Genomic DNA, 72089 nt, shown 5'->3' on the forward strand with positions numbered 1-72089 from the left:
AAATATTCACCAACATTGGATTCGAACTGCTCTGGACAGCAGAAATGGAGGTCAGTCAGTGATAGTGTATAATGTGTATGTCCCAAACCAATGTAGAGAAAAAGAGATATGTTGGGACACTTTGAAAGAAAATATAGATCTGGATCAGAATGCCAACCTTATATTAGCAGGGGACTTTAACCTTGTACTGCATGCAAACGAAAAAAGAGGTGGTATCTTTACCACTGATCCCTACCGAAGTCGGTTAGAAACTATAATTCAGGATCATGATTTGATCGATGTCAGGCCTAAAAACCGTAAGTATACCTGGAGCAATAGAAGACTTGGAGCCAGCAACATCATGGAACGGCTAGATAGATTCCTTATCAGCATAAATTTCCTTTCCTCGTTTTCATCAGGCTACTCAAATATTCTTAACGGGTCGGCTTCGGACCACTATCCAATAACTCTATCTCTCCAAAGTCACTGCCCGTTAGGGCCCATCCCATTCAAATACAGTTCAATATGGAATCGGATTCCGGCTGCAAAAGAAGTGGTGCAGACAACATGGCGCCAGCACGTAGAAGGATCCCCAAGTCACATCTGGGAGACAAAGTTAAAACGAGTAAGGCAAGCCTTAAAGAGCTGGGCAAAAAACAGTTATCAAGAGCCCGAGCTAAACAAACAAAAAATCAAACAAGAGCTAGAGGAAATACAACAGAGTATTGAAAGGCAGGGATTAACTCAGCAGAACAAAGAGCAAGAGGGCAGAGTTTACTCTCAATTGAGCCAAATCCTTAGAGATGAAGAGGAAAAATGGAGGCTGAAATCAAGACAGCTCTGGTTGCAGGAAGGGGACAAAAACACAGCTTACTTCCATAAGCAAGCCACTGTGAGACAATTCAGAAACACAGTGAGCACAATAACAGACAACGAGGGAAACATATATAGTACACAGGATTCAATAAAAGAAGCAGCCTCCAGGCACTTCTGTCAACTTCTGACAGAAGACAAAGATCCAGAAGACTACTCAGACATGCTCAAGCACTTACCAAAAGGGGTCACCTCAGAAATGAACAACAAGCTTATGAAAGAAGTGGAAGATGAGGAAGTTAAAGCAGCTATCTGGAATTTACAACCGGATAAGGCCCCAGGACCGGATGGATTCCCTATATGCTTTTATAGGGAATACTGGTCTCTGATCAAAAAAGACCTCTTAAAGATGATTCGATGGGTGTTGAGAAAAGGTAAAATGGGGGGATTCACCAATTCCACTTACCTAGCTTTAATACCAAAAGAAAACCGCCCTACAACATTCTCGAGATTCAGGCCAATCTCCCTATGTAACTCAGCCTACAAAATCATTTCAAAAATCTTGGCAACCAGGCTAAAACCCCTTCTCTCCACCTTGATCTCTGAAAATCAAGGGGGCTTCCTCCCCAATAGACACATTACCGATTCTATCCTTCTTGTTCAAGAGGCTATCCACTCCAGTATAACCAGAAAGGAAAAAGGCTTTGTTCTAAAGCTGGATCTTGCCAATGCATTTGATAGGGTAAGACACTCTTATCTGTATGTTGTTCTTCACAAAATTGGGTTTGACCCTTCCTTCATTACTATGATTACAGCTTGTATAAATGGACCTTGGATCTCCCCTCTAATAAACGGGAGGCCTTGTGCAGCCTTCCAGTCATCCCGAGGCCTTAGACAAGGCTGCCCTTTGTCCCCCTACTTGTTCCTTCTCATGGCTGAATCATTCAGTCAAGCCTTGGATTATAACAGGAGAGTAGGCTTAATCACTGGCATTAAGATTGAGCATGGAGTAAAGAATATCAACCACTCACAGTTTGCGGATGACACACTGTTGATGGGAGGGGCATCAATAACAATCGCAAGGAGATTTAAAAAGATCTTGGATCAATTCATGGACTACTCAGGAGGGAAAGTCAACCAAGTTAAAAGTTGCATCTATGGTTGGAATACCTCAAACCACACTATCCACAGTATAGCAGGCATATTTGGAGTTACTTGCAACATAGGCTGGAATCACTTCTCATACTTGGGAATGCCAGTGAGTGTTGGCCCTCTAAAAGCAGATACTTGGAATGGGATATTGGACAAAATAAAGAGGAAGGTGCAGCAATGGGGCACGATGTGGCTGAACCCAGCAGGAAGGCTGATTCTTCTAAAAACAGGTATTGCTTCTCTCCCTATTTATCGCTTCTCTCTATATCAAGCTCCCGCTATCTTCCATCAGAAAATGGAAAAACTCCTCAGGCACTTTTTTTGGCAAGGGGGAAAAACGGATAAAAGCAAATTCAATCTTGTCAGTTGGAAAAGCATAATCCAAATTCAGGAGAAGGGCGGATTGGGCATCAGATCCCCAAAGCTTCTCAATCTGGCCCTAGGCGCAAAAATTGTTTGGAATCTCATCACAGGGCCTTCAGTGTGGTGGAAAAGGGTTTTGGAGGCTAAATATTTAAACTGCACAAGGCAGCAGTTGTTGAATTCCAATATACCTAATAGGGATTGCACAAAGATCTGGCATCTTTGCAAAAAGGCAATGCCTTTCATGAACCAAAACATATCCAAAGTCCCAGGCGGAGGAAATTGTGTCAACTTCTCCTTAGACAAAATCCTCGGGCAGCAGCCTATTGGAGAAAAAGCCGAGGCAATGCCAATTATAAGCTGGCTCAATGGCAAAGGACTTCATCTTTTATCCCAAATCTCTAAATGGGATACCTCCACTCAAGCCTGGATAGGCTGGAACTTACCAGATCCTCCCAATGAGCTGGAAGATAGTCTCAATGTGCTAAAGGAGCTTCTCCACAGCAAAGCTCCGGTCCAAGAAGGCGCTCTGGATGGATATCGTTGGGATCCATCTGGAACGCAGTATACAGTCAAAGCGGGACATCAATATCTCTGTGACAGTATTTATCAGCAAGAGCCCTGGAACAATTGGAAATTAGTATGGAAAGCAGAAGCTCCCCCTAAGGTTAAGTTTTTCCTCTGGCTTCTCCTGAAAGGGAAAACTTTGACAGCAGAGAATTTAAGAAAGAGAGGCATAATGGGCCCATCCAGATGCCCAAATTGCTGTAAATCAGAAGAAACAATGCAGCATTTATTTATTGATTGCTCGGTAGCTGGTGAGTGCTGGAAGGAAATGGCTTTACTCGGAGAAACACCTTGGGAACCCCAGAACACAATTGCTGAAACCATTCATAAATGAAAAAGGAGTTGTCCGTGGAAGAAGAAAGAAAGTCAACTGGCACAAAGAGTATGGAACACCATACCTCTCACTCTTTTATGGCACATCTGGCTAGCGCGAAATGGCAAAGTTTTCCAAGAAAAAGGATCCATCATTAGAAAAATATGTCACAAGGCCAAAATGTTGGCTCTGGAAACAATAACAAATCACACCAACAGTAAAGTTAGTGCAACAAATTACAGTGTAGAGGAGCGAAATTTCCTCAGCTATGTTTTGGAGAACACTCCCAGGGCCCAGGAAGCCAGCAGGACAGGGATCAAGGCGAAGGAAGTAAACAGTGCATGGAAGTTACGAGTGAAAGAGGAGGAACTGTCCAAGTGGATGAGCAACTGCAATAAATTCTGCCTATTCTTCGATGGGGCTTCAAAGTCGAATCCAGGATTGGCAGGTGCAGGGGGCCTTATTTGCAATGCGAATGGCGAGCGCATCCTCTACTATGAATGGGGACTAGGGGAGAATTCAAATAATAGAGCCGAAGGACTTGCCCTGTATCAGGGGCTCATTCAACTAACCAAACTCGGGATAAAAAAAGCAGTCGTGTTTGGAGATTCTTCAATAATAATTAGGCTCATGGCGCACAGGAAGAGCACTCCCAACATTCTTCTTCAGCAAATAAACCGGAGAAACCAACTACTTCATGAAGCAATGGAGGAGATAAGCTACTATCACATACTCCGCAGTCTGAACAAGGAAGCAGACAAATTTGCCAACAGGGCATGCGAAAGGCCCGTTGGCAGTCTTCGCTGTAACTCCAGCGTGTCGTCCCAACCGCTACCATGACCGTTCCAAAAACAGTCAACAGCTCTCTGCCCCAAACCGACAGCAACAGCAGAATCGATCAGGTAATATGTGCCGGTGGCAGAGTCAAGCATGTGAAAAGGATTTTGCCCGGATTGGTATATCGAAACCTGCCTAGAAATGTGAATTGGCACAAGCTAACAGAAGAGGATCGTCCTTCCAAATCGAACCGCCATACTAAGCCAGATCTGCAACCGATTACACATCAGGCCAACAGTGATTCCAAGATGATCGATTTGATCTCTCCCCGCCTCCGAAAGCAGCAGCCCGACTCTATAAATTTACCAGAGAACAGATCTACACAGCGCATCAAGAATAGAAGTTTGTATGAGTATTGGTATAGTATTGGGCAATCTGCTCAAATCAGCAAGAGCGACCATTTCATAGTAGCAGCGCCTCTCAGCTACACTCAGGCATTGGAGACTCGGGGATCAGTAGTAAGAGTAGCAAACAGGACGTGGTCGAAAACAAAGATGGCTAGATCAGAGGATTGTTGGCATTGCACAGACCTCCAGGCCGAATTCGACGAACTGAGAGCGCAACATCTTGCCATGGAAGACCAGGTTAAAAGCCTGGAGACAAGAATGGAGGACCAATTCAAGATTCTGAACGAGAAGTACAGAGCTGAAATCAACCTCTTTCTGCATCGAGTATCCTCACTACATGAACAATTTAGAAACCTGGCCAACCGTTGCGGCTACGCTAAGGAATCAATCTCAATCCTCCAATATATGATGGATAAGAAGAACAAGGTTGCCCCCAGCTCCTCCAGCATCAAGCAGCCTGATCCAGACCCTCACCCAGAAGAATCCACGGCCAGACAGATCAGTCATATTGAAATAGACTAAGTATGAAGTGTAAATGTAAATTTTGGTCTCTCCAGTTTGTTAGGATCTACAGTAGCCTAGGAATACTTAGCAATAGAACTACTAAGGCAAGGGTCAAGGAAAGGTTCTCTTTTGTAATTCCTTGGACCCAGAATAGCCAGAAAATACTGTATGTTTTCTTTTGGAGAACTGACTCCTTTTCAGCCATAATATAGCATCCGAAATTTGTCTTAAAAAAAAAATTACTCTATATTTATTTAACTTTTTTTTTTTAGACAAAGTTCGGTTGCTATATATATTGATCTGAAAAAAAGAAGAGGCAGTTCGCCATACATATAGTGCTTCCTGAGCATTCTGGATCCAAAGAATTACAAAAAGATTCTCTTCCTTGATCCTTGTTCTAGTATTCCTGCCTCTGAGGCTTCTTATACTACTGTAAATCCTAACATACTGCAAACCCCAAAATTTACAACTACATAACATAATTAATCTATCTCTATGTGACTGATCTTCCTTGCTGTGGACGCTTCTGGGTTTGGGTCTGGTTCGTTTTGTTTAGCACTGGAAGAGGAAGGAGCATCTTTGAACTTTTTGTCCATCATGAACTTGAGGACAGTTATTGATTCTTCAGCATGGCTACATCTATTGGCCAGGCTACTAAACTGCTCATGTAAGGAGTTGACTCTGTGTAAGAAAAGATTGATCTCAGCCCGATACTTCTCATGAAGAATTCTGTACTGATCTTCAAGTCTTGCTTCCAGACTTCGAACTTGATCCTCCAGGGCCCGCTGTTGTGCTCGCAGCTCCTCGAACTCTGCCTGTAGATCTCTGCAGTGGAAGCAATCTTCTGGGCGATCCATTGACGCTGGATAGTTCCTGTCTGTACTGTTCGCTTCCTTAGCGCGGGGTCTCTGAGCTCTCTGCTTACTACAAGCAACAACCACAGCTCGCGCAGGGTTGTTGTGATTCTGTTGAACACTGTGATAACTGCCTCGGACTGCTTGGATATAGACGGAATTAGTTATACTCTGATGCTCGTGGGCACAAGCTTTCTCATTGTGTTGAAGGATCATGCCACCCAGGATATATATAGAAACTATCCGCAGGCTGTGAGGGCGGGAAGAAGCCCGTCTACGTCTCCCAATGCTCCACCGCATGGTCAAATGCATATCTTGATTTGCATAAGAGGTCTGTCTGCTAGGACGATTTTCCCCTGCACTTCGCTTGATTCCCATGCGCTGAATAGATCTCCCAATCTTATTTCTGATCCAAATCCTATCTACCATACCTGTTCTGTCACCTGCACTGATTATTTGTCTGTTGTCATAGATTCTATAACCGACGGTACACCTACTGTTGACTAAATGTGGAATATTCATGGTAACGGTTGGAAAGAGGGATTGTTATTACAGCACAGACTACCCTTGGAGCGCTCGCATGCCCTGTTGGCACACTTGTCAGCCTCCTTGTTCAGTCCACGAAGGATGTGGTAATAGCTGACTTCTTCCATTGAGTCGTGAAGGATCTGATTCCTATAGTTTATCTGTTGTAGAAGGATGTTCGGCGTGCTCTGCCTCTGCGCCATGAGCCTAATGATTATTGCCGAGTCCCCAAACACTATTGCCTTCCTTATTCCTAACTTGATCAGCTGTGTGAGGCCCTGGTACAATGCCAATCCCTCTGCCCTGTTGTTGGAGATCTCTCCCAACCCCCACTCGAAATGAAGTATTTTCTCACCATTAGCATTGCGTATTAGACCCCCTGCACCTGCTTGACCCCGGTTTGATTTAGAAGCACCATCAAAGAATAAGTAGAACCTATTACAGTTGCTCAACCAGTTCGCAAATTCCTCTTCCTTTAACCTCAGCTTCCATGCCCTGTTTGTTTCTTTCGTTTGTGTCCTTCCTTCGTTTAATTCCTGAGCGCTAGTTATATTCTCTTGGACATAACTGATCAGGTTTCTCTCTTCCATGCTGTAATTAGTTGCCTCGATCTTGCCTTTGGTGTGGTTTGTGATTGTCTCCACCGCTAAGATCTTTGCCTTGTGACACATAACTCTGGTATTACAGCCTTTCTCCTGAAAGACCTTTCCATTTCTTGCCAACCAGATGCGCCATAGAAGGGTTAGTGGTATGGTGTTCCATATCCGTTGCGTCAATTTGCTCTTCTTCTCTTTCCATGGACAGTTTTTCCTCCAATTGTAAATCGTATCTGCAATAGTTGCCTTAGGCTCCCATGGAGCATCCCCGATTGAGGCCATCTTTCTCCAGCATTCTTCAGCTACCGGGCAATCTATAAACAGGTGTTGTATTGTTTCCTCTGATCTACAGCAGTTTGGACATCTGGATGGTCCCATTATGCCTCTTTTTTTTAAATTTTCTGTTGTTAGTGTTTTCCCTTTCAGGAGCAACCAAATGAAAAATTTGACTTTGGGGGGTGCTTCTGCTCTCCATACCAGTTTCCATTGGCTCCATATGTCATGTGGGAAGGTGTTGTCGCATAAATGTTGGTGCCCAGCTTTGGCCGTGTATTGAGTTCCGGTTGGGTCCCAACGATAGCCATCTTGCTTGCCTTTTTGGGTCGGAGCTTTGCTGTGTAGGAGATTCTTTAGGGCAGCGAGACTAGTCTCTAGCTCTCTGGGGTAATCCGGGAATTTCCAACCTATCCATGCTTGAGAGTGATTGTCCCATTGTGATATTTGAGCCAAATACAATATTCCTTTACCATTGAGCCAATTTATGGCAGGGATTGCCTCCATTTTTTATCCAATTGGATGCTGTCCTAGGATTCTGTCTGTGGAGAAATTGATGCTGCTCCCCCCTCCTGGGACCTTTGAAATATTCTGAGACATAAAGGATATGGCTTTCTTGCAGAGTTGCCAAATTTTTGTACTATCTCTGTTGGGAATATTAGTATCCAGGAGTTGTTGCCTTGTGCTGTTCAAGTATTTTGCCTCTAAAACCTTCTTCCACCATGCTGTGGGCCCTGTGATCATTCTCCAAATTATTTTAGCTCCAAGAGCTAAATTCAGCAGTTTTGGTGATCTTATTCCTAATCCTCCTTTTTCCTGAGACTGAATGACATTCTTCCAACTGACAAGATTGAATTTTCTTTTTTCCGTTTTCCCTCCTTGCCAGAGAAAATGCCTGAGAGCTCTTTCCATTTTCTGATGAAAAACAACAAGAGCTTGGTATAAAGAGAAACGATAAATGGGAAGAGAGGCCAGACCTGATTTTAGAAGTACAAGTCGTCCTGCTGGGTTCAGCCACATGGTGCCCCATTGTTGGATTTTTCTCTTTATTTTGTCAAGGATTTCGTTCCAGGTGTCAGCTTTCAGCGGTCCCATACTTACTGGCATCCCTAAGTAAGTGAAGTGGTTCCAAACAATTTTGCAGGAGACTCCTAATATACTTGCAATGCTATGTATGGTATGATTTGATGTGTTCCAACCATATATACAACTTTTTAACTGATTTACCTTCCCTCCTGAGTACTCCATGAATTGGTCTAAAATCTTCTTAAAGCGCCTTGCTATAGTGATGGACGCTCCTCCTATTAAGAGGGTACCATCTGCAAATTGAGAATGGTTGATGTTCTTTGCACCTTGCTCAAATTTGATGCCAGTGATTAGTCCTATTCTCCGATTGAAGTCCAGGGTTTGGCTAAGAGACTCGGCCATGAGGATAAATAAGTAAGGAGACAGGGGACAGCCTTGTCTAAGGCCTCGAGAGGATTGGAATGCAGCACACGGCCTCCCATTGATCAGAGGGGAGATCCAGGGGTCCGAAATACAGGCTTTGATCATTGTGATGAAGGAGGAGTCAAATCCCATTTTGTGAAGGACAACAAACAGAAAGGAATGCCTAACCCTATCAAAAGCATTGGCAAGATCCAGCTTTAGGACAAACCCTTTCTCCTTTCTGCTTATGCTTGAGTGGATGGCCTCTTGCACAAGAAGGATGGAGTCAGAAATGTGCCTATTGGGTAGAAAGCCCCCTTGGTTTTCTGAGATCAGAGAAGAGAGGTGAGGCTTGAGCCTGGTTGACAGAATTTTTGTAATTATTTTGTATGCTGAGTTGCATAAAGATATTGGCCGAAATCTTGAAAAAGTGGAAGGTCTATTCTCTTTTGGAATTAAGGCTAGATAGGTAGAGTTGGTAAATCCCCCCATTTTGCCTTTCTTTAAAACCCAGCGTATCATCTTTAAGAGATCTTTTTTGATCATCTGCCAATACTCTCTGTAAAAGCTGATTGGAAACCCATCAGGTCCTGGAGCTTTATCTGGGTGTAGACTCCAAATTGCTTTTTGAATTTCTTCTTCTACTTCTTTCTTGAGACTGCTGTTCATTTCTTGTGTGACTCCTTTGAACATGTGCTGTAACAAACTTGAGTAATCCTCCTCACTTTTATCCTCAGTCAAAAGGTTTTTGAAATGATTGGTGGCTGCTTCCTTTATAGAGTCCTGGGTATTGTAGCTATTCCCTTCATTATCCCTAATTGTGTTCACAGTATTTCTGGCCTTTCGAACTGTAGCCTGCTTATGAAAATAAGAAGTATTTTTATCTCCCTCCTGCAGCCAGAGCTGCCTTGACTTCAATCTCCATTTTGTTTCTTCGTCCCTTATAGTTTGTCTCAGCTGAGAGTATAGTCTTGTTTCGTTCTCTTTGGCTTGCTGGGACAGCCCAAAGGCTTCAATGCTTTGCTGCACTTCCTCTAGATCTTGCTTAATTTTCTTTTTGCTCAACTCAGGCTCTTGGTAATTATTCTTTGCCCAATTTTTTAGAGCCTGTCTTGCTCTCTTTAATTTTGTCTCCCAAATATAAGTTGGGGAGCCTTCCACGTGTTGGATCCAAGCCTGCCGCACCGCGTCTTTTGCTGCAGGGTTACGATTCCAAATGAAGCAGTATTTGAAAGGAAGAGGTCCTAGCTGACATTGACTATGCAGAGTAAGCGTTATTGGATAATGATCAGAGGCGGAGACATTGGGAATATTTCACTGACCAGTAGTGAAAGTCGACAGATAATCTACACTGATGAGGAACCTGTCAAGACGCTCCATGATATTGCCGACTCCTATTCTTCTGTTACTCCAGGTGTACCTGCGGTTCTTGGGTCTAATATCAACAAGATCTTGCTCCTGCATAATGCTCTCAAGTTGATTTCTGAAAGGATCTGGGGTGAAATTTCCCCCTCTTTTTTCGTTGGAATGCAGTACCAGATTTAAATCCCCTGCTATAATGAGATTGTTGTCCTGTTCTTCTTCTATACTTGCTTCCAAAGCGTTCAAGCACATTTCTTTCTCTCTGTACTGATTTGGAGCATATATATTGTAAATTATTACCGTTGATCCATCTGTCTTGCTTTCTAGATTGACACGGATCCAGTTCTGATGTATTCTGGTGGAGTTGCAGTTCCATTTATTACTATCCCACATAGTTAGAATGCCTCCTGAGGCTCCTCTTGCTTCGCTTGCACATCCACTGTATCGCTTTTGCTGACTGATGACACTATTAATTTCTGATTGATCTTGCTTTGTTTCTTGGATAAGAACGATTTCAGGGTTTTCACTTTGGATTAAGTCCTTAAGGGCTACAATCTTGGAGGGGTGCCCTAATCCCCTACTGTTCCAGGATAGTATTTTCATCATGGTTTACTGGTTACTTGGAGAGGTGCTCGCCTCTCTTTGCCTTTGTTGTTATTTTCTTTATCCAAGTGTCCAAGAATAAAGGATTCTATAGGAGTCTGAGAGCCCATGGCGATGTCTTTCTGGGTACTTTCTTCTCTCTGTTGTTTGGCCGATTTTCTGCCAGGCCCATGTTTTTTGGGGACATCACTGGGCGCTCCATGTTCCTTTGAAGAACTTCTGGTAATCCTAGTGGAGGGGGTATCAGGGGAGGGTTGAGAGATGTGAGGGGGAGAGGGATGGAGAGGAGGATCAGAGGAGGGGAAATCAGGCACGGTTTCTTCCTCAGAGAGGGTCGCAAAGGGATTAGAAGATGGAGGGATGGGAGGATCGGAGATCCGAGGAGGAGAGGAGGGATGTTGAAGGGGAGGCTGCTGGGAGGAGGAGGAAGGATGCTGAAGGGATGGATGTTGATGGGAAGGGTGCTGATGGGAAGGGCCAGGGGCTTCAGTGTCCATTGATTTGAGGGGAGGGGATGATTTTTTCCTTTTTACAGTTTCCCATTGCCCATCTTGCTCTTCTGATTCTACATTAACTATTTTAGTGCATCTATTTGCAAAGTGTCCGTATTCGTGACATACCTTGCATTTGAAGGGTATCTGTTCATAATCCAACTGCTGAATATGGCACCAGTCATCTACTTTCAGTTTGATTGCTTCCGGCAGTCCTCGGCCCAGATCAACTTCAACACAAATCCGCGCACAAGCCTGCATGTTGTCTTTGGGTTCACTGCGGTCTATGTATTTTCCAACCGCGTTTCCTATTGCTTTAACCGAATCGTCCCCCCAGCAGTGAAGTGGGAGATGAGGCAGTCTGACCCAGACTGGAACCGCACTTGGTATATCAAGTTCTGGATCGAAATCCGGGGTCCATTTATTGAGATAGAGGCCCCTGGAATCCATAAAGTAAGGCCCGTTTCTGAATATTAGATCCTTATCCTCTTTAGTTTCAAAGTGAAAGGTAAAATATCCTCTGCCACAGAATCTGATGGATATTTTGCCCTGGATCTTGTCCGACCAGTTTCGTTCGACCCATCTTTGCACTGTTTTGGGTGATGGCCATAGTCCTGTAAATTGCCCGATTAACCCTTTCTCTGCTAAGGAAATGGCTGCCATGCGAGGAATGGTCGGAGGCAGATGAACTTCCTGTAATACATCCAGCTTCTTCACAAACTTTGTTGCTGTTGGTCTAGGTCTTTGCGGAGGGAGAGACTTTACCAGGTTTGAGAAAGCTCGTTGCAGCTCCGGATCCCCACCAGGCGGATCCGGAGGATCCATGATGCAGCTCGATCAGTCGGCTCCAAGCAAGCTCGGTTGCAGGCTTCAGGGGCGCGCGCGACAGCTCGATCCTAGGTTATCAAACTCATGGAATATTTATATTTATTTAACTTTTATAAATAATTATTATTTTAAAATTAATCTAGTTTATAATTGATTTATTTTAATATTTATTTATAAATAAGGGTATGAAACAACCATTTGACTTATATTTTAATAAGAATATAACTAGCTATTTATATATTAATATTTATATATTTAATTACTTTTATAACTAATACTCTATTTTTTAGATATAATAACTTTATTAACTAACTATTAAATTAAATTGATTTATGTTGTACTTTTATTTTTAATACATATTTATAATTGTAAGTATATAAAAAGGGTCCATTTTATAACTAACCGGAGTAACTTATCTAATTAATAATGGTTATTATCCTGTCCTAACTAACCGGTCAAATCTAGTTGTTGTCAATATACCCATTACCTGAATATAGCCGTTGGAGGTTCTGTTCTATCTATTTAACATGCTATGCCTGATCTGTTCATTCAACTTGTTCTGACGATGAACCACACTGGTTGGATCGAAACGCATAAACAAATGAAATATCATGTGATTTACGCCCAAAAATCTCTCATAAAATAGATTTAATTCAATTTATTATATTATAATTTTTTTATTAATAATAAAACATAATTTTATATATCACATTAAAATAAATTAAAATAATAATAATTCAAAATTTTAACTATTAAAATATAAAAACTTAAATAATTAGTATAATCCTATAGACATCAAAACATTTATCTCATAATACATATCATATTAAAAAAAAAAATCATAACAATAAATTATAACTTTATTATTCTCCATTTCTATTACTTCAAATCAACAGTGGAAGCACAACTAATACATAATGAACATCATTCAACTGATAGGGTCGAGTACAAATAAAAATTTTCCTACATTGTTTTTGTAAGCCCCCATTATCCCAAAATTCTAAAGCTACTTGTTGTATTACATATGTACACATATATATACCCCAAAAAACATGTAAAATTAAACATATACAAAATATCATACTAGAAGGCTAATGCGATGAACCCTCTTTTTTCATAATTTATTTTAGTTGGATAGGCCTTGTAACATTAAGGCCTGGAACTTTGTAAGCTACTATAGGTTGCTCACACTGCTAGAGAAAGATGGGTTTACTATTCCCTGCTAACTGCTAACTAAAAGTCTTCAATTTGTTGTCACAAACTAATTATTCCATCCTCATTTTTGTGATGATATTTCGTTATTTCAAAATGGTTGTTTCAATATGGCTATTTCAATATGGCCATAACTGATGTGATACTACACGAAGGAGAGGACGCGATTGGTTGAGAGGAGTGACGACAAATTTGCAGATATAGTCATCAACCCAAAACTCTGTGCAAGACCGTTCATCTCTGCAAACATTGTTAAAGGGCCATCGGCCAAGTGCCATTCTCCATTTTCACTAAGGATTTGAGCGTAATAATATTGCTGGTGGTTTATTCCCGGGTATGTCTCCTTTCTTCCACTGTGCATCCTCTTGTTGGATTGTAAGTGTTCTTTCTTGAGTGCTGACCCTTGTTGGGTAGTACGTGTTGATTTTGGGTTGTCGTTTTATAGTTGTCTAGATACTTGGTGTGGGATAGTCTCTTGGTTGTTCTGGTTGGTGAGGGATTGTTTTCTCTTATATAGCTTTGTCCCTCATAGCGAATGTGTCCATACCCGCTAATTGAGGTGCTTCTCATCACCCTATTATTTCTCAGCGCTTTCTTCATACTATTCCTCATCTGGGTGGCACACTCTAACCCCCCCACCCCCGCGTCGAAAAACAAATGCCTCTCAAGAAAGAGACTCTATGTGGATCTAGTTGAGATTGCACCCGGGTCTGAGGGAAAATTAGAACATAAGGATCTTAGAATATTGTGGAACAAGTGGTTAAACTCATTTATTATTTCTCAACCTTTCAAAGACATTGGATGTAGATGTTGTTTTAGATGGTGGAGAGTCTTTGGCTGCTAGTCGTGTGACAAGGGTGTCGGAGTGGTGGAGGTTCCTGGGGACCTTTTTCCGACATTCACCAGTACTACTTTCCAGTCGAGTTCTTACATTTATGGTGGTTGTTTCCTGGGTTTTGGCTCTATACCTCACGTGTTGTCTTTTGGCGGCAACCCTTTATTGCTCTAACATTCTCACTCCTCCCTTGGTTCTCGACCACTGGGGCATTAGACAAGATATTTCTCTCTATTCCAGTCTAGGGGTCTCAGGCATTTCTAGAAATTCTCGGGATGATCTGACATCTTGATTTACCACTACCCACGCTGGGGATTTTTATTCTTTTAGCTTTCCCTTTGTGGGTCTTACGCAACTCCGAGGTCACCCGCATCATGTGAATATATATGTTTTGTTGACATCCTTGTTGTACTCATTGTGCGTCCCAATTTACATTTATTTCCCTTTTGGGTCACCTGCCGAGGTTTGGTGTGATTGACATTCCTCCATTTATGGACCTTCTTGTTATGTGAGCAGGCTCGTGCTGGGGTGGCACCGATTGCACTGTCGGATGCCATTGGATATTACAACGTTCAACTGTGTGGAAGTCAATGCTCAAGGTGACAAGGATGGATGAGATCATTGGCATTCTCTACGTTGATGTCTTGGTACAAGAGGCTTTTGTGAAGGCCACGTTGGAGGTAGAAATAACTCACGCGCAGGGTGCTCATGATCGAGTGACACATTCACATACCATGCATGAGGAGCACGCGTCCCCTTCGATTTGAAATACATCAACCTCTCCTCTACTTGGGCACAACACGATGTTCCGAGATGTTAATACAGAACATTCTAGGCACAGAGGCGATAGACACAAAAATATCAAATGTACGAATATGCCCAAGCTATTGAGTTTTGGCCATGAAGTACTGTGGGATCGGGTGGTTAGCTTGCATAACAGGGCTTTGGTCATTTATTGGTTATTTGCAGGTGCTAGGGATATGGAATTGAAGGAGTGGGTTTCGACACAATGGACCACCATTCTGGGATATACGCCCAAGGTTAGAAAACTTCTAAATCAGTGGTTCAACTTCCATTTCTTGCATAAGAAGGATGCAGATCGGATTCGCTCCATGCCGTGGGTTCAGGGTTGCAGTTTCCTGCAACTTAATCAGTGGCATGTTGGGTTTAACCCTCTCCTAGATACCCCTCGAAACAACCTCATTTGGGTCAAGCTTCCCAGACTTCCACTTGAATACTGGACCAAGCGTGCACTGATGGAGATTGGGAATGTGGTCTGACGCTTTGTTTACATTGATCCTCGAATCTTGGGCGCTGGTGATGAGAGGATAGCATGGATTCATGTGGAGGTGCATGACTTTGGGGGCCTGCTGGGTTGCATTGATCTGGAATGGGACTCACTTCATACCAGCCAGCACATTGATTATTGGGGGTCCGCTTTTGCTGCTTACTATGCCATCATACAGACCATCTATTGGAGAGATCCCCAAAACGCTTCACGGGTGGACATCGGCCTTGACGTCATGGAGATCAGGGGAAACTAGCGCAGAACTTATCTAATTCTCTCACTCTACCTAGGTCTGACAAAGGTAACCCTTCATCCTCCGATGATCCTATTTCTGATGATGTTTCAAATTTTTCAATCCCTGTCCTTACTAAATTTCAGAATATCTCATTGGATTCAGAGCCGGGTGGGGAACCTTGTACAAGCTTACCCCCTGTCTCACTGTCACCTGCCTCCCTTAACCCTCACATAATCCGACTTCTATGCCGAGCCCCACTATATTGAACACTATACAAGTCCCTCTTGACCCTATCCTCTCCTCATCATCCCCACCCATTTCCTAACAACCCCCGCTTGTTTCCCTCACTCCCTCATCTCCTCGCAATTCGATGGATAGTGACTTGGGTTTCCTGATGCTCAACCCTTCGATGGACCTCTCTACACTTATTGTCCATAATGCCAAACCTCAAGCTGCCTCCCTGATCATTAGCCTAGATTCAACCAGAAACATCACCACCCGACGCCATGGGGGGGAGGGCAGTAGGCATTTTCGCGACAAATCATCAGGGAAGCACCTGTTTCATGATTCCAATGGCCTGTTTGACATTCCGGTTTTGGCTATCTCTTCATCCGGGGCACTTACAGCACAGAGGCCCCCGGTGACTGACAAATGACCTCCGTTATATCATTGAATCTGCGCGGACTAGTGGACACTACCAAAATGTTGTCCCTACGACATCTTATAAGAGCTATTCACCCTGTCGTACTACTTATCCAAGAGACCATGGTTGACGCTGACCGATCCCTCGCATATTTTCACTCTGTCTACCCACACTAGTGCATGGTGGCCATTGACTCCATGGGCCTATTGTGGGGATATACTGCTCTATGGGATCCATATTGGGGGCACTTATAGCACAGAGGCCCCCGGTGACTGACAAATGACCTCCGTTATATCATTGAATCTGCGCGGACTAGTGGACACTACCAAAATGTTGTCCCTACGACATCTTATAAGAGCTATTCACCCTGTCGTACTACTTATCCAAGAGACCATGGTTGACGCTGACCGATCCCTCGCATATTTTCACTCTGTCTACCCACACTAGTGCATGGTGGCCATTGACTCCATGGGCCTATTGTGGGGATATACTGCTCTATGGGATCCATACTGGGCCAACCTGAAATCCCATCATTTTTTTTGCAGGGATATTACTCTCAGATCACCTTCACAACATGATTGAGAAGATTCATATTTGGAATTTGTATGCTCCTTATGATGGCATACTTTTCTTTTGGAATCATGTGGAGACTGGAGACATACGTAAGATCGACTCTATGATTATTGCACGTGGTTACAATGTTGTCCTGGGAGAGGACGAATGTTGGGAGCCAAATTGATGCCCCGATCCTCTATCTGAGCACCTTTGCACACTATTTGATGACAACCACCTTGTAGACATTCAATACACACCGATCATGCCTACATGGCAAAATGGTATATGTGGTGAGGCATATATATCAGACCACTTCCCTATTGTACTCCAATGGAGGATGGAATCGATGAGAAAGGGTATTCCTTTCAAGTTCAATCAAACATGGCTGGAAGACAGTGACCTTAATGAAATGGGTAAGACAATTTAGAGATCCTACGCCTGTACAGGCACCAATTCTATGAGACATATTAGTGTAAAATTAAAGAACTTAAAGACCCAGGTCAGGGTGTGGGAGTGCAAAAAAAAGGTGGCCATATACCCCGAGTTGAAGATGGTAATGGAAGAAATTCGGGAGATTGGAGAAAGCATAGCCATAACACCTCCCACTGTATGCACCATTGAAAGACTGAAACATCTGGAGGGAAGAGAAAAACACATCTTACTTATGCAAGAGAAAACATGGAGACTTAAAAGTCGAGCCATCTGGATACGATAGGTTGACCACAACACAGTTTTTCCATCATCATGCATGTCATAGGCGAAACATCAATTCAATATGTCACATTAGAGGAACTAATGGAAATTACAAGATAACAGATGCAAAGATACAAAGGGAGGCTATATATTATTTTAGAAACATATTCTTATATAGAAGGGGTCACCATATTGAAGATCAACTCTGGGCTACTGAGGGATACCCGAGAATGTTTGATAGAGGCAAATGAATTACTTTATAAGAATGTTACCATGGATGAGATACACTTTGTATTGAAATCCTTCGCCAATGACAAATGCCCTGGCCCAGACGGGTGGATGGATGAGTTGTTCCTACATTTATTTGAATTGATGAGACAAGAACTCTTAGATATGGTTGAAGAATCTCATTGCAGGAGATATATATCTGGAGATATACATATAAATTTAGGGTGTTTCTTGAAATTTTCCCTGCTCAACTACACACTAATCTAGGATGCTAACTAGTTAGAGAAAATCTCTCAACCAAGTAGATATCAACAACCTCTCAAGTACTAGGAACAAACTCATTCTAAAATTGATGAGCACATAAAAAACAAGCAGAAATTATATTTTCTAAGTTTCATAATTTTATTATTTTGGACTTATTTATTGTGAATATAAGACTAGCAAATAAAAATAATGTCATATTCCATCGATAAATGAAAAAGATAATTAACAACACTAAATTAATTATAAAACACTGTGTTTTCATTCATTAATTATTAAAACAATGTGTTTTCATTCATTTCGTTCTTTGGTAGAAATAATGTGGTATTCAATAAATAAAATGAAAAAAATCTAATCATCATCGAAACATTGTATAGTAGTTAGTAGTTATTATTTGTGGTGGAATAAAGTTTCTATGGGAAAAGCCAAAGAGGACATAAGACATAAAGGGACTTTAATTTAAAATTTAAAGGTTGCTTTTACATAGTCTCACTTGAACTTACGTTGAAGTTATTCACTATCTATACCTAATGAAAAGAATTCAAAACAACAATAAAAATCTTAATTTTAATTTGACATGTTGTTAACTTTGAGCAATCCAAGTTTTATGTAGTTTCCTTGTTATTTAAGTCTCCATTGAATCCATTCAATGTAATCCATTTCTATATTTAAGAATACAATTTAAAAAATGGAATTGTGAAAAGTTATTAAGTCTACGCAATCAAATCAAGTTATGGGGTTAGCACAATGTCATAGGTTTTCTGGTTATTTAAGTTTCTATTGAATCCATTCAATACAAATTTTAATCTATTTTTATATTTAAGAATATAATTTTAAAAATAGAATTGTGGAAAGCTATTAAGTTTACTCGATCAAATCAAGTCATGAGGTAGTATAATGTCATGAGTAATAGTACAAATAACAAAAATTATATTGACAAGCTTTTGTGTATCCAAGTGATCAGAAATTCAATCGCTAATCTAAAGACTAGATCATGTAAAATCTACACCATCAAAATTCAATACCCAAACATGTAGAGTCTACACAATCAAGGTGCAAGAAAACAGTTTAGACTTTTTTGAACTTCGGAAATTTGTGTTTGAATAATTTGCTTCCTCATTTACGGGAGAAAAGTTGTATGTTGAGTCCTGTAACGGCAGGCCAGAGCTAAGCAACTGTTCATTTAAAAAGCGAAAATAAACACGCGGCCTCAACAGTAGATTTAAAATGTCAAAATGAAAAAGGGCGCAAGCACCTGATCACTGTACGTAATTATTACGTTCCCTGACACGAGGTTAAATTGTGAAGGATCAGTTCTAGACCTAGGCACATTCACAGGCCTTGATCCCGCTGGAAAAAGGTCAAGAGCAGGCAGTAGGTTAATCGATGAGGTTGGCAGAGTGGTAATACTTATGGTTAAACTGGCCTTTAAAATCGTTTTTAGTTGGTGAATTACTTACACTGTCAGCACCCACTTACCAACAAACAGATGTCACTTAAGGAAACCCAATTAAAAATTGCCCTTGAAAAGTTTACCTCCATGATAACAATTTGCGCTTGAAACGTGAAACCCACTATTCGCATTGCCCTACATCCATTATATGAATATAACATGACACCCGTTATGCCAATTACCCTACACCCATTACATCGATTGTCCTCAAAAACATCATACCCATGTGTAAAGTCACCCTTCAGAAGGCCAAGCACCTTATTTCCAATGCAATGACCAACACCCACATGAAAATGGATCCATATTTCTCTCAGAGATTAAGATTAGCAGTTACCAATTCACCACGTCATTAAAAAAAAATACAAGTAAAAACTTCCCGAAGTTTTCACTAAATAAACCCCGCAAATCAGTTGAAATGATCCTCAAACCAAAATCAACGAAAGGCAATCACCCACATGAAAACATAGCCATAGTTATAAAAAAATACCTAAAAAAACCTCTGCAGCTTCCGCTGAATAAACCTACCTGATCAATTTTAATGACCTTCGAACCAAAAGCATTCACCCACATGAAAACCAAGTCATAGTTATAAAAATTACTCCTAAAACCTCTGCAATTTCAGCTAAATAAAACTGCCAAATCAATTGAAATGATCCTCAAACCAAACATCACACTGTTGGTAACCTTGGAGAAAACGTAACACTTCAATATAATTATTGGAAGTAAGAAATGACCTCGTTAAGATTCTAGAATTAGTTCAAACATTGGAGAAAACATAACACTTCCATATAATCATATAATTATTTGAAATAAGAAATGACATTATTACAAATTCCATAATGAGAGCTAACAATGGCAGAATTCCAAAACTCAATTCCTTACCTGGTCTTGATAAACGTTTGAACACCATCTTTTCGAAATCTTCAGGCACCATTTCGTTTCCGAGTACTTTTACACCAATTTCTTCATTTACTGTTTTATTTTCCAGCCTCTCTTCCTTGCACCACTGCCATGGCTGATCCTCAAAAACCTGATGATCTTAAGAACATTTACACGTAATAAATATCCCATTAAAAGTCTATAATTATAAATCTATAACCAGGTGAACCTAAGAACGTTTATACATAAGAAATGTCCCTATTAAAAACCTATGATTATATATCTATTCATATGACAATCAATGGCAGAATTCTAAAACTTAATTCGTCACCTTATCGGCATGAAAATTTCGTTTAGTATGTCTTATAAAAGCTATCCGAGCACCGCCCTTTCGGAATCCTCAAATACCATTTTGTTTCTGGATATTTCTTCTCCGATTTCTTTACTCACTATTGTGCTCTGCACCGTGGTTGCTCACAAAAAGACCCCCGACCCAAAAATAATTACCCCACCCCCAACAATATGCCTGCTCTCGAGCAATATCTAGCATACAACAGCGAAAAATTTGCGCGCCCCTCATACTGTCTGTCCTCAAGTTTGATACAAAGGTCTATGCCATTGTGATGGGTTACACAGCCGACTTTCCTGCCCTTTAGCAATTTCAGGGCATAGAAACTGGTGAAAATAATGTAGTGCAATTAAAATAATCCTCGAACCAAATATCATAATTTAGTAGCTCTGTAGAATTTGAATCCATAGAGAGTCTACCGTTGAATGAATGAAAGAAATGGGATTCCGACACACAATTTAAACCCTTTTTTTCTAACTCTATACTCTCTTCTCATGAATTTTGACCAAGAAGCTCGCAATTTTAATAAATCTTGTTTCGTTAATATCCTCTTCAAACAATCTACTCTCAAAATGCTACTAAATTGATTATGAATATCTTTCTAAGCTGGACAATTCATGATGTAGTGTCATTTTATTTCTACTTCTCTTTCCCTACAAAAGATTGAGATTCTTTCTTCCTACTCTTATTTTGGAGTTATCCATCTTACTTGTTTCACATCTGAGATGATGAGACCTGGTCCTCAATTGTGCTATTAATAATCTAGTCTTTCCTGTGATTTTGGCACCCAAATATATCTTCTCATCATGAGACCATGTCAAGTTGAAATCTTTGACATATAGAGATTTTTTTCGACCAATCTGTTTTTCCCACATGGTAGTCTTGAATTTTTCAAGCACCCATTTTTTTATCTCCTCTTTAGAGTTAGGACAATCCTGCCACTTAATGCCCCACTTACCCAACCACTTTTCATTTTGTTTCCTCCAAGTTTTCTTCCTCCTTTTTAACTCCTCTGCAACAACTATTTTAGGCCAACAATGCCCATCCATGCCTTCAACCTTTTTTAAGTAACTTAACAAGCGAAAGACCGTCTCAGCCTCCATTGGAAACAAACTAGCCTCAACTCGCAGGATTTCATAAGGGACCGTTGATTTGACTTTGAAATTATTAGTGATTAAGTGCTTTTGAATTCTTTCTAATTGTCTTCACTTGTGGTTTGACAAATTGCTCCCCCAAACTTCACATCCATAGAGTACAATCGGTATAACCAATAACCCAAAAAGGGTTTTCTTGGTCTTCCAATCCCATAATTCTACTTTCCTACATCTGTTTTGTAAAAGGTAAAAATCTCTCCAACCCCCTTGAATCCTTTTAGCTCTACATGTCTCCCAATTGAGCCTGTTGTGAAAAACAGTTCCTAGATACTTATATTCTTCCACTATTTCCAAGGGTTTCCCCTCGAAAAGAAAACTAACTTGATGATTTTTCCTCTTCAAGGAGAAGATCATGATCTTGGTTTTGTTAACGTTTACTTGCATCCCAACCTCTTAACAAAATAGCTCTAAGGCCTTCAAATGCTCTCTCAAACCATGAATTGATTTTGCAATTAGGATAAGGTCATCAACGTACAAAAGAAACTTCACCACATAACTTGCTAATTGAATACCCTCTCCACTGTTACTGCTTAACCATTCTTCTAGCTTATCGATATATAAGCCAAACAGTGTGGGGGAAGAGGGCATCCCTACTTGACCCCAATGTCACTACCAAAGCATTCAAAAAAGCCTTCCTTAGTTCTGATTTTAGCTCTAACTTTCTCGTAAAGCTTATGAACCGTTGCTCATTATTCGCTTGGAATTTCAAGCTCTTCTATCCTTCTCCACAACTTGTCTCTAGGAACAATGTCGAAAGCTTTCTTGAAATCAACAAAGCAACAAAAGGCCTCCTCACCTTATATGTCTCATATTTTTTCTATGAGATGCCTAAGAGTGATACAATGATCAATGGTAGAATGTCGCGGCCTAAAACCAGCGTGCACTTTTGCTCTTTCACCTTCCTTTTATGTCCAACTGCTAATTCTACGGTCCACCATGCTTCCAAGTAGCTTTCCAAAAAGAGGATTAATCATAATAGTGCGGTAATTGGAGAGAATATTAATGTCTCCACTTTTGTAAAGAGGGATATCAACACTAGTTGTCCATTCAGTTGGGAAATTGCTTTGTGTGCCATTGTTGAAGATCCTTTTGATAATGAGAGCCAAGGATTCAACTTCACTTTAAAAATTCTGTTTGCAATCCATTAGTGTCTTGAGCTTTACCATTTAAAAATTCTGCTTGCAATCCATTAGTGTCTTGAGCTTGTTATACCACAATTGACATCTTTTAATGAAAATAACTCACTTGAAGTGTTGATTATGAAAATATTGTTTCTCTTGTTCTCTTCTATAAAAGCTTCACATAATCTAACCATTGAGTAGCTAAAGATATTATTATCTATTTCTTTTTTCTTTCAATGTAATTCCCTCCGAAATTTTTTAGGAAACTTTTCTATATCCAAGTGATCAGAAGTTCAACCCCAATCCGCTGAAACTTGTAAAATCTAGCGCATCAAAGTTCAATCTCCGACATCGCATCAAAGTTCAATCTCCGACATGTGAAGTCTACACTTGGGCATTGGGAAATGAGAAATATCGCTTTGGACCGTATGATGATTGATGGGACTGTATTAATTCAATTGATCGGTATAGGTGTGATGTTACAGTCTAATTATTAAATATTCTAGAAAAGTGACTCACCAACAAATGAAATTGCCGTATATACATATCTTATAATGGATTTTGAGAATAATTGTTTAGATAATTTTGCCTTTTTTCAGCCGTCAAAGATCTCATTTCGAGAAATGTTGTATGTGAGTAGGGGATTTGGGTCAGATTCGGTCAGGACGTTGCGAAGGACACTCGCTGAGCAAAAATTGGGTAACGACGATAATAGGGGTTTACTTTAGTTTGGTCGTCCTGAAATCATCACTGATTGAGGAGATTAACATAGTAGTACTGTTTTTGGGTGGATATTCTATTTATTTTCATAGAAGTTGAAATAAATAAAAGGGAGTGTATATAAGTCTAAATACGTATTAGAGATACGTTAGAGTACTATGGTTTATGGGAAAATCTAACATAAATATTTAAATTTAATGAATTAAATTATTAAAATAATTAAATTTAGATTTATTAAGAGTAATTATGAATTAAATTAATTTTAATTAGAGATTGAATAAATAAATTAGATATAATAATTAATGAAATGAATTATCAATGAAAGTTAAAGAATATTGAATTAGAAAATAGAAAATAAATAAATCATTTATAACTTGATAAATAAAAATTTAGAGCATTTAAATTTCAAAGGTCAAAAGGAACCATTGAATTAAAGAATATACTTAAATTAAAAATACATATATGCTAAATACAACTATACAAAATAATATATTATAACTAGTCATTAAAAATTAGATGAGAAAAATAATATTTGAGACTCCAACTTCTATTACTTGAGATAAATTATAATGATTTACAATATTATAATAAAAAATATAATTATGAGTAATTATTTAAAAATAATGGAAAAATGATAGGAAAATAGAGGATTATGACTGAGTGAAAGACTATCTCTCTGAGTTCTGGAAGCGAGCGGGAGCCTGGAGCAGCCTGTGCGAGAGGAACTAGATAGCGGGAGCCTAGTGTAGCCTCTAAGGCCGGTAGGAGGAAGCCCGGGGAGCACGTAAAGAGACACAGCCATCCACAAGTCTGCGCAAAGCTCTAGAGTCATGGCCCCAGGAGGGGACCGCGAAAAGGTAACTCCCTTGCCACCTAAGCTAGCTACATTCCGGAATCTGGTTGCAACATGCAAGAAACAGCCAGCGACCGAAAACCAGCAGAAGTTTGTAAAAAAAATGGAATCCATCCCCACAGTTGCTCTGTTGATTGAAGAACCCTGCAAAACGGCATTAAACGTAGCAGAACGAGGGCTTATTGGCCAATTCACAGGCTTATGGCCCTTGCCTAAATCAGTAGAATCTTGGGTACAAAGGAATTGGCTTTCACTGGTCAAAGAAGGAATAAAAAGTCATTTTGTCAGCAAAAGCTTCTTTGTATTCGTATTTGAAGCAGCAGAAGATAGGAACCTCATATTCAGAAATGACCCATATTTCATGGGGCCTCAGGGTCTCTATCTAAATAAATGGACTCCAGACTTCGACCCGACTCAGGATGTGCCCTCGGGCGTTCCGGTCTTGGTGCGATTGCCCCACCTACCTCTGCACTGTTGGGACCCTAAATCCTTAAAAACCATAGGCAACAAGCTAGGCAAATACATCGAACAAGCAGAAAGAAGAGACCAGTACTCCTGAGCGAGAATTTGTGTAGAAGTAAACCTGGAGGAAGGTCTCCCTGAAGCCATTAAACTCACGGTGGCTGACTAGACACAGATACAAGTCCTAGACTACGAGCAAATCCCATTTAAATGTCGTCACTGCCACGGTTATGGCCATTTTTCCAAGCATTGCAAAAAGAAATCAGAGGATGGAGCTGAGAAGGAGAAAGGAGATCAATGGACTCAGGTTTAGAAATCAGGGACAACTAAGCAAAGCAACATGAATAAAGGGAAAGTCATATCCACTGGGAGGGTTGCTCCTCCTGAAACCCAAGCAGAAGGAAGCTCAGTCCCTCCAATAGCAGACATATCAACAAACCCCTTTGATATACTCAGCACACCAAAAAAACTCCAAGACCCAACAGATAAAGAGGATGAACAGCAGGCAAATAACATGGAAGAAAACAAAAGGCAAGAGGAATCAGTGCAAATCGCATCCCCAGAAGGTGCCTCTAGCTCCCCAACCTATGCAGATATGACAAGAAAGAAGACCCCTGAGATATCGAGATCCTTGGAAGATGAAACATCTGAGAGGCCCTTGAAAAGAGTGGGGAGGAAATCTCACAGTGAGGCTAGAGAAGAAGAAGCAGAGAGACAAAAAATACAAGGCAGCCAGACCACTATAGAGATGTCTATCGGCAGAAATACTAGAATCAGGCCCCCCAAGGGAGGTGCTACCCCAACCCCTACTAGTAAATAATGTGATTAGTCTCTTAGAATTACAAAGGACTAGGGAGCCCATCAAAAGCTGAAGCAGTCAAGAGCCTATTAAAATCAGAACTTCCCGAGATCCTCATGCTCCAAGAGACTAAATAGAAGGTGAAGCCCTTTTGGAACTCAGCAAAGCAAAATAGAAAACAAAAGTTGTTAAAGCGGTAAGTGTTAGAGGTACATGCCGTAGGTTAGCCACTCTCTGGGAGTCTCACAAATTCCTGCTTGAGAGCTCCTTTGAGACGCAACACTGGATTTACACCGAACTCTGACACCTATCAAGTAAGATAAACATTGCACGCTTTAATCTCTATGTACCTGTCCTCTATGTAGAAAAGGAACAATGTTGGCAAACTCTAACTAATTTTTTGGAAGCATACTCCCTCAATAATATAATTATTGTCGAAGACTTCAATCTAATCCTAGACCCAAAGGAAAAAAAAAAGAGGAACCAGCAGCAGGGATCGCTTCCTTCCCTTAGCGGAAAACCTAATTCAACAATGGGATTTAATGGATTTCAAGCCAAAAAAGGGACTATACACATGGACTAATAACAGAATAGGGGAGGAGCATATCTCAGCCAAGTTGGATTGATTCCTTCTCCAGATTTCCTTCCTCTCCGAGAAGATGATCATCTCCACAAAAAATCTGCTAAAGTGGAACTCAGACCATAAACCCATCCTCCTTCTGTTGGAAGAAGAAGAAAACCTAAGACCAATCCCCTTTCGGTTCTGCCCTCTATGGGCAAACAAGGAAGGGTTTTTGGATACAGTGAATAAGGCATGGTCCATCCATGTTCTTGGATCACCTAGCTATGTTTGGGAGCAAAAGATAAAAGCCACCGAAACAATCCTGAAGCAATGGATAAAAAATCCCACAGTCTCTCCCACTACCCAACGAAAACAGAGCACGAAGCAGCTACTGGATCTCCAAATGGGCCTTGAGACTCAAGACATAACCAGAGCATAAATTCATAGTAAGCAAGAACACCAAATCAACGCCCTCCGAACATTTAAAGAAGAGGAAGAATATTTGAGGCTCAAGTCACGCAATCTCTGGCTTACGTCTGTAGACAAAAATACAACCTTCTTCCACAAGCAAATTCAATCCCGCCTCTCCAAAAACCACATTATCGAGATCACCTCGCCAAAAGGGACTGTTTTTAAAGGCACAACTCTGAAAAAAGAGGTAGCAACCTCTCATTTTAAGTAGTTGTTCAAAGAAGAAGGCGCAAATGATGATGAGGAAGCTCACGACTTCCTCAAGTACGTTCCAAGGATGGTTAACAAGGAGGACAATGCACTCTCCTGAAGCCATTCACTGAAGAAGAAATTAGTAATGTCATATGGAAGATGGAACCAAACAAAGCCCCAGGACCTGATGGATTCTCAATACACTTCTATAGACTCTACTAGGACACCATCAAGGTTGATTTGAACCGAATGATCAAAGGATTCCTACAAAAAGCCATAGTGGGAGGAAGCACAAACTCCACCTTCCTAGCCCTAATTCCCAAAGAAGCCAACCTAGAGACATTCGACAGATTCAAACCAATCTCGCTTTGCAATGCGTCCTACAAAATACTCACCAAGTTAATTGCTAATAGAATAAAGCCTCTGTTGGAAAAACTCATCTCTCCCAATCAAGGAGGGTTTGTCAAAAGTAGTCATATCCTAGATAATGTGATACTGGTGTAGAAAATCAACCATTCCAACCATCAACAAAAATAGCAAGGTATGCTCATCAAATTAGACATGGTGAACGCCTTTGATAGAGTAAGACACTCATTCCTCCTCTAAGTTCTTTCTGCTTTTGGTTTCAACTCTAAATTTGTAAAAATGATTAAAGCATACATTGGAGAACCTTGGATAGCCCCTCTAGTAAATGGTAGGCTGGCTAACTACTTCAAAGCTTCAAGGGGAATCAGGCAAGCCTGCCCTCTATACCCCTTCCTATATATTCTTATGGCAGACTCTCTAAGCCAAAAGCTCACATATGAGAAGCTCAATGGGTCTGTTCTTAGCATTAGGGTGATACCCGGAACAAACCTAATCAATCATGCCTTATTCGTCGATGACTCTATCCTTATGGGAGGAGCCTCCCTTAAAATAGCAAGAGCCTTCAGTGGAGTAATCCAAAGCTTCTGCAGAGTCTCTAGAGCTATGGTCAACAAGAGAAAAAGTGCAGTGTACGACTGGGTGGTAGACCAGCGATCTATACTCAGGATTTCCCAAGCCCTGGGCTTCATCAGATATGCCTCTTGGGAAAAATTCAAGTATATTAGCCTGCCTTTAACCTTAGGTTCCACTAAGGCCCCTCATTGGATGGAAATTATCAGCAAAATTAAGGCTAAAATGACTGCTTGGGGCAAACAATGGCTTACCTCAGCGGAAAGCTCACTCTGGTCAAGTCAGTTCTTTTATCCCTTCCTATCTACCAAGCTTCTTTCCTTTTGGCTCCAAAAATGATCACCGAATAGTTAGCAGATTTGATTCGAAATTTTATATGGCAAGGAGGAAAGGGGAACCCAAAAAATTTCCATATAGTAAGCTGGGACATAGTGAAAAGGCCAATATCTGAAGGTGGACTTCAGGTAAGAGACCCTGTGTTGGCCATTCTAGCGATGGGAGGGAAGATTCTCTGGATATCTTCTCAAACCAAAGAAACCCTGTAAGTCAAGTTCTAATTAAAAAATATCTGCACAAACTCTCAATAAAGAATATGGAAGAAGGAGCTCCCCACAAGGGAACCACGTTGTGGAAGTTGTGCAGCCAAGGTTGAGAATTCTTCAAAGAACAGTGCTACAGAATTCCAGGAAATGGGAAAAGAATTAGACTGTGGGATGACAAGATCATGGGACTCCATCCCCTAAATCTTGCTTCAGAAATAACAGATTTGTGTAACTAGCTCATCCAAAAAGGTATCCAGTATCCACAAACTTGCTGACATATGCACATGGGATTCAACAGGAAACTGGAGTAACTGGGCTCTCCATCACCCCCCTAATTGGATGCTCCCTCAACTCCATCAATTATTAGCTAAACTCATTGGTCTGGTTCCTGTGCATCTCCATTCGAGGAACAAGTGGGGCTTGGGGGAGTCCGAAGCTTACTTAGCTCAACTGGGTTTTGTAGCCCTACAAGAACAACAACATCAGATCCATACTACAAATCTTTGGCAGCATGTTTGGGACCCATTTAGTCTCCCAAAAATTAACTTCTTATGTTGGATTCTCATGCACAAAAGGACCCTCACTGGGGACAACTTAGAGAAAAGATGAACCATGGGTCCACACAGATGCCCTCTCTACTGCAAGGATCAGGAAACTATCAATCACCTGTTCATAAACTCCCCTTTTCTCAAGAGATCTGGTTGCAAGCAATTATGGGGCCCAACGCCAAAATCCCTCAGCAGTCTTCAGTTGTTAGTATTTTCACAACTTGGAAAGAACGTTATCCTCACTCTTTGAATAACAACTCAACATGGACTAAAATCTAGAATGCAATACCAAAATATATCTGTTGGGGAATCTGGTTGGCTAGGAATGAAACCATCTTCAACAGCGAACTTCAATCCACCAACACAGTGGCTGCCAAGGCCAAAGTTTTGTTGTTGGAAACTTTTGAAAATAGACCTCACAAGCCAGACAACTCCGTTCTCCGGATCTCTGAGGCAGAATTTAAAAAATGGTGGAAAAATCAGGGCAAAGTCACGGTTTTCTTCGACGAAGACTCCAAAGGAACCTCGGGGATATCGGGGGTAGGAGGAACAATTTACTCCACAGATGGACAAAAACAATACAGCTTCAGTTGGGGCCTAGGTCAGAGCACCAACAACCAGGCCGAGATCCTCAGACTGCTCAAAGCATGTCAGCTGGCTCAGAGGAACAGAGGGGAAAACCTTCAAATCTTCGGGGATTCTGAAATCCTGATTAAAATCCTTAACACGGGCGACCAACTCAATAGCTCTGCTCTAAACAAGACCCTTGAAAGAATAAGAAAGATGGCTCAAAACTTCACATCCTGCTCATATTACCATGTCCTGCAAGCTTTAAACAAGGAAGCTGATATAATGGCTAACAAAGGATGTCTTCTAGCTCAAGGTATGTTGGTAAAGAATGACCTGAAAGGCACCCAATTCCTTAACAAACAAGGAGAGTTGATTAAGGACAAAATTCTGTAGAACAAAGTCTGGCATAGACAAACTTTCATTGTCGAGAAAGAGTGGGCCACTCCTCGATAGGCTATAGGTTTTCACATGGGCCAACAGTTTTTGGGTGTCTTAACAGGGCGCAAAATTGTATTCAATCAGAGGACAGTTTTGAAGGAAGCGATGCATAGGATCTAGGCAGGGGATGATCCGATGGTCATCGAGCGCTGGAAAAGGTGGGGTGTTAAAGTCGTGGGGAGTGGTAAGCGGTTTACATCACACCGCTTTTCGCTGCTGGGCAGTATTTCATGAATAGGACGCGATGTACCTTAGGGCCCGACGCGTGGCTAGTCAAACCCGCCCATATCGCGCGCTCCTGTGGTGTTAAGGATCGGACAGCGAGGGACGCAATAAGCATCGGATCTAGGCGGGGGAAGATTCGACAGTTATTACACATTGTACATGGTGGGGTATTATCCTTGTTGTGGGGTCGGGTACAGAGGCAGGATCAGGTTAAGGATCGGACAGGGAGGGACACGACAAGCGTCAAATCTGGGCGGGGTTGATCTAACAGTCATCGCGCATTGCAAAAGGAGGGGTGTTAACTATGCTGGGAGTGGAAGTGGTTTTCATCGCATTGCTCTTGGCTGCTGGGCAGTTTTCTACTAAACGGACACGATGCCACTTAGTCGTTGATGTGTGGCAGGACAAAACCGCCCATATCGCGCGTTCCTGAGGTGTCAAGGGCCGAACAGAGAGGGAAGCGATAAGTGTCAGATCTGGACAGAGGAAGATCTGATGGTAATCACGAGCTGTACATGGTTGGGTTATAACATTGAAGTGGGGTCGGGTACGGATGAGAGCCTTGGTATATCAGAGGTGGGGACAGGTTATATATTAATACAGTTTAATATATGTGGGCTGTGTATAATTTGGACAATGGATTAAAGTTTTGACTGGAATTAGCTTAACCCAAGAAACTACCAAAGCAAAAAAAAAAAAGGAAATGTAAGACAGGACTCTAAGATGCCAAAAGCATTGCAAGGATCTTTCAGCCATGCCAAATGCGTAAAAGAAGCAACTAATCTGTGATACAAAAGCCAGAATATGAGGACTCCATAGAATCAAAATTCTCTCAATTGAATGTAATCGAGGTTGTTTGGCATGCCCAACCTCTTCTTACAAATAAAATTCAACCGTTTCTATTAAAAAAATAAAAATATAAAAGTAGAAAAGGTAAAAATATAAAACTTAAAAGTAAATATGTCAAAAAAAAAACTGAGGATGGTATATTAAATTAAGAAGAAAAATAACGATGGTATATTAAATTAAGAAGAAATAAATTTAGGAAAAGACTAAAGGACTGAAGGACTGTCAATGTGAAAGGGAGAATAGATTCAAAAAATGAGAGAGATAAGAGATTAATAATTGGAGTGAGGAATAAGAAATTTCCAAGAGTAACTTAATTTATAGTTATCTTCACGATTAAAATTATTAAAATGATTTTTTACTTAAACAAATACGCTTTTTTTTTTTTTCTAATCAATTTGTTTCATTGGAAAACCCAGTAGAAACGCACTATACACAACCACACCACTATAATATAATTTCCACTAGAAACGCACCATACACAACCACACCACTATACTAATAATTATAGACAATAAAATCTAGATACTCTCGTGATTAACAAATCAACAATTTCGATTATATTTTATCAAAATTGTTCTCAATTGACCCATCAAAATTTTCAATTATCTATTATCAAAATTACTTTCAACATAGGCCTTCTGAATTTTGTATTTTTTACATTCGCATTATAAGTTTTTTTGAAACTGTTAGTTGTTTCTTTCCATTTATAAATAAATTCAACATTTTAAAAATTAAAATTTATAATTTTAGAAACATTAATATGTTATGAAAATTAAAAATTAAAAATATTGTTAAATCTTATTAGCACAACCAGTTGAGAATAAGCTTTATTAGCAAGGCCACTTGTAAAATTTCACAGATGAGGTTGTTGCCCCCGTGATAGGGGGAGGAGACACGCTAAAATCCAGTCAGCTTAGGGTTGGTGTAGCTCAGACCGGTTGCAATGCTTGGTGATTTTGATTACTTAAATGCCTCTGGATCACATTTTCTCAAGCTACAGGTCAAACTTGAATAAACACAGATCACTTGGAGAGAGAAAATATCAGTCATGAAAAAAAAAAACTAAAAAATTAGTAACTAATAGAAATGGAAGTTACTAAACAACCCAAAATAAGACCTCAACTAATCACCTTACAAATAAATGAATTTAAATAATAATAATAAATAACAAAAAATGAATTCTCAATGCTAAACTATGGATAAGCAACATAAGTTTTTGGTTAAAGACAAACTAATAAGCAATCAAAAGCAAAATACCATGCTTGCTGTAGGTATAATAAAATTATAAAAGGATAAGATACTATTTTATAGTATTTTTTTTAATATGTATAAATGTTATGATAAGAATTAATGTAATTATGAAGAAATATAATAAATCGGCAAAGGGTTTTAATGAAAAGGATTGCTTTAAGTGGCTTGTAGATAAGACAATTTTGTGAAGTTGAAACTTCATATATAATGAATTCTTTTACGTAAAAGCAATATTGATAAGCAAAATGAAACAAGTAATGGTTAATATTCGAGTTGTTTTTAGTGAGACTTTTTGGAAGTTTTTCTCGTGGATTTTTTGGTCTAATTTCTCTAAAATCCGGAAAGAATTTATTGAAATCACAAGCTTGATGGGTAACCCCTGCACAATCAAAGTGTCCTAGGGGTTTTTCAAAGTGTTGTCCAAAATGTCGCACTAAAAACAACTCTGTTAGGAATATAATAACCATAGTGTTATATGGTTTATATTTATATGATTTTGATAACTGTATAAATGATTGATTTTGTTTTGTATGGGATTTTTTAAAATATATTAGTTTTTTTTTTGTCTTTTATGCAAGGTAAGGAGCTAATGACTAGCATGCCATGTGTCAATGGTTTAGTGGTTGTTCAGTCGCCACATAAACTTAGTGGGTCTCACCTACTAACTAGGATGCCATGTGACAAACTGTGGACCGCGTTTTCCCCCATCATGTCAAACTTTGAAAAGCTCTATCTTCCTCATACAAACTCGAATTTGAGTGAAATTCGCGTCGTTGGAATCAAGGCGACGAACACTTCGATCTGATGTTAAGTTTGAGGGAATTTGACCACGTTGAATTTTGACCATTTCTGAGCTCCCTTGGACTTTTGCATGTGTCTGGAACCACCTGGATCAGAAAGGGAGATGGAAATTACACCAGACTCTGAGGAAAGAGGGAAAACGGTGGCTGGAGAATAGGAAATGACAGAGCCCAAGGGCAAGGAGGAGATGGCTTTCGATAGCCTCTTGAGGGCTCTGAGTGACTTGGCCAAGGGGCAGAAAGACATGTTGGAGGAGATCAAATCACAAAGCCGAGACAAAGCCACACCTAGAGGGTTTTTGTGTGGAGAGACTTCCGGGGCTTCTCAGCCCTTCGATCATCCCTCACCAGCAACGCAGCACCCTTCAGTGAGTGTGCCCACTAGGGCCACACTACCCTCCTTCGTGTCAATAGCACAAATCGAACCAACAAGGGAGGAAGACACTCCCCAAATGGGGGATTACTTCAAAGAGTGGCAGGCGATGGACGAAGATTTCAAAGAAGCCCTCTCCTTTAGAGATCACTGCAAGCTCAAGCAGAGTGATAGGAACAAAGGGTACGGAGGACAAGGGACCTAAAACTATGAGTTGCGGATAAATATAGGGAGGATGTACTTCCCTACATTTCATGGCACTGCCAAGTGCACAACCAAAGCTTGGGTTGTAAAGATGGACACATACTTTCAACTCAACCGGATGACGAAACAAGAGGCTATTAAGATGGCAGCATTGCACTTGGAGGGGAAAGCCCATCATTGGTGGTTTCACGGCCTATCCACTTTGGAGTATGCCCAGATAGTTTCGTATGAATAGTTCACCAAGAGGGTGGTGGAGCGATTTGATCAGAAGGATCCAAAGACATTCTTCAAGAAGCTGGTACAACTGCGCCAGACAAGAAACCCAGAGGAATATTTTTCTAATTTTTTGCGTGTCAGTGATGATCCCGAATCTGTCCAAGTCCAGGAGGGTATACACCTTCATTGATGGTTTGTTTGAGCCTCTGCGTAGACTGGTGAAGTCACGCAGACCCTCTACACTGCAGGAGGCAACGATGTGTGCCAGAGATTTGCAAGGGGTCATCCCCAAGACCATAGCGCCATTCCCTGCCCGGACCCCTTTCCCACAAAAGGGGCATGAGACTAGACGCCCACCACTGAGGACCACACAGGGGAGGGACCAACTAAATGAGGAGACAAGGAAGGACCTCTGGAGGAAGAAGCTATGCTTGACATGCAAAGAGCCCTAGGCACCAGGCCAAAAGTGCACAGCGGGTAGAGCACATTACATTGAGGTCTTTTCTGACAGTGACCAAGAGGACGAGGTGGGGCAGGATTGTGGTGGGGTATATGGAGAGAGTTCGAGGGACAGAGGGCCACCACCACCACCACCTCCACTGGGAAGGGCATCTCTTTCCTCATCAGGGGCAGTCCTTGCTTCTCTATGCGAGATTCCTAAGTTTTTGACACTACGGATCAGAGGTACGGTACAGGGATAGAGGGTCTCAGTACTAGTGGATAGTGGGGCTACCCACAACTTCATTGATGCACAGATGGTCCAGAGGAGGGGTCTCACCACAACATAGTTTGAGGGATTCTCCGTCCTAATACCAGGTGACTGTACCATCCAGTGTACCAAATACGTTCCCTCCTTGACAATATTTATGGGAAACTACTCTACGACAGACCACTTCTTTGTGGTCGATGTGCCAGACACCAAAGTGGTGATGGGTGTCCAGTGCTTGTATTCCCTTGGGAGAGTTACGACAAATTGGAGGAAACCTAAGATGGAGTTCATGGGGCCAGACGGAAAACTGGTAGTTTTAAGAGGCATGCGGTCTTATCCACCTCTAACAGTTTCGGACCACAGGATGGAGGCAGATCTTCGACATGGGGACATTGCATGGGAAGTCGAGTTGAGGATCTCAAAGGATGGGGGACAGGCACAGTCACCACCAACAATCCAGGCTCTTCTGGATAAGTACGCAGTGGCGTTCGGGGACATTCCACAAGGGCAACCACCAGATAGAGGGTTTGATTTGAGCACACCATTGAGCTAGAGCTGAGTATACAAGCAGTCATCACTACTCCTTGCAAGCACCCCAAAGACTATAAGGACAAGATAGAGAAGGCTATTCAAGAGATGCTTGCTTTGGGTCACATAAGGCCTAATGCCAGTCCTTTTTCTTCTTCCGTAGTGCTGGTGAAAAAGAAGGATGGGACCCTCAGGATGTTAAGACTACAGAGCCCTTAACAAGAAGACCCTCAAGAATTGGTACCCGATTCCCCGCATTGATGAGTTGATGGATGAACTTAGAGGATCCAAGTAATTCTCTAAAGATCGATCTACGTTCGAAGTAGCACGAGATCAGAGTTCGAGATCAGGACATCCCAAACACAACATTCCGGTGCCAATGTGGGCACTTTGAGTTTTTGGTCATACCATTTGCGCTGAACAACACTCCTGCCACATTTCAGTCTTGCATGAACCACATTTTTCGAGGGCAGCGAAGGAGGTTCCTGCTAGTGTTTTTTGATGACATTCTGATCTATAGCCAGACATGGGAGGAGCACCTCCAATACTTGGAGAAGGTACTGCACATTCTGGAGAACCAACAGTTTTATGCCAAGATCTCCAAATGCAAGTTTGGATTGACAAAGATGCTTTATCTCGAGCATATCATTGGAGTAGACGAGGTGCAAGTTCATGAGGAGAAGATCGGGCCATCTGGGATTGGCCAGTACCCCGAGACGTGACTACGCTAAGAGGCTTCTTAGGCATTTGCAGTTACTACAATAAGTTTGTTAAAGGGTTCTCACAGCACGCAGCACCCTTGACAGACTTGACCAAGAATGACGTGACTACGAAGAGGTTTCTTGGCCATTTGCACTTACTACAGGAAGTTTGTTAAAGGGTTCTCACAGCTGGCAGCACTCTTGACCGACTTGACCAAGAAAGGGGCTTTCGCATGGACCGAGGGAGCACAGGCCGCTTTCGATTGCCTCAAGAAGGTGATGAGCAGTTGCCTTGTTTTAGCACTCCCGAAATTTTCCCAACCATTCACGGTGGAATGTGATGCATCAAGGGTAAGGAGTTGGAGCCGTATTGTCACAGGAGGGGCACCCCATAGATTTCGAGAGTCGAAAGCTCCCTACCGCATGAGTTGTCATATTCCATATATGACAAGGAGATGTTGGCCATCATGCATGCATTAGCCAAGTTCCGCCAGTACTTGGTGGGCAACCGATTCCAAGTGAAGTCTAATCACAATAGTCTTTGACATTTCATGGCACAACCAGGCCTCAATGACAGGCAGCAGAGATGGGTCAGCAAGGTGCAAGCCTACGACTTTGATAATGAGTATGTGTGGGGCAAGCACAACGTGGTGTTCGATGCTCTATCTAGGAGACCGACTAGGTTATCTCTTATGAGCATCTGTCAGGATTGGAAGGCCCAGTTGTTGGTTTAGTACTCCAAGGACAGGAAGGCTTGCCAGGTGCTAGAGAGGACACATGCAAATGAGCGTTACCGTGTGATGGATGAGGTCATCTCTTACAAGGGGCGCATTTACTTAGTTCCCAACTCGTAGTTGAGGGAGAGGATACTCCAAGCAGCTCACGATTTACCATTGTCCAGACACCAGGGGTTCCAGAAGACTTACATGGCTATTTGGGAGAGGTTCACGTGGAAAGGCCTCAAGGAGGTTGTGCTGCAACACGTAAAGGAGTGTGAGGCCTGTCAGCGGAACAAGGGGGAGATGACAGGGCTATTGCAGCCACTCCCTATTCTAGAGGGGAAATGGGAAAGTATCTCAATGGATTTCATCACGGGGCTCCCCACAGTGCAAGGGAAGGATTGCATATATGTGGTAATCGACAGGCTGACCAACTTTGCCCACTTCTTCGCCATCCCCACTAGATCCACGGCTAGCCAAGTTGCCGAGTTGTTCTTCCAGGAGGTTTTCAGACTACATGGACTCCCCAAAAATATTGTTAGCGACAAAGACAACAAATTTATGGGTGGCTTTTGGCAGGAGCTTTTCAGGTTGGTTGGGACAGACCTTACTCCTAGCACCAATTACCACGCTCAGACGAACGACCAGACGGAGAGGGTCAATAAGTGGTTGGAGGGGTACCAGAGGAACTATGTGACAGGTCAGCAAAGGACGTGAATTCGATGGTTGCACTTGGGAGAATTCTGCTACAACACCAAGCACCATATGTCTATTTGTATGACTCCTTTCCGTGCCCTCTATGGTTATGATGCTCTAACTTTTGTTGATGTTATTTTCAGAGACAATCGGGCCCCAAAGGCCAAAAGACTAGGTCCAAAAAAGCGAAGATATCCTCAAAGCTCTCAAGGATAATCTAGCGACAGCCCAGAATCAACAAGAACTGTATGTAGATCAGCAGAAGATAGAGAGGCACTTTGAGGAGGGGGACCTAGTGTACCTTCGATTGCAGCCTTACAAATAGTCTACGCTGAAACAGAAGGGGGCCGAAAAGCTATAGCCATGCTTCTATGGGCCCTACCAGTTAAACGGGGGGGTTGGGGAGGTGGCCTATCAGCTAGTGTTGCCTCCAGCGAGCAGGATCCACAACATATTTCATGTCTCATGCCTAAAGAAGGTGTTGGGACAACAGGTGACCGCAGCAACTAATCTACCTAGTGTACCTTCCATTGCAGCCTTACAAATAGTCTACACTGAATCAGAAGGGGTCCGAGAAGCTATAGCCATGCTTCTATGGGGCCTACCGGTTAAACAGGCGGGTTAGGGAAGTGGCCTATGAGTTAGCGTTGCCTCCAGGGAGCAGGATCCACAACATATTTCATGTCTCATGCCTAAAGAAGGTGTTGGGACAACAGGTGACCACAGCAACTGATCTACCCCCATTGGATGATGAAGGCCATTTGGTGCTGGAACCAGAGGCCATACTGGAAAGCAGGGAGAGAATACTGAGGGGCAGAACCATCAGGGAGTTCTTGGTCCACTAGAAGAACTTGCCAGATGAAGATACCACCTGGGAGGGTAAGCACCCACCTTTGAGGTTGTTTGAGAGCAAGCAACATTTGGGAGGGGAGGATTGTCATGTCCCTTCTCAAATGAATTAGTCACGGGATGCAACAACACAATTTTTGCAGCATTTTTGGTTAGGAAGAGGACCCCACACACAGAAACTTAGGAACTATATGCAATTCGATTTATTTCTGGCAGCTAGTGGAATGTGGGGGCCACCACATGCATAATTTAAAATTGGCCAAGGAATACATTGGAGGTAATTGGAGCTATTGGAAGGAGGGGCCCACAAGGGGCTAAGGGAGCCCAAGGTGATAAAAGAGGATGGAGCTCTCATTTTGCAGCGTTCTGATTATTGGACAAACAAACTCACCTTTGTACGATCTATTGTTTAGCAAGTCCACCGGCTGTTTAGCCACGAATCTCACTCTGGAGATCCAACCTTTTCTTTGGGGGACCATTTGTGCCCGCCTTAGGGAGGTTGTTCACAGAAGTTTCCAAGAAGTCTGGTATAGTCACACTTCAGCCATCAGCGCAGGAGGAACTGCGAATTCTTGGGCAGCTAAAGAACACGCAGGAGGGGTTGGAAATCAGCAAGGGGGATTCACATCTTGCTGGGAGAGCCGAGAATAGATTAGCAAAGGGATTCACAGCGTGCTGGGAGAGCCAGGAGTTAATGAGGCAACATAGAAAAGGAGATTTTGCTGGAGTAGTTGCCAGCCAAACCAGTTAAACAAGGGGGTTGGGGAGGTGGCCTATGAGCTAGCGTTGCCTCCAGAGAGGAGGATCCACAACATATTTCATGTCTCATGCCTAAAGAAGGTGTTGGAACAACAGGTGACCGCAGCAACTGATCTACCCCCATTGGATGATGAAGGCCATTTGGTGCTGGAACCAGAAGCCATACTGGAAAGCAAGGAGAGAAGACTAAGGAGCAGAACCATCAGGGAGTTCTTGGTCCACTAGAAGAACTTGCTGGATGAGGATGCCACTTGGGAGGGTGAACACATAGTAGAGCACCCAGCTTTGAGGTTGTTTGAAAGCAAGCAACATTTGTGAGGGGAGGACTATCATGTCCCTTCTCAAATGAATTAGTCACTGGATGCAACAACACAATTTTGGCGACATTTTTGGTTAGGAAGAGGACCCCACACACAGAAACTTAGGAACTATAAGCAATTCAATTTATTTATGGCAGCTAGTGGAATGTGGGGGCCACCACATGCATAATTTAAACTTGGCCAAGGAATACGTTGGAGGTAATTGGAGCTATTGGAAGGAGGGGCCCACAAGGGGCTAAGGGAGCCCAAGGTGATAAAAGAGGATGGAGCTCTCATTTTGCAGCATTCTGATTATTTGACAAACAAACTCACCTTTGTACGCTCTGTTGTTTAGCAATTCCACCGGTTGTTTAGCCACGGATCTCTCACGCGGGAGATCCAACCTTTTCTTTGGGGGACCATTCGTGCCCGCCTTAGGGAGGTTGTTCACAAAAGTTTCCAGGAAGTCTGGTACATTCACACTTCAGCCATCAGCGTAGGAGGAACTGCGTATTCTTGGGCAGCTAAAGAACACGCAGGAGGGGTTGGAAATCAGCAAGGGGGATTCACATCTTGCTAGGAGAGCCGAGAATAGATTAGCAAAGGGATTCACAGCTTGCTACGAGAGCCGGGAGTTGAGGAGGCAACATAGAAAAGGATATTTTGCTGGAGTAGTTGACAGCCAAACCAGCGCAGCAGTCAGTGTAAGTTCTAGCCAGATGTACTATGTAGAGGCATGTAGCAGCAAACTCGTGGTGCTGAGAGAGCAAGCATCCGAGCCAAGGGTCATCCGAGGAGCAAGGAGTTAGTCAATACAGGTGAACCCAGCGTTCTAGTGGTATTTTCGGAGAGATTTGCACGCTGTTTCTTGCAAGTTGAATCTGACAATAGCAGTCCAGAAAGAGGCTCCAAGGGGGCCGAAAATCCAACCAAAGAAACTCCCTTCTGGGTTTTTCTAGGTCTTGTCCAAAGAGTCTAAGGCTGAAATGACAAAATTTACTGAACGGTTTTTGGGCACATTCCAACATGTCGAAGTCAGCTGATCAACAGTTTTGTTGGGACAACGCAATGCAAGTCGTGCAGCAACTGAAGACCATCATCTCAACTATTCCATCACCTACGTTTAGTCCATCTTGTCCTTGAGACAAGCCCAGTTGAGACAATCTCAAGTGCACCACTTCATTTATATTGTACACATTGCTTTCAGATTTTATAATATATGGCTCCAGATTTACAGTGTTTCATGGGTGTTTGATGAATGTTTTTAATTTTTCATTGTTGCACTGTTTTTTATCTTAATTATCACTTAAATTTCAGTTTGAGAACATTACAGAGTGAATATCTCAACTACACGGAAAATTTTAGGGGAGAATTTTCACGTTTGGGCTAAATTAAGGGGTTTTATATTTGTATTGGGCAAATATTTTGTATCATAGTACATTGTTACAAATCGCCTCAAATTTATTCTACAAAAAAAAAGGTATGGAAGTTAGCCCACCTTATTTTAAGGGAGAGGGTAAAAAAAGTAAATTTAGCGCTTGAAATTAGGAGTTACAATCTTCCATTCGCCCTCATTTTCAAGAAAATGTATTTATGATAGTTATAAATAAAAATATAAATACAATGGAGGTATGGTAAATAAATAAAAATACAAATAAACTAGAGGTATGGTAAATAAATAAAACCTCTTTTTATATTTAGTCCATAACCCTCTTTCTATTTAAGAAGGCTCAAAAACGAGGTTTCATTTAAGTGAATCCTATTGGCCAAATACCATATTTATAAAAGAGGTATGGTAAATTAATAAAAATATAAATAAAGTAGAGGTATGGTAAATAAATAAAACCTCTTTTTATACTTCTAATAAATAAAAATATAAATAAACCTCTATAACCCTCTTTCTATTTAAGAATGCTCAAAAAAGAAGTTTTATTTAATTGAATCCTATGGGCCAAATACCATATTTATAAAAGAAGTATGGTAAATTAATAAAAATATAAATAAACGAGAGGTATAGTAAATAAATAGAACATTTTTTATATTTACTCCATAAGCCACCTTATATTTAAGGACACTCAAAAAATGTGTTATATTTAGGTAAAGCCTATGGGCCAAATTATTATTAATACCATGCAAAAAAACATTATTAACCCTAATATTAGTATTAATAAAAATAAAAATGGCACATGATATTGATCCATGGTATTCACATGGAATGCCCCCTATTTAAACGGGGGAATTAAACTAGCATAGATCCATCTTTACTCTGGATCAAATATCGTGATATGCAAACTAACAGAGTGACAAAATATTCAAAAGTAAAAATGGATCTTGCAATTTAATGTCACTTAAACATTTTAACTAGGCTAAAATAAATAAATAAAATAAAAATCAATTATCAATTTTATTAATTTTTATAAATTACTAATAGTAGTTTTTAAGCTCCAGGTTTATAATAACCCATGGTAATACCATGGTATTCATGTAAGCATAGACTATTTAAAGGGGAAATTCTATCAACTTAGATCCATCTTAATTCTGGGTCTACCAAGTGTTGGGAAGGATAAATAGATTTCATCCCTCTAAAAGTGGTAGATGTGGAGTTAAAATGGATATTGGTTGGTTTTTATGATAATGAAGATATTAAATAGACTTCGGAAATTATATTGTAAAAAAATTCTTAAGGGTAATGGTTAAAGCTACATTTAATCGCTTCACAAAATTTAGTAAAATTATACCGATGATCTCCATTAATATTGGTTTTTCTGATTTGACAAAAAAAAATTTAAAACAATGAAATCTTAACTCTTTCAGCATCACCCTCGCAGAAGACAGATAGTTGCTGCCCAAATTTCCCACCATTTTTCAAACATTCTCAATATGATATCTTCATGAAAAAGTTAAGGTACTAATCTTGGATTAGTTGTTTGAAAAATATGTTGGTTTGTACAACCTTTCATCTTTTTTGCTATTCTTAGTTTGTCGTAATGATCTGTAGGTATGCTAATAAGAAATTTAGATTGGGAGACGTAATTAAATTTTATTATTTAATTGAAGATTTCCACTTAAAATAATAATAAATCTACATTTATATATTTATATATTGATTGGAAAGCTTCTGACAACGATTATTTCTTTCCATTAGATACCCTTCAAGCCTTTGGGATACCTACTACTTCATTATATTATATAGTTGGGGCTTGCTACTTGTTGGCATGTTGGGGTAAACAAACTTGATGTGTTTTTTTTTTATCTTGCAGTTGGAGTCTATGGAATAATAAGGAAATTTGATAGCTTGGCAAAAGTGGTAGCTTGACAAAAGTGGTAGAGAAAACATTAATCTCTCCTACCATGACAAACATGGCCACCAAAAATTGCAACATTGTTTGTAGAAAGTGAAAATTATGTTTCTTTTTTCCAAACATGTATGTTAGTATATTACAGTTTAATGAATATGTTTTATTATTATCATATATGGTTTCATACTTTAACAAAACATTCGCCAAGACTTCACAATGTTTTATTATTCAGTGAAAGATTTTCCAAGATCTTACAAAATTTTATAATTCAGTGAAAGATTCGCCATGACTTTACAAAATAATTTAATTTGGTGAGAGATTCGCCAAAAATATATATATATATATATATATATATATATATATATATATATATTAGTGATAAAATCGTCTCCCATTTTTCCTATGTATCATGGGGATTCACCCATTTATTATACATATAAATTTAGGGTGGTTCTTGAAATTTACCCTACTCAACTACACACTAATCTAGGATGCTAACTAGTTAGACAAAATCTCTCAACCAAGTAGATATCAACAAACACTCCAGTATTAGGAACAAACTCATTCTAAAATTGATGAGCATAGAAATTATATTTTCTAAGTTTCATAATTTTATTATTTTGGACTTATTGATTGTGAATATAAGACTAGCGAATAAAAATAATGTCATATTTCATCGATAAATAAAAAAGATAATTAAAAACACTAAATTAATTATTAAAACACTGTGTTTTCATTAATTAATTATTAAAACACTGTGTTTTCATTAATTTCGTTCTTTGATAGAAATAATGTGGTATTCAATAAATAAAATAAAAAAAACTAATCATCATCGAAAAATTGTATAGTAGTTAGTAGTTATTATTTGTGGTGGAATAGAGTTTCTAGGAGAAAAGCCAAAGAGGACATAAGACAAAGGGACTTCAATTTAAAATTTAAAGGTTGCTTTTACATCGTCTCACTTCAACTTACGTTGAACTGTGAAGTTATTCACTATCTATACCTAATGAAAAGAATTCAAAACAACACTACCTGTTTTAAAAACAAGTGATTTAGCTAGGCCTTTTTTTTTTGCACATTTTCATGAAGATTTTTCAATAAAAAATGTAAAAATCTTAATTTTAAGTTGACAGGTTAACTTTGCGCGATCCAAGTTTTATGTAGTTTCCTTGTTATTTAAGCCTCCAATGTAATCCATTTCTATATTTAAGAATACAATTTAAAAAATGGAATTGTGAAAAATTATTAAGTCTACACAATCAAATCAAGTTATGGGGTTAGCACAATGTCATGAGTTTTCTGTTTATTTAAGTTTCCATTGAACCCATTCAATGTAATCTATTTTTATATTCAAGAATATAATTTAAAAAATAGAATTGTGAAAGTTATTAAGTTTACTCAATTAAATCAAATCATAGGATAGTATAATGTCATGAGTAGTAGCATAAATGACAAAAATCATGTTGACAAGCTTTTATGTATCCAAGTCATCAGAAATTCAATCGCTAATCTAATAACTAGATCCTGTAAAATCTACACCATCAAAATTGGATACCCAAACATATAAACTCTACACAATCAAGCTGCAAGAAAACAATTTAGACTTTTTTGAACTTCGAAAAATTTGTGTTTGAATAATTTGCTTCCTCATTTACGGGAGAAAAGTTGTATGTTGAGTCCTGTAACGGCAGCCCAGAGCTAAGCACCTGTTCATTTAAAAAGCGAAAATAAACATGCGGCCTTAACAGTAGATTTAAAATGTCAAAATGGAAAAGGGCGCAAGCACCTGATCACTGTACGTAATTATTACGTTCACAAGTATCAGTTCTAGACCTAGGCACATTCACTGGCCTTGATCCCGCTGGAAAAAGGTCACGAGCAGGCTGTAGGTTAATCGATGAGGGTGGCAGAGTGGTAATACTTATGGTTAAACTGGTCTTTAAAATCGTTTTTAGTTGGTGAATTACTTACACTGTCAGCACCCACTTACCAACAAACAGATGTCATTTAGGAAACCCCAATTAAAAATTGACCTTGAAAAGTTTACTTCCATGATAACAATTGCGCTTGAAACGTGAAACCCACTATTCGCATTGCCCTACATCCATTATATAAAATGACACCCGTTATGCCAATTACCCTACACCCATTACATCGGTTGTCCACAAAAACATCATACCCATGTGTAAAGTCACCCTTCAGAAGGCCAAGCACCTTATTCCAATGCAAAGACAAACACCCACATGAAAATGGATCCATATTTCTTCTCGAGATTAGGATTAGCAGTTACTAAGTTACTAATTGACCACGTGGTTAAAAAAAAAAATTGACAAATAAAAAATTTCTTCCAGTTTCCACTAAATAAACCCTGCAAATCAGTTGAAATGATCCTCGAACCAAAATCAACGAAAGGCAATTATGCACATGAAAACATAGCCATAGTTATAAAAAAAAAGGACCCAAAAAAACCTCTGCAACTTCCGCTGAATAAACCTGCCTCAATTTTAATGACCTTCGAACCAAATGCATTCACCCAAATGAAAACCAAGTTGTAGTTCTAAAAATTACTCCTAAAACCTCTGCAATTTCAGCTAAATAAAACTGCCAAATCTATTGAAATGATCCTCAAACCAAACATCACACTGTTTGTAACCTTGGAGAAAACGTAACACTTCAATATAATTATTTAAAGTAAGAAATGACCTCGTTAAGATTCTATAATTAGCTCAAACATTGGAGAAAACATAACACTTCCATATAATCATATAATTATTTGAAATAAGAAATGACATTATTACAAATTCCATAACGAGAGCAAACAATGGCAGAATTCCAAAACTCAATTCCTTACCTTGTCTTGATAAACGTTTGAACACCATCTTTTCGAAATCTTCAGCCACCATTTCGTTTCCGAGTACTTTTACACCAATTTCTTCATTTACTGTTTTGTTTTCCAGCCTCTCTTCCTTGCACCACTGTCATGGCTGATCCTCAAAAACCAGGTGATCCTAAGAACATTTACACATAAGAAATATCTGTATTAAAAGTCTATAATTATCAATCTATACCCAGGTGAACCTAAGAACGTTTATACATAAGAAATGTCCCTATTAAAAGCCTATGATTATAAATCTATTCATATGACAATCAATGGCAGAATTCTAAAACTTAAGTTGTTACCTTGTCGGCATGAAAATTTCGTTTATTATGTCTTATAAAAGCTATCCGAGCACCGCCCTTTCGGAATCCTCAAATACCATTTTGTTTCTGGATATTTCTTCTCCGATTTCTTTACTCACTATTGTGCTCTGCGCCGTGGTTGCTCACAAGAAAACCCCGACCCAAAAACAATTACCCCACCCCCGACAATTTGCCTGTTCTTGAGCAATATCTAGCATACAACAGCGAACAATTTGCCCGCCCCTCGAAGTTTGATACAAAGGCCTATGCCACTACGGTGGGTTACACAGCCCGCTTTCCTGCCCTCGGCAATTTCAGGAAATAGAAACCAGTGGAAATAATATAGTGCAATTAAAATAATCCTCGAACCAAATGTCATAATTTAGTAGCTCTCTAAACTTGAATCCATTGAGAGTTTACCGTTGAATGAATGAAAGAACATGGGATTCCAACACATCACAATTTTAAACTTTTTTTCCCCAAGTCTAGACTCTTCTCATGAATTTTGACCAAGAAGCTTTAGTTTTGATAAATCTCGTTTCCTTGAATAGGGTGTTCAAACAATATACTTTCAAAATGCTACTAAATTGATTATGAATATTTTCATAAGATGGACAATCCATGATGTAGTGTCATTCTATTTCAACCTCTTCTTTCTTACACAAGACTCAAATTCTTTCTTCCTACTCTTATTTTGGAGTTATCCATGTGAGATGATGAGACCCGGTCCTCAATTGTGCTATTAATAATTTAGTCTTCCCTGTGATTTTGGCACCCAAATATATCTTCTCATCATGAGACCATGTCGAGTTAAAATCTTTGACATATAGAGATTTTTTTCGACCAATTTGTTTTTCCCACATGGTAGTCTTGAATTTTTCAAGCACCCATTTTTTAATCTCCTCTTTAGAGCTAGGACAATCCTACCGCTTAATGCCCCACTTACCCAACCACTTTTCATTTTGTTTCCTCCAAGTTTTCTTCCTCCTTTTTAACTCCTCTGCAACAACTATTTTAGACCAACAATGCCCATCCATGCCTTTCACCTTTTTTAAGTAACTTAAGAAGCGAAAGACCGTCTCAACCTCCATTGGAAACAAACTAGCCTCAGCTCGTAGGATTTCATAAGGGAACTAGCCTCAGCTCGCAGGATTTCGTAAGGGACCGTCGATTTGACTTTGAAATTATTAGTGATTAAGTGCTTTTGAATTCTTTTAATTGTCTTCACTTGTGGTTTGACAAATTGCTCCCCCAAACTTCACATCCATAGAGTACAATCGGTATAACCAATAACCCAAAAAGGGTTTTCTTGGTCTTCCAATCCCATAATTAAACTTCCCTGCATCTGTTTTGTAGAAGGTAAAAATCTCTCTAACCCCCTTGAATCCTTTTAGCTCTACATGTCTCCCAATTGAGCCTATTGTGAAAAACAGTTCCTAGATACTTATATTCTTCCACTATTTCCAAGGGTTTCCCCTCAAAAAGAAAACTAACCTGATGCTTTTTCCTCTTCAAGGAAAATAGCTCTAAGGCCTTCAAATGCTCTCTCAAACCATGAGTTGATTTTGCAATTAGGATAAGGTCATCAACGTACAAAAGAAGCCTCACCACATAACTTGCTAATTGAATACCCTCTCCACTGTTACTGCTTAACCATTCTTCTAGCTTATCAATATATAAGCCAAACAGTGTGGGGGAAAGAGGGCACCCCTACTTGACCCCAATGTCACTACCAAAGCATTCAAAAAAGCCTTCCTTAGTTCTGATTTTAGCTCTAACTTTCTTGTAGAGCTTATGCTCTATATTCGCTTGGAATTTCAATCTCTTCCATCCTTCTCCAAAGCTTGTCTCTAGGAACAATGTCGAAAGCTTTCTTGAAATCAACAAAGCAACAAAAGGCCTCCTCACCCTGTATGTCCCATACTTTTTCTATGAAATGCCTAAGAGTGATACAATGATCAATGGTAGAATGTCGCGGCCTAAAACCAGCCTGCCCTTTTGCTCTTTTACCTTCCTTTTCTGCCCAACTGCTAATTCTATGCTCCACCATGCTTCCAAATAGCTTTCCAAAAAGAGGATTAACCATAATAGTGCGGTAATTGGAGGGAATATTAATGTCTCCACTTTTGTAAATAGGGATATCAACACTCGTTGTCCATTCAGTTGAGAAATTAATTTGTGTGATATTGTTGAAGATCCTTTTGATAGTTGGAGCCAAAGTTTCAACCTCACTTTAAAAATTATGCTTGCAATCCATTGGTGTCTTGAGCTTTACCATTTACTAACTTTGTTATAACACAATTGACATCTTCTAATGAAAATAACTCACTTGAAGTGTTGATTATGGAAATATTATTTCTCTTGTTCTCTTCTATAAAAGCTTCACATAATCTGACCATTGAGTATCTGAAATATTATTATCCATTTTCTTTTTCTTTCACTGTAATTCTCTCGAAAATCTTTTAAAAAACCTTTATATATCCAAGTGATTAGAAATTCAATCCCAATCCGCATAAACTTGTAAAATCTACCGCATCAAAGTTCAATCTCCGACATGTAAAGTCTACATTTGGGCATTGGGAAATGAGAAATATCGCTTTGGGCCGTATGATGATTGATGGGACCGTATTAATTCAATTGATCGGTATAGGTATGATGTTACAGTCTAATTATTAAATATTTTAGAAAAGCGAGTCAAATGAAATTGTCCGTATATACATATCTTATAATGGATTTTGAGAATAATTGTTCAGATAATTTTGCCTTTTTTCAGCCGTCAAAAATCTCATTTCGAGAAATGTTGTATGTGAGTAGGGGATTTGGGTCAGATTCGGTCAGGAGGTTGTGAAGGACACTCGCTGACCAAAAATTGAATAACGGCGATAATAGGGGTTTACTTTAGTTTGGTCGTCCTGAAATCATCACTGATTGAGGAGATTAACATAGTAGTGCTGCTTTTGGGTGGATATTCTATTTATTTTCATAGAAGTTAAAATAAATAAAAGGGAGTGTATATAAGTTTAAATACGTATTAGAGATACGTTAGAGTACTATGGTTTATGAGAAAATCTACCATTCAAAATTAACGTTTGAGATAAATATTTAAATTTAACGAATTAAACTATTAAAAATAATTAAATTTAGATTTATTAAAAATAATTAATGAATTAAACTAATTGAAGATTGAATAAATAAATTAGATATAATAATTAATGAAATGAATTATCAATGAAAGTTAAAGAACATTGAATTAGAAAATAGAAAATAAATAAATAATTTATAGCTTGATAAATAAAAATTTAGGGCATTTAAATTTGAAAGGTCAAAAGGAACCATTGAATTAAAGAATATACTTAAATTAAAAATACATCTATGCTAAATACAACTATACAAAATAATATATTATAAGTAGTCATTAAAAATTAAAAATTAGATGAGAAAAATAATATTTGAGACTCCAACTTCTATTATTTATAAATTTATTATATTAGATAAATTATAATGATTTACAATATTATAATAAAAAATATAATTATAAGTAATTATTTAAAAATGATAGGAAAATAGAGGATTATGACTGAGTGAAACACTATCTCTATGAGTTCTGGAAGCGAGCGGGAGCCTGGAACAGCCTGTGCAAGAGGAACTAGATAGCGGGAGCCTGGTGCAGCCTCCGAGGCCGGTAGGAGGAAGCCTGGGGAGCGCGTAAAGAGACACAACCATCCACGAGTCAGCGCAAAGCTCCAGAGTCATGGCCCCAGGAGGGGGTCGCGAAAAGGAAACTCCCTTGCCACCTGAGCTAGCTACATTGCGGAATCTGGTTGCAACATGCCACAAACGGCGAGCAACCGAAAACCAGCAGAAGTTTGTAAAAAAAAATGGAATCCATCCCCACAGTTGCTCTGCAGATTGAAGAACCCTATAAAGCGGCATTAAACCTAGCAGAACGAGGGCTTATTGGCCAGTTCACAGGCTTATGGCCCTCGCCTAAAGCAGTAGAAGCCTAGGTACAAAGGAATTGGCGTTCACTGGTCAAAGAAGGAATAAAAATTCATTTCGTCGGCAAAGGCTTCTTTGTATTCGTATTTGAAGCAGCAGAAGATAGGAACCTCATATTCAGAAACGACCCATATTTCATGGGGCCTCAAGGTCTCTATCTGAATCAATGGACTCCAGACTTTGACCCGACTTAGGATGTGCCCTCGGCCGTTCCGATCTGGGTGCGATTGCCCCACCTACCTCTGCACTACTGGAACCCTAAATCCTTAGAAACCATAGGCAACAAGCTAGGCAAATACATCGAACAAGCAGAAAGAAGAGACCAGTACTCCTGTGCGAGAATTTGTGTAGAAGTAGACCTGGAGGAAGGTCTCCCTGAAGCCATTAAACTCACGGTGGCTGAATGGACACACATACAAGTCCTAGACTACGAGCAACTCCCATTTAAATGTCGGCACTGCCATGGTTATGGCCATTTTGCCAAGCATTGCAAAAAGAAATCAGAGGATGGAGTTGAGAATGAGAAAGGAGATCAATGGACTTAGGTTCAAAAATCAGGGACAGCTGAGCAGAGCAACATGAATAAAGGGAAAGTCGTATCCACTGGGAGGGTTGCTCCTCCCGAAACCCAAGCAGAAGGAAGCTCAATCCCTCCAATAGCAGACATATCAACAAACCCCTTTGAAATACTCAGCACACCAGAAAAACTCCAAGACCCAACAGATAAAGAAGATGAACAGCGGGCAAATAACATGGAAGAAAACAAAATGCAAGAGGAATCAGTCCAAATCGCATCCCCAAAAGGTGACTCTAACCCCCCAACCTATGCAAATATGACAAGAAAGAAGACCCCTGAGATATCGGGATCCTTGGAAGATGAAACATCTGAGAGGCCCTTGAAAAGAGTGGGGAGGAAATCTCACAGAGAGGCTAGAGAAGAAGAAGCAGAGAGACAAAAAATGCAAGGTAGTCAGGGCACTATAGAGATGTCTATCGGTAGAAATACTAGAATCAGGCCCCTCAAGGGAGGTGCTACCCCAACCCCTACCAGTAAATAATGTGATTAGTCTCTTAGAATTGCAGAGGACTGGGGAACCCATCAAAAGCTAAAGCAGTCAAGAACCTATTAAAATCATAACTTCCCGAGATCCTCATGCTCCAAGAGACTAAAATAGAAGGTGAAGCCCTTCTAGAACTCAGCAAAGCAAAATGGAAAACAAAAGTTGTTAAAGCGGTAAGTGCTAGAGGTACATGCGGCGGGTTAGCCACTCTCTGAGAGTCTCACAAATTCCTGCTTGAGAGCTCCTTTCAAATGCAGCACTAGATTTACACCGAACTCCGACACCTATCAAGTAAGATAAACATTGCACTCTTTAATCTATATGTACCTGTCCTCTATGGAGAAAAGGAATAATGTTGGCAAACTCTAACTAATTTTTTGGAAGCATACTCCCTCAATAATATAATTATTGCCAGAGACTTCAATCTAATCCTAGACCCAAAGGAAAAAAGAGGAGGAACCAGCAGCAAGGATCGCTTCCTTCCCTTAGTGGAAAACCTGATTCAACAATGGGATTTAATGGATTTCAAGCCAAAAAAAGGACTATACACATGGACTAATAATAGAATAGGGGAGGAGCATATCTCAGCCAAGCTGGATTGATTCCTTCTTCAGAGTTCCTTCCTCTCCGAGAAGATGATCATCTCCACAAAAATTCTGCCAAAGTAGAACTCGGACCATAAACCCATCCTCCTTCTGTTGGAAGAAGAAGAAAACCTAAGACCAATCCCCTTTCAATTCTACCCTCTATGGGCAAACAGGGAAGGGTTTTTGGATACAGCGAATAAGGCATGGTCCATCCATGTTCTTGGATCACCCAGCTATGTTTGGGAGCAAAAGATAAAAGCCACCAAAACAACCCTGAAGCAATGGATAAAAAATCCCACAGTCTCTCCCACTACCCAACGAAAACAGAGCACAAAGCAGCTGCTGGATCTCCAAATGGGCCTGGAGACTCAAGACATAACCAGAGCATAAATTCATAGTGAGCAAGAACACCAAATCAGCACCCTTCGAACATTTAGAGAAGAGGAAGAATATTTGAGGCTCAAGTCACACAATCTTTGGCTTGCATCTGGAGACAAAAATACAACCTTCTTCCACAAGCAAATTCGAACCCGCCTCTCCAAAAACCACATTATCGAGATCACCTTGCCAAAAGGGATTGTTCTTAAAGGCACAACTCTGAAAAAAGAAGCAGCAACCTCTCATTTTAAGCAGTTGTTCAAAGAAGAAGGTGCAAATGATGATGAGGAAGCTCACGACTTCCTCAAGTACATTCCAAGGATGGTTAACGAGGAGGAAAATGCAACTCCCCTAAAGCCATTCACTGAAGAAGAAATTAGCAATGTCATATGGAAGATGGAACCAGACAAAGCCCCAGGACCTGATGGATTCTCAATACACTTCTATAGACTCTGTTGGGACATCATCAAGGTTGATTTGTACCGAATGATCAAAGGATTCCTACGAAAATCCAAAGTGGGAGGAAGCACAAACTCCACCTTCCTAGCCCTAATTCCCAAAGAAGCCAACCTAGAGACATTCGACAGATTCAAACCAATCTCGCTTTGCAATGCATCCTACAAAATACTCACCAAGTTACTTGCTAATAGAATAAAGCCTCTGTTGGACAAACTCATCTCTCCCAATCAAGGAGGGTTTGTCAAAGGCAGTCATATCCTAGAAAATGTGATACAGGTGTAGGCAATCATCCATTCCAACCATCAACGCAAAGAGCAAGGTATGCTCATCAAATTGGACATGGTGAACGCCTTTGATAGAGTAAGACACTCATTCCTTCTCTAAGTTCTTTCTGCATTTGGTTTCAGCTCTGAATTTGTAAAAATGATTAAAGCATGCATTGGAGAACCTTGGATAGCCCCTCTAGTAAATGGTAGGCCAACTAACTACTTCAAAGCTTTAAGGGGAATCAGGCAAGGCTGCCCTCTGTCCCCCTTCTTATACATTCTGGTAGCAGACTCTCTAAGCTGAAAGCTCACAGATGAGAAGCTCAACGGGAATCTTCTTAGCATTAGGGTGATACCCGAAACAAACCCAATCAATCATGCCTTATTCGCCAATGACTCTATCCTTATGGGAGGAGCCTCCCTTAAAATAGCAAGAGCCTTCGGTGGAGTACTCCAAAGCTTCTGCAGAGTCTCCAGAGCTATGGTCAACAAGAGAAAAAGTGCAGTGTACGGCTGGGTGGTAGACCAGCAATCTATACTCAGGATTTCCCAAGCCCTGGGCTTCACCGGATATGCCTCTTGGGAAAAATTCAAGTATCTTGGCCTGCCTTTAACCTTGGGTTCCACTAAGGCCCCTCATTGGATGGAAATTATCAGCAAAATTAAGGCTAAAATGACTGCTTGGGGTGGACAGTGGCTTACCTCAGCCGGGAAGCTCACTCTGGTCAAGTCAGTTCTCTCATCCCTTCCTATCTACCAGGCTTCTTTCCTTTTGGCTCCAAAAATGATCACCGAACAGTTAGCAAAGTTGATTCGAAATTTTCTATGGCAAGGAGGAAAGGGGAACCAAAAAAAATTCCATATAGTAAGCTGGGACATAGTGAAAAGGCCAATATCTGAAGGTGGACTTCAGGTAAGAGATTCTGTGTTGGCCAATCTGGCGATGGGAGGGAAGATTCTCTGGAAATCTTCTCAAACCAAAGAAACCCTGTAAGTCAAGTTCTAATTAAAAAATATCTACACAGACTCTCAATAAATAATATGGAAGAAGGAACTTCCCACAAGGGAACCATGCTGTCGAAGTTGTGCAGCCAAGGCTGAGAATTCTTCAAAGAACATCTCTACAGAATTCTAGGAAATGGGAAAAGAATTAGACTGTGGGATGACAAGATCATGGGACTCCATCCCCTAAATCTTGCTTCAGAAATAGCAGATTTGCGTAACTGGCTCATCCAAAAAGGTATCCACAAACTTGCTGACATATGCACATGGGATTCAACAGGGAACTGGAGTAACTGGGCCCTCCATCGCCCCCCTGATTGGATGCTCCCTCAACTCCATCAATTATTAGCTAAACTCACTGGTCTGGCTCCTGTGCATCTCCATTCGAGGGACAAGTGGGGTTGGGGGAAGTCCGGAGCTTACTCAGCTTAGCTGGGTTTTGCAACCCTACAAGAACAACAATATTAGATCCATACTACAAATCTTTGGCAGGATGTTTGGGACCCATTTAATCTCCCAAAAATCAACTTCTTATGTTGGATTATCAAGAATAGAAGGACCCTCACTGGGGACAACTTAGAGAAAAGAGGAACCATGGGTCCACACAGATGCCCTCTCTGCTGCAAGGATCATGAAACTATTGATCACCTGTTCATAGACTGCCCCTTTTCTCAAGAGATCTGGTTGCAAGCAATTATGGGGCTCAACGCCAAAATCCCTCAGCAGTCTTCAGTTGTTAGTCTTTTCGCAACTTGGAAAGAACTTTATCCTCACTCTTTTAATAGCAACTCAACATGGACTAAAATCTAGAATGAAATACCAAAATATATCAGTTGGGGAATCTGGTTGGCTAGGAATGAAGCCATCTTCAACAACAGACTTCAATCCACCAACACAGTGGTTGCCAAGGCCAAAGCTTTGTTGCTGGAAACTTTTGAAAATAGACCTCATAAGCCAAACAACTCCCTTCTCCCTGAAGAGCTCAGCTGGCTAGGTGAATCCCTAAGACGGGCCAGCATCAAGAAGAATACATTCTTGTCTAGACATAACCCAGAGTGGCGTCTCCGGATCTCTGAGGCGGAATTTAAAAAATGGTGGAAAAATCAAGGCAAAGTCACGGTTTTCTTTGACGAAGCCTCCAAAGGAAACCCGGGGATATCAGAGGTAGGAGGAACAATTTACTCCACAGGTGGACAAAAATAATACAGCTTCAATTGGGGCCTAGATCATAGCACCAACAACCAGGACGAGATCCTCAGACTGCTCAAAGCGTGTCAGCTGGCTCAGAGGAACAGAGGGGAAAACCTTCAAATCTTCGGGGATTCTGAAATCCTGATTAAAATCCTTAACACGGGCGACCAACTCAATAGCTCTGCTCTAAACAAGACCCTTGAAAGAATAAGAAAGATGGCTCAAAACTTCACATCCTGCTCATTCTACCATGTCCTGCGAGCTCTGAACAAGGAAGCTGATATAATGGCTAACAAAGGATGTCTTCTAGCTCAAGGTATGTTGGTAAAGAATGATGAAGAACCTGAAAGGCACCCAATTCCTTAACAGACAAGGAGAGTTGATCAAGGACAGAATTCTACAGAACAAAGTTTGGCACAGACAAACTTTCATTGTTGAGAAAGAGTGGGCCACTCCTCGATAGGCTATAGGTTTTCACATGGGCCAATAGTTTTTGGGTGTCTTAACAGGGTGCAGAATTGTATTCAATCAAAGGACGATTTTGAAGGAAGCGATGCATAGGATCTGGGCAGGGGATGATTCGACGGTCATCGCGCGCTGGAAAAGGTGGGGTGTTAAAGTCGTGGGGAGTGGTAAGCAGTTTACATCGCACCGCTTCTGGCTGCTGGGCAGTATTTCATGAATCGGACGCAATGTACCTTAGGGCCCGACGCGTGGCTGGTCAAAACCGCCCATATCGCGCGCTCCTGTGGTGTTAAGGGTCGGACAGCGAGGGACGCAATAAGCGTCAGATCTGGGCGGGGAAAATCTGACGGTTATCGCGTGTTGTACATGGCGGGGTATTATCCTTGTTATGGGGTCGGGTACGGAGGTGGGATCAGGTTAAGGATCGGACAGGGAGGGATGCGACAAGCGTCAGATCTGGGCGGGGTTGATCTGACGGTCATCGCGCATTGCAAAAGGAGGGGTGTTAACTACGCAGGGAGTGGGAAGTGGTTTTCATCCCACTGCTCTTGACTGCTGGGCAGTTTTCTACTAAATGGATGTGATGCCACTGGGTGGCTGACGCATGGCAGGACAAAACTGCCCATATCGCACGCTCCTAAGGTGTTAAGGGCCAGACAGAGAGGGATGCGATAAGCGTCGGATCTGGACGGAGGAAGATCTGATGGTAATCACGAGCTGAACATGGCTGGGTTTTAACCTTGAAGTGGGGTTGGGTACAGATGAGAGCCTTGGTATATCAGAGGTGGGGACAGGTTATATATTAATACAGTTTAATATATGTGGGTTTTGTATAATTTGGACCGTGGATTAAAGTTTATTCGGGAATTAGCTTAACCCAGGAAAGTACCAAAGCAAAAAAAAAAAAAAAAAAAAAAAAAAAAGAGGAAATGTAAGACAAGACTCTAAGACGCCAAAAGCATTGCAAGGATCTTTCAGCCATGCCAAATGCGTAAAAGAAGCAATTAATCTGTGATACAAAAGCCAGAATATGAGGACTCTATAGAATCAAAATTCTCTCAATTGAATGTAATCGAGGTTGTTTGTGATGCCCAACCTCTTCTTATAAATAAAATTCAACCGTTTCTATTAAAAAAAATAAAAATAAAAAGTGGAAAAAGTAAAAATATAAAAATTAAAAGTAAATATGCCAAAAAAAAGACTGATGATGGTATATTAAATTAAGAAGAAAACTAACGATGGTATATTAAATTAAGAAGAAATCAATTTAGGAAACCAAAGGACTAAAGCACTGTCAATGTGAAAGGGGGAATAGATTCAAAAAATGTGAGAGATAAGAGATTAATAATTGGAGCGAGGAATAAGAAATTTCCAAAAATAGCTTAGTTTATAGTTATTTTCACAATTAAAAATATTAAAATGATTTTTTAATTTAAACAAATATTCATTTTTTTCTAATCAATTTGTTTCATTGAAAAACCCCGAGAAACACACTATACACAACCACACCACTATAATATAATTTCCACTAGAAGCGCACCATACACAACCACACCACTATAATATAATTTCCACTGGAAACACACCATACACAACCACGCCACTATAACAAGGAGCCACTGTTGTGGCGCTAGTCCCTGCCGGTTAATAGAAGAGTTTGGTGAGTTATTATTATGAGATTTAATATGTGTTTAATTTGCATTATCATCAGAGCTGGTTTGCATTACTAGTGTGTTGTAGGCATGCTTATTTGTATTAAGATTTAGTGAATTGGATAGCGAATTGTTGTATGGACTTTTTGACTTTATGCAAAGAGTGAAATATAATGAACTTTGCGTTTGTTAAGTAAGAATTGTGATAAATGTAAGATTAGTTTTAGACGTAATTTTCCAATGTGTCATGATTTAGAAAATGTTTGGATTAATAATTAAAATGTAATAAAATTTAAGAGTGAATCATGGAAACCTTGACGGGAAAAAACTATAAAAGGTAATAATAATGCATTATAATGTATGAAGAATTAGAGAGTGTTAAAGTAAGTTATGTATTTTAATAAGCATGGGGTATAAAATATATTTAAATGCATAATAATGAATTCATGGTGCATAAAAGATAGAATTTTGTTATTTTTTTACATTTGAATATTATGGAAATATTCATAAAATGATAATGAGCAAATAAACATTATTATGAATATAAATTTGTTAATTAAATCCGTGGTGGAGAGTGTTCAATATTTAGATAAATGATTGTCGAAAGTCAAAGAAGAACTTAAGCATTTAAAAATTATGGAGTCTTGAACCCATAATTGAAAGATTAGATATCTAGTAACATGTTTGGACATAAGTGATTCCATTCGGGTTAATGTCAATGATTGGGGAATTATTCCATGGTCAAAAGAACAAAAGATATATTTATTTAAAAATATTGTTTATATAACTTTAGTGTGAACTTTAAATTTGTCCAATTACTAATTAGCAAAGAAAATAAACCCTGCATGTAATTTCTAATTAGTAATTTGTTGCATTTAATTAGTAATTTGTTGTGATGCAAAAGGACATGACTTTTGGTCTTTTTTATAGTTTTGGGTTAGTAAATATAGTATCTAAGTACAATAGCAAAGTAATTTTGATAAGTTTATTTTATAAATTAAAAACTAAAATAAACAGATTAAAATTAAAAAAACATTTAAACTCTACGAGTTGAAATGTAAATTGATCATGACTTGCAAGAAAAAATTCATTATCTTTTGGTGTTGTATACTCTTGCTTTCTGCAATATCTGTGTTCCATTTAAGCAAGTTAGTTTTTTTACTGAAATTTTTTCAAAGTATAATGAAGGCACTTACATCACAGATAAACAGATGCCATTAAACATAGTTGTTTTTCTATTTTGTGATTATCTTAATTAGGGAGTATAGTTTAATATAATTCATTTATTTGGCATAACATAAGCATAGGAGATATGATGACATATAGAATGACGAAATTTGGGATAATTGAAAATAATAAAAGAATGGAGATTGACTATACCACTTCAAATTACTCTATTTATTAGTTAGAAATAATGTTTTGACACTTCAAATTACTATATTTATTAGTTAGAAACTATTTATTAGTTAGAAATAATGTTTTGACACTTCAAAATACTCTTTATTAGTTAGAAATAATGTTTTGACAGCTTGATTTTTTAAAAGTTATTATGTTATTAAACTTTATACCTGGTGACAAGAAAGGTTTGCCTTGCCATAAGCTAATTATTGCAGGTTAATACAACTGGGAGAAATGATATTACATGTTATAAATTATGAAAGTCATATTCAATTAATACTGTTTTAAATAAAAAATAGATAACAATTCATTTCAATGTGGGAATCTTTTTATTCAAGGAATTTTATTTCTTTGTGATTGGAAGTGTAATCTTTCCATTATGAATACTGAATAATAAAAATATTATAGGGAATTTATACTTAGTTAAAACTATAAATAATTTAATAGTTATAATTAAATATGAATGGATAAGCAGTATTTAATATTATATGGGTAATTTAAATCATAAAATGCATTATTTATTTAAACAATGCAAGATAGAGTGTGATATTACAATTAAATAAAAATAAATAATAATAATATTTTTATATTAGATCAGAGATATTGAAATTTAATTAAACATTAGCATAATGAATCAAGAGCCATAGACAAAATAAAAACTGCCAATGCAATTTTTATTAACTAATAATTAATGCATTAAACATTAGCATAATGAAAAAATATTGGACCAGAGATATTGAAATTTAATTAAACATTAGCATAATGAATCAAGAGCCATAGAGACAAAATAAAAACTGCCAATGCAATTTTTATTAACTAATAATTAATGCATTAAACATTAGCATAATGAATCAAGAGCCATACAGACAAAATAAAAACTGCCAGTGCCAATTTTTATTAACTAATAATTAATGCAACATTCGACTAGATGAATGTTCAGATACAAGATGATCATTTAAGAACATAGGATTTGTGCTGTAACATTTTGCCATTCTGTCAATACAATGTCATTTTGTCAGCAATGACAACACCTCATTCCAAGTCTGCATGTTTCAAAAATTTCAGTTGAAGGGGATCCCATGGAATTTGCAGATATTTATGCTTCTTTATACTAGCTTAACTGCTGAATTTTAACAAGATCATTTCCAGACTTTCCTAGAATGGTTGCAACTGTGCGTTCAGATGTTACAACTTCAACTGTAGTTTTTGTGATAAGCTGACCAGCTGCTGTCACACTGCCAAAGGTGATATACAATGCCAAGGACATTAGTACAGAAATACTGATCAGCAAAAGCACTATGATAGTAGCAATTGACAAAATTTTGCAAATGTTGTGTACCTTTCAAATCTGGCAGAAGTCTGTTGACAAAGAATTGGGTCCTCAAACTCAGAGAAATTGCCAATACTGTTTATATTGCGATTTGACTGAATTTTGAAACAAAGCATGTAGTTAGTACAGCAGGGGTTCGTTTTTGCAAACAGATTTATGGTTAATTATCTTAAATAGAAATTTAATTGAATCAAGGAATCTGCTTTTGTTCTAAGAAATCAAAATCAAAAAGTAGCAACAGAGGGATAGTAGACGAATTGTTGGCAAATGTTGGAAAATGTCGGAGGGAGATCAAGAACTGCATACAAAATTGGTGCACTTGTTTGGTGTGGATTGCCTGAAATTTGAATCAGTGATTCAGATTTTCCTGGTCTAACTTCAAGAAGATTAACTTTGGCATGAGAAATCTGACCATACAAAGAAAACATGATCAGTAAATAAAGTGTGTTCATAGCAAGGCATCAACAATTGAGCTTGTTATTTGAGCATGCAAGAGTCCATGGTTATTTGAGCATTATAAGTTAATGGCATTGTGGTTGAATACTGAGGGTTTGTCTTAGCTGTGGTCGGCATGCGCTGTGGTGGTCTGATTGGCAGCCAGTTGTTCCTCCTCGAGATGCTGGAAAGTTCGGCTTGGGTTTTACTGTCTTCGTGGCCGTTGGGTTTTACTGTCTTCGCGGCCTTTGGGTTGGTATTGTTACTTGCTTGTTTAGCTTTGCAGTCTGTGTGATTTTTCGTCTGTGGTGGAGTTCCTGGTTGCTCAGATATTGTTACTTGCTTGTTTAGCTCTGCAGTCTATGCGATTTTTCGTCTGTGGTGGTCTTGTGGGCGGACAACTGTCCCTCGTCGAGATCCTGGAAAGTTACTCGACTTGGGTTTTACCGTGTTCGCGCCCTTTGGGTTATTATTGTTACTTGGTTGTTTAACTGTGCAGTCTTGCCTGCTTCGTAGGTCCAGCAGTATTGTCTCTTCGTTTCCCTCAAGAGTCCATGGCTATTTGAGCATTATAAGTTAATGGCATTCTGGTTAAATACTGAGGGTTTCTCTTACCTGCATGGCTTTTATGAGCGATATAAGCTAAGTCGAACCAAGGTTTTGGAGGTTGGAAAGGTTGGTTTTGGGGGTGGAAAGGTTTTGGGGTGTTATTGGGGGCCTCGCATCGTTGGAGGTGAAGGGCATGTGGTCCGGTGACTCCCAAGCCGTTGTGTAACGTTGGTATGAATCGGACCGTGTTCGCGCCCTTTGGGTTATTATTGTTACTTGGTTGTTTAGCTCTGCAATCTCTGCGATTTTTCGTTTGTATTTGTTGTATTGTCTGCGGTGAAAACACAATGCGGTTTCTGCCGGCCGTGATGCTGTGGACTTGTCTTAGCTACATGGGTTTTATGGAAATTTCTGTAAATGTCGGTTTCGACCGGCATTTGGAACGAGACGACCTGAGTCAAGCTATGGAGTGTATTCAAGGTTTTTCGGTTGTATAATTTATGTGTATGTTTACTTTGGTGCATAATGTTTTTTTAAGTTTGTAATTCTGTTATGGATCTATGGATATTCGACTTTGATATTACTCCTAGAACGGAAGGTTGCTTTGTTGACTAAAGCTGTATAAGACTAAAACACATGCCTAAGATGGCTTGTTGCAGGTTTGCAATGTTGACGAGATCTGTTTTGATTTGCAAAAACAATTTATTAGAAAGTGAGTATTGTACATACCTCAACCAATTGATCAGTTTCGAAAGCACACCGAGGAAGTTGTTCTCTTTGTAATATTCTAATATTGGCAGCTGTTGTGTGCCTCATATCAGAAGTCAGTACAACATCCCTGCCAATTAGACAACACAATTTCAAAATAAGATCAAGTTGCTGAAACGTACTTTATCATATGCAATCCTATTACTGGTTACAGAACTGTATCTGCGATCAAACTTCAGATTCACGGTAACTAGCTAAACATGAGAATGCAGAAGGAGAGATCAAAAGTGTGAGGCTACAAAGCCATAAACTTTTGGAACAAGGCCTGTAGCATGTGCTTTTCAATCAGGTCTAATAGAAACATTGGCTGAAAATATTGCACAATGCTGAGGATGTAGGCAATTAAATGCAAAGAACCGACTAGAAATTTTAGGCACGGGTTTCATAAAAAGTTTTAAGTCCCCTTGCCGAAGTACTCCTAAGGTAGCTTATGCATACACAACACTGTGTCTGAAGTGCACTTCAAATGATATAAAAAATGAAATGGGTTGAGGTAAACTTACTGCTTGGACATTCTTTATCATGCTTATTTTAAAAGCTTGCATCATTCTATTTATTATTTCTAAATAACTATGTGTCATGATCTTTCTTTTTTTATTCTCGAGTCAAATGAATGCAATTAAACTAAAACAGAATGCACACAGAATCCAGACTAACACGTAGCAAAGTTTTAGAGACATATATGTAAAACCAAGTGAAGCAGAAAATAAACGTACTTTCACGTTGAACTCTGAGCGGTTCTGTTTTAGAAGATAAAGAATTGCAAAAAAGTCATTTCTATCTATATCTGAATCCAACAGAATTTGATGCGGTGCTCCATGCGATGGAAAAATTTGACAACTTAGGTAAGCTAACAGAAATATTTGGGAAAGAATAAACACATGTAACATCATCATGATATTCTTTGACGAGTTGCACTTTATATCATCAACTGCACTTGCTCATGCAAATAAACTAGTTGAGTCAAAACAATAGTCAAATTATGCAAGACTAAAATAACATGGAAGTGTAATCTAAAACATCTCAACTCAATTTTGCATCTAATAATATCTTGACCCATAAATAAAACAAAGATGTCTGGATAAGGTATTTGCAAAAAAAATCTGAAATACTTGCAAACAGAAAGAAGCATCAAATAGTTGCAGATTGCACTTGCCTTATGTGAGCAGGGAACAACACAATTTCAAAATAAGATCAAGCTGCTGAAAGGTGTTTTATCGTATGCAATGCTATTGCTGGTTACAAAATTGTATCTGCGATCAAACTTCAGATTCACGTTAACTTGAGCCTCCTTTTACCCTGATTGAAGCTGTTTTTCTTCTGATGCACCACCAAGTAAAACAGAACGTCAACAATGCAGCAGAAGATTCAAACTGATATGAAAGTGGTTTCCAACATTAATGCAATTGATATATCTAGTCATTTAGCTAACCAACATATGAAAAAGGTATCACCCCATAAACCTCGTTCAGACTCCTTTATATTTGTGGATGCAGAATAACGCATTTTATGAAGATATGTACCAATATCATTAACACCATGTAAATTGTATAGGAACTCAGGTGCTAGTTCATATTGATATGACTGTATTGCTTCAACGTCATTGTTCTTTAAGCAAAAAAGAAAGTGGTCTATTAACCCATTTCGCAATTCATTTGAAGTATAACGAAAATGTAGAAGCATTTCGAACGAGTCAAATAGACAATCTCCTACAGTATATGAAAATGCATTTAGTCTAAAAAGACCATTTCTTTTTAATACAATATCAATGTTCTCAGGCAAAATGCATTGCAATCTGAATTTGTAATTGTCAACATCTATTATTTCTTCCATCATTTGCAATTGCTTACCAGAGTTGGCTTTTGCAATTGTCTTGTACAGCTTTGCAAAAAATATTAATGAAGTTAGCAAAAACTGAACATGACTGTCATCGATAGGCCACCAAACCCCCCTGAAGCTTCTCAACGCCAAAGTGTTTCCCAAAGAACGATGTCCCTTTTTCAACAAAACTGCCAATGCAAACATTGGCAGTTTCGTTGAAAAAGGGAGATCGTTCTTTGGGAAACACTTTGGCATTGAGAAGCTTCAGGGGGGTTTGGTGGCCTGATCTGACATATATACATTTAAATATAGATATGTAAAAAGAGGAGATATATATAGTAAACATTAATATTTTAAATAGCAAATAGCATATTTGTATAGTTGCCATACATACCTTTTCAAAGCAAGTGGTTGGTTTGCCTTTCCTAATTGAGTTATGTGGTGTATTTCTTCAGTTGTTTGTTTTCCTTTTTCAGGATTTATGCTATGTTATAGAATAGGAACATATATTTAGTTCAATTTCAAAGAGCATATAGAAGTAAACAGTTAACAAGGAACATTAAAACCATAGAACCATACATATGTAAAGATAGAATGGATATATACTAAACATTAACATTCTAAATACAAATTGGCATATTTGTATAGTTGTCATAGACATACCTTGTTGAACATTATTATTCTAAATACAAATTAGCATATTTGTATAGTTGTCATAGACATACCTTTGCAAAACAAGTGGTTGGCTTGCCCTTTCTAATTGCGTTATGGATTCTATTTCTTCAATTGTTTCGTTTCGTCTCTGAAGATTTAGGCTATGTTATAGAATAATAACATATATTTAGTGCAAACTAGAAGTAAAAACTGAACAAGAACATTAAAACCATATAACCATACATATGTAAAAATAAAAATAGAATGCATATATAGTAGACATTAATATTCTAAATACAAATTACCATTTTTGTGTAGTTCTCATAGACATACCTTTGCAAAGCAAGTGGTTCGTTTGCGCTTTCTAATTGGCTTATGCATTCTATTTCTTCAATTGTTTCATTTCCTTTTTCAAGTTTTATGCTATGTTATAGAATAGCAAGACATATTTAGTACAAGTCAAAAGAACATATAAAAGTAAAACTTGAACAAGAAGACAAGATCCATAGAAAAGGAAAGGCAAAAAGAATATACTGTGTTTGTTTATGTTGCATGTTGTTGTTCTTTTTTCTTGGTCGTTCTGTTCAATTGAAAAGGGTTTTACTAGCAGAATCTGCATGCATAAATAGATAAGGTCATATCTGCAAATTTATGATAGGATAGTTCTGTTGATTAATTGAAAAGGCTGTCCTTGGCATAAGTTGCATTGATCAATACAGAACGCCATATATGTAAATGTAGAATAGAATGCATAGTATGTATGCTGTTATCACTTCGTTTACCGCAAAAAGATATTGTAGTATGCTTTAGTAAAATAGATATGGTAAAAGCAATGAGATATTGCAAAAATGTCAAAATTTGGAATTTTGTAAACTGTTTCATGTGTATATCATAGGTCAAGGACAAGAGATATTATATCATGGTCAGACCAATATGCATCCAATACGAAAATTCTATACTTTATATTGCCTAGATTTGCCCAAACATGGTCAATCAATGATTTGTGCATGCTATTAGTTTTGTCAACTAGGAAATGAAGATTGTAGTTTTGCATGTAGGTTTCTAGCTGCTTTGTTTTTTGATTGCAATGCACCATATCAATATTGAAGTCCCCTAGTATAACTATGATATTGTTTAGATCTAACTGGTATAAGGATTTTGCAATGACGTTGAGGATATTGTTTAGGTTTGCATGTGGCAATGCATATATATTGAGTATTGCAATTTCTAATCTGGCAACTTTTATTTTTGCAAACAATGCTTCTACAAAGCAGTCTTCAAAATGGGTATGTTCAAGGATAATGATATTTTCCTTTATCAATATCATTACTTCATGCTTAATGCAACTTGAGATGCAATTGAAATTTTTGAAGTATTCATTTAAGTCGAACTAAGGTTTACGGGGCGGAAAGGGTTGGGGGTCTTATTACGCGCTTTGCATGGTTCGAGGCGAATGGCACGTGGCGCGCGTGAGGGGCACGTGGTTGCATGCGGTCTGGTGGTCTGATCGGCGGCCAGGTGTCTATCCTCGAGATGCTGGAATGTTCGGCTTGTGTTTTACTGTCTTCGCGACATTTGGGTTGGTATTGTTACTTGCTTATTTAGCTCTGCAGTCTGTGCGATGTTTGGTCTGCGGTAGAGTTCCTGCGGTAAATGTCTGCGTGAAGCTATGATTCTTAGTTGTATTGTTTAGAGGTTAAGTTCGGCTACTGCATTATAAGTTAATGGCATTTGGATATGGTTATACTATATGGATCTAAACAGAATTCAAGGATCAAGGAACCCAAACAAGGCATTGAGAACCAGATACGAGTAGTGCATAAGCATAATTCCATAACGCTTCTCAAGAAGATCCATCATTATGGGACACTGCAGGTATGATCCATATAAATGATGAACATGTAATATATTCAAAGCGCAGGTTTGGCAAACACAGCAACAATCTGCCTAAGCAAATTGTCCCAAGACTGTTGGCAATTGTCGCATGTGAAAGAAGATGCCCAAAAATTACAGATCTTTGATGATTCAAAAATTGTGGTGAATTCGATGAATGAAACAAATTGATTAGATAATTATAAACTTCAACCTATATTTCAGGAGATTCGACTTGCTTAAACAGAGTATTTAACACATTATGTTTGAACATGTTTACAAAGACAGGAACATGGAAACTGATGGACTGTCAAAAGCAAGATTACACTTGGTAGCATGAGCTTGGCTCATTCAACAGAGCGTGGAAGGAGAGCTGATGGAATGTCTTTTAAATGTCAATATCTATATGTATAATTTTTTATGCCACTGTTTATGAACATATCTAGGACCTGATTCTTCATGAGACAAAACTGGTTTCAAATCTCTGATGTATGTCAGAATGACCATGACAGGGCTGTCATATTGACATTTTTGAAAACTGGTTATGAAGCAACATATCTTCTCAGCCATACTTTTATCACTTCCTATGCTTAAGCATATCTCTATATCTATATTTTTTTATGGGACTATTTATGGACATATCTAGCAGCTAATTTCTTATGAGATAAAACTCGCTTCAAAGCTCCGATATATGTTAGAATGACTATGATAGGGCTGTCATATTGACATTTTTGGAAACTGTTTATGAAACAAGATATGTTCCCAGCAATACTTTTATCACTTCCTATGCTTAAGGATATCTGTGAAATGCAGGAACATATATAATAAATGTAATTTTGTTTTCATAATAAAATAATTTTTTCTCTCTGAGCAGAATAAGGTAGTTGAACATCATATGAGAACCAATCTGGTTATAACTAGCTAACATGACATTTTAATCTAAGGTTTAAATAGACAAAATGTCTTGATTCATCATTATATGGAGCTAGTTGCATGCATTACTCAACTTCTACTTGTTGGGATCATCTCAAATAATATTGTTGTTATGATTATAACAATTGATAATATTAATATTAATATTAATGTAAACACAGAATAAACAATGACAATTTCATATTTGAATTCCAATATAATTGAATGACAGAAAAGATATAAATGACTGAATACAGCTTAAATATCTATGTTTTTTAAAACAATCACAGAGTAACTCGACTATAAATCTAGAGTAACTGAACCATAAACCTACACAATGCAAAAATTAAAAGCCTAACAAATTCACAAAAAGCAATTAATAGAAAAATTGACAAAAAGCAATTAGTCGAATAACACCGTACCTGGAACAAAGCCGACTATTCAAATTGCTTCTCGTCTAGACCATATTCATGCACAACAGAGCCTGTACCAAGAACCACAGCTTCACCTAGGTCATCTCGGCCCAAATGACAAGGAAGTCACATGGTCCTCGAAACTGACATTTACGGGAATTTCCATAAAACCCATGCAGGTAAGAGAAACCCTCAGTATCACAGAAAAGCTTATAATTTTCGCAAACGAAACATTTCATCCAATATATAAGCAACAGCAAACGAACAACATCTAGTACCAATATAGCAAACCTTCAATTCAGCACTTCTTAACAAAGCAAATGAACTTAACACTAACTAAATGAACTTAACAAAGTTGTTAACAAAGCAACCTTCCGTTCTAGGAGTAATATCAGAGTCGAATATTCATACATCCATAACAGAATTACAAACTTGAACAAACATTATGGACCAAAGTAAACATATACATAAATTATACGAGCGAAAAACGTTGAATACACGCCTAAGATAGGAAACCGTGCAGTTACAAAACAGACTGCAATCTTCAATATTTTAACATTTCAAACAATTCAAAATCCCCAATTTATTTAGATCTTCATGTGCAAAAACAGTTCAAACTACAAAAGACTGCGACTCAATCTGTACCAAGAACCATAGCTTCGCCCAGGTCCACTCGGGTCAAATGATAACGAAGTCACATCGTGGCTGAAACCCACATTTACAGAATTTTCCATAAAACCCATGCAGGTAACAGAAACCCAGAGTATCACGGCAGCCAACAACCGCATCGGTCAACCCAAAGTCAGTGATCTATCAATCGCATATAGTCCCCAGCAGGGATCACGGAGTAACTGGACTATAAACCTAGAGTAACTGGATCATAAACCTACACAATGCAAAAATTAGAACCCTAACAAATTGACAAAAAGCAAGTAATACAAAAATTGACAAAAAGCAATTAGTAGAATAACACCGTACCTGCAACGAAGCCAAGCGTTCGAATTCCTTCTCGTCTAGACCATATGCATGCACAACGCAGCCTATGCCAGTACCATGAGAAAATGTGCAAATGACGAAATTGGTTAACGAAGTCTGCACACAAAACCCTCAGTATTCAACCAGAATGCCATTAACTTATAATGCTCAAATAACCATGGATTGTTGCATGCAGGTAACAGAAACCCTCACTATTTAACCAGAATGCCATTAACTTATAATGCAGTAGCCGAACTTAACCTCTAAACAATACAACCAAGAATCACAGCTTCACGCAGACATTTACCCGAATTTCCATAAAACCCATGCAACTAAGACAAACCCTCAGTATTCAACCAGAATGCCATTAACTTATAATGTTGAAATAACCATGGACTCTTGCATCCAAGCAACAGAAACCCTCAGTATTTAACCAGAATTCCATTAACTTGTAATGCAGTAGCTGAACTTACCAAAGCGACAACACACAGTCGAGCGATACAAGCTGCACCTGGAACAACAGAACCGCAACCAAACGTTTGCGATAGAGTTAACCGAGCAGCCAGGAACCGCATTGTGTTTTCACCGCAGACAATACAACAAATACAAAGGAACAATCGCAGAGACCGCAGAGCTAAACAACCAAGCAACAATAATAATCCAAATGCCATTAACTTATAATGCAGTAGCCGAACTTAACCTGTAAACAATACAACTAAGAATCACAGCTTCACGCAGACATTTACCGAAATTTCCATAAAACCCATGCAGCTAAGACAAGCCCTCAGTATTCAACCAGAATGCCATTAACTTATAATGCTCAAATAACCATGGACTCTTGCATGCAGGTAACAGCAATCCTCAGAGCAGGCAGGAACCGCATTGTGTTTTCAGCGCAGACAATACAACAAATAGAAAAGAAAAATCGCACAGACCACATAGCTAAAGAACCAAGTAACAATAACAACCCAAAGGCCGCGAACAGGGTAAAAGCCAAATAACCATGAACTCTTGCATGCAGGTAACAGAAATCCTCAGTATTTAACCAGAATGCCATACAGTAGCCGAACTTACTAAAGCCACACCTAACAGGCAGGAACCCCAGCGTAGACGAAAAATCGCACACACTGCAGAGCTAAACAAGCAAGGAACAATATCCGAGCAGGCAGGAACTCCACCGCAGACGAAAAATTGCACAGACTGCAAAGCTAAACAAGCAACTAACAATACCAATCCAAAGGCCGCGAAGACAATAAAACCCAAAGGCCGCGAAGACACTAAAACCCAAGCCGAACTTTCCAGCATCTCGAGGAGCAACAGCTGGCCGCCGATGAGACCACCACAGCGCATGCCGACCACAGCTAAGACAAACCCTCAGTATTCAACCAGAATGCCATTAACTTATAATGCTCAAATAACCATGGACACTTGCATGCACGTAAGACAAAACCTCAGTATTCAACCAGAAGACAAACCCTCAGTATTCACAATAATAATCCAAATGCCATTAACTTATAATGCAGTAGCCGAACTTAACCTTTAAACAATACAACTAAGAATCATAGCTTCACGCAGACATTTACTGCAGACCAAACATCGCACAGACTGCAGAGCTAAACAAGCAAGTAACAATACCAACCCAAATGCCGCGAAGACAGTAAAACACAAGCCGAACATACCAGCATCTCGAGGACGGACACCTGGCCGCCGATCAGACCACCAGACCGCATGCAACCACGTGCCCCTCACGCGCGCGACGTGCCATTCGCCTCGAACCATGCGAAGCGCGTAATAAGACCCCCAACCCTTTCCGCCCCGTAAACCTTAGTTCGACTTAGGAAATATGCCAAATATTTGCAAAAATCGCGTCCGTCAACCCATGGACAAACCCTCAGTATTCAACCAGAATGCCATTAACTTATAATGCTCAAATAACCATGGACACTTGCATGCACGTAAGACAAAACCTCAGTATTCAACCAGAAGACAAACCCTCAGTATTCACAATAATAATCCAAATGCCATTAACTTATAATTCAGTAGCAGAACTTAACCTCTAAACAATACAACTAAGAATCATAGCTTCACGCAGACATTTACCCAAATTTGCATAAAACCCATGCAGCTAAGACAAACCCTCAGTATTCAACCAGAATGCCATTAACTTATAATGCTCAAATAACCATGGACTCTTGCATGCAGCTAACACAGCAAAAAGGAACCGCATTGTGTTTTCACCGCAGACAATAGAACAAATAGAAAGGAAAAATCGCACAGACCGCGCAGCTAAACAACAAAGTAACCATAATAACCCAAAGGCCGCGAACAGGGTAAAACCCAAATAGCAATGGACTCTTGCATGCAGGTAACAGAAACCCTCAGTATTTAACCAGAATGCCATACAGTAGCCGAACTTACCAAAGTCACACCGAGCAGACAGGAACCCCACCGCAGACGAAAAATCGCACAGACTGCAGAGCTAAACAAGCAACTAACAATACCCGAGCAGGCAGGAACTCCATCGCAGACGAAAAATCGCACAGACTGCAGAGCTAAACAAGTAACTAACAATACCAACCCAAAGGCCGCGAAGACAGTAAAACCCAAAGGCCGCGAAGACAGTAAAACCCAAGCCGAACTTTCCAGCATGTCGAGCAGGAACAGCTGGCCGCCGATGAGACCACCATAGCGCATGCCGACCACAGCTAAGACAAACCCTCAGTATTCAACCAGAATGCCATTAACTTATAATGTTCAACTAACCATGGACTCTTGCATGCACGTAAGAGAAACCCTCAGTATCTAACCAGAAGACAAACCCTCAGTATTCAACCAGAATCCCATTAACTTATAATGCTCAACTAACCATCAACTCTTGCATGCAGGCCACACATTAGCCGAACTCACCAAAGCCACACCGAGCAGGCAGGAACTCCACCGCAGACGAAAAATCGCACAGACTGCAAGTAACAATACCCGGGCAGGCAGGAACTCTACCGCAGACCAAACATCGCACAGACTGCAGAGCTACACAAGCAAGTAACAATACCAACCCAAATGCCGCGAAGACAGTAAAACAGAAGCCGAACGTTCCAGCATCTCGAGGACGGACACCTGGCCGCCGATCACACCACCAGACCGCATGCAACCACGTGCCCCTCACGCGCGCCACGTGCCATTCGCCTCGAACCATGCGAAGCGCGTAATAAGACCCCCAACCCTTTCCGCCCCGTAAACCTTAATTCGACTTAGGAAATATGCCAAATATTTCCAAATATTGCGCCGGTCAACCCAAAGTCAGCGATCTATCGATCGCTTATAGTCCCCGGCAGGGACTAATAATAATTATAGACTATAAAATCTAGATGCTCTCGTGATTAACAAATCAACCATTTCGATTATATTTTATCAAAATGGTTCTCAATTAAACCATCAAAATTTTCAATTATCTATTATCAAAATTACTTTCAACATAGGGCTTTTGAGTTTTGTATTTTAAAAAAAAAATGAGGGTGGCGAGTCTCTTTAGAAGATGCTGTATTAACCCGAGTTTCACAATTACACATATTTACAGAAGCGTTTACAGAAGCGTGATTGTTACAATATGTTGCAGGAGCAGCGAAGCAAGATAGATCAACATTTGAGCTGCGGAGCAGCGGAAGCATGCAACGAGGGTTCGAACACGGGTGGGGAGGCGGAAAGTCGTCCGTCCGACTGCGCGAATTTTGTATTTTTTACATTCGCATTATAAGTTTTTTTGAAATTGTGAGTTGTTTCTTTCCATTTCTAAATAAATTCAACATTTTAAAAATTAAAATTTATAATTTTAGAAATATTAATATATTATGAAAATTAAAAATTAAAAACATTGTTAAGTCTTACTAGCATAATCGGTTGAGGATGAGCTTTATTAGCAAGGCCACCCATAATTGAATCTCACAGAGGAGGTTGTTGCCCCTGTGATAGGGGGAGGAGGCACGCTAAAATCCAGTCAGCTTAGGGCTAGTGTGGCCCAGACTGGATGCAATCCTTGGTGATTTTGATTACTTAAATGCCTCTGGATCACATTTTCTCAAGCTACAGGTCAAACCTGAATAAACACAGATCACTTGACAAACAAAATTAAAATCATTAAATATTTTAAAATTACAAAGAACTAGAAAAATATTATTAATAAATAATTAAAAGGAAAAATATAAAAAAATAAAAAATAAAAAATTATTAAGATAATTCAAAAATTACATCATAATATTGACATTTGAAATAAAGTTATAGAAAAGAAATAAGAGATATCAACAACATATTAGCATAATTCCAAGAAGACAACCAAATATTGAGTTTTAAAATAAAATTATAAAACTGAATAATATTTAAAACAAAGGCTATAGCTTAATTAAACTAAAAAACAGTG

The 72089-nt window shown here is 39.4% G+C and overlaps 1 protein-coding gene across 1 annotated transcript; it reads right to left on the reverse strand.

Moving 5' to 3' along the window:
- Window positions 1-19983: 19983 nt before the first annotated feature.
- On the reverse strand, window positions 19984-45641 carry LOC149202174 (uncharacterized). Its single transcript, XM_089399909.1, has 3 exons — window positions 45492-45641; window positions 45163-45319; window positions 19984-20276 (listed from the first exon to the last, which is right to left on the reverse strand). Exons 2-3 carry the CDS (start codon window positions 45212-45214, stop codon window positions 19996-19998), a joined length of 333 nt encoding a protein of 110 aa, XP_089256035.1. The 5' UTR covers window positions 45215-45319; window positions 45492-45641; the 3' UTR covers window positions 19984-19995.
- Between the last annotated feature and the right edge of the window lie 26448 nt (window positions 45642-72089).

Source organism: Pinus tabuliformis, chromosome 2_1, assembly GCF_031772625.1.
Source record: "Pinus tabuliformis cultivar Carrire ecotype Pingquan chromosome 2_1, CPIR1, whole genome shotgun sequence".
Classification (NCBI taxonomy): domain Eukaryota; kingdom Viridiplantae; phylum Streptophyta; class Pinopsida; order Pinales; family Pinaceae; genus Pinus; species Pinus tabuliformis.

What these genes read in the sequence shown, in the direction of transcription:
- LOC149202174 (XM_089399909.1), bottom strand. Translation starts at nt 45,214, where the DNA reads ATGGTGGCTGAAGATTTCGAAAAGATGGTGTTCAAACGTTTATCAAGA. An exon ending in CAAACGTTTATCAAGACAAG is followed by an intron (nt 20,277 to 45,162) that starts GTAAGGAATTGA and finishes AATGTTCTTAAG; the next exon opens with ATCATCAGGTTTTTGAGGAT.